The sequence below is a fragment of the Hevea brasiliensis genome, chromosome 13 (assembly GCF_030052815.1).
Source record: "Hevea brasiliensis isolate MT/VB/25A 57/8 chromosome 13, ASM3005281v1, whole genome shotgun sequence".
Classification (NCBI taxonomy): Eukaryota; Viridiplantae; Streptophyta; class Magnoliopsida; order Malpighiales; family Euphorbiaceae; genus Hevea; species Hevea brasiliensis.
The window spans coordinates 78,999,775-79,071,863 of NC_079505.1; the positions used below are offsets into that span (position 1 = coordinate 78,999,775).

General features: G+C 33.9%; 2 protein-coding genes across 7 annotated transcripts; both read right to left on the reverse strand.

The window, feature by feature from the left end:
• Positions 1-46,637: 46,637 nt before the first annotated feature.
• Positions 46,638-49,063, reverse strand: LOC131171734 (cytochrome P450 87A3-like). Its single transcript, XM_058131635.1, has 9 exons — positions 48,817-49,063; positions 48,411-48,738; positions 48,157-48,309; positions 47,810-48,058; positions 47,633-47,722; positions 47,443-47,521; positions 47,246-47,352; positions 47,018-47,145; positions 46,638-46,933 (listed from the first exon to the last, which is right to left on the reverse strand). Exons 1-9 carry the CDS (start codon positions 49,014-49,016, stop codon positions 46,843-46,845), a joined length of 1,425 nt encoding a protein of 474 aa, XP_057987618.1. The 5' UTR covers positions 49,017-49,063; the 3' UTR covers positions 46,638-46,842.
• A 2,382-nt stretch (positions 49,064-51,445) lies between these two features.
• On the reverse strand, positions 51,446-56,785 carry LOC110660728 (WPP domain-interacting tail-anchored protein 2). 6 transcript variants are annotated; one of them, XM_058132351.1, is made up of 5 exons: positions 56,401-56,785; positions 55,169-55,707; positions 53,948-55,083; positions 53,188-53,377; positions 51,446-51,815 (listed from the first exon to the last, which is right to left on the reverse strand). In XM_058132351.1, the coding sequence occupies exons 2-4, from the start codon at positions 55,581-55,583 to the stop codon at positions 53,219-53,221; spliced, it is 1,710 nt and encodes a 569-aa protein (XP_057988334.1). In that variant the 5' UTR covers positions 55,584-55,707; positions 56,401-56,785; the 3' UTR covers positions 51,446-51,815; positions 53,188-53,218. The 6 variants fall into 6 exon arrangements, with proteins under 6 accessions (XP_057988334.1, XP_057988331.1, XP_057988333.1 ...); XM_058132348.1 differs by having other exon boundaries at positions 53,184-53,377; XM_058132350.1 differs by lacking the exon at positions 51,446-51,815 and adding an exon at positions 52,807-53,088.
• Positions 56,786-72,089: the final 15,304 nt, after the last annotated feature.

Below are 72,089 nucleotides of genomic sequence, written 5' to 3' on the forward strand. Positions count from 1 at the left end.
GCGAAGTCCCAAGAGATGTATCAGTTAGCGGAACCAGCCGCTTCCTTGACACATCGCAAGAAGGTTCCAGAAACATAATAAAAATCGAATAAATGAGATCGATTAGCCAAGGTCTTCAGATTGAACAAACTTCCAAAACCATGGATCGGCTAATGGCGATTCATTTAGAGATCATATCGGAAACACAAAATAACTAATGTAATAATAAAACAAAAATATTTAAATAATTTTTTTTTCATTTTCAAAAGATTAGATTACATCATTTGGGCGGTCTCAAAAGATCGGATTACATCATTGGGGCGATCTCTAAAGATCGGATTACATCATTTGAGCGATCTCTAAAGATCAGCACTACATTCTACCTAGTTTAGGGCTACTCCGGATGCTGGCCTATGTCAAAGCCTAGTCTTGTGGTTGAATCAAAAGATGTGTTTGATCAGAAAGCTAGCCACAAATGTTGGATATATGTGCAGCTCAGATGGGGTGACTATGACTCTCATGATATTGAGCTGAGTCATTACCGATGTCATTGACCGGAACCGAGCTGTAGTCGAGACTCTGATATGGTTGGGAGCCAAATGAACTTAAAGAGGCCGTCACCGACATTAAGATTGAAATAAGCAGTCCACTCATCCGAGATCGGTCTATCGATTATATCGATAGACCGATTCGAGATCGGCACAGCTGTTGCTTTCGGTCTTGATCGGTAAATTAGTCCGTTCCTCATCACATTAGGTGACATTCTCATAGCTCTCTGATCACCGAGGTCACAAATTTTCAGTCGAGGGGTGAAGGAAACAGTCAGAAAAAGATCAAAAGGGCCATCATAATCAGAATTATTACTGAAAAAGTTAGAATTGGAGAAGTGGCACATCGAAAATAAACTGAATAAGGAAAAGTCAAGTGTGAAGGTGATTCCCTATTGCTACATATATATAGGGTCTTGGCATTTATTGTATACAGAACCCGAAGCGGATGCATCGGTAACTGGAGATGTAACACCCCTAATTGCATAGCATGGTATATTTCACTATTCCGGTGACCGGTGTCGATCCGGATAATTAAGGGGATTAGAACCACGTCTAAGACACCTAGAGAAGCTCTGAACACAAATAATTAATAATTGTCAATTAGTTAAGTATAAATAAGAAAAACAGAAAATAAGAGGTTAAATGAGCCGAAAGTCACAACGATGGGTGACCTTCTCGGGAAGGATTGCGAGGTCAATTTAAACTCAAATTTCGAACCGTAAAATGTGACACCGCGGTCCTTAGGACTATAACGAACACAGTAGAAAAGAGAAAATCACAAAAAAGAATTGTTAAGCGGGTCAAATAATTATGTCAAGGATCAGGAAGAAATATTAAATTATTTGCAAACTAGGTCGAATCAGCGAGGGGCAATTTGGTCATTTGACCCCTGGAGCTGACTTCAAACCTGACTGTCCAATAAAATCGGAGAAAAGAAAATTTCAGAATCGGGAATTAAATTAAAGAACTAATGGAAAAATAAATGAAAAAAAAGTTAAAAAAGTAAAAAGGCTTATTACATCATGCATGACATCATGCATGATGCAATAAACTTAATAATTGAAAATTTGAAAATTTCATTGGATAATTGTAGATTAAAAATATAAAAAAGAAAAGAAAAAAAAAATAAAACAAAAGTCGTCTTCTTCTCCATATTGCCGGCTCACTTCTCCCTCACCCTCTCCCTCTCTAAATCTCCATGAAAGCTCATTTGTGAGCTTGAAGAAACCTAATTTCAGCCATAGAAATTGCAAGCTCCTTAATTAAACCTTGTTTGGGCAACTAGAAAGAAAGATTGATGAGGAAATTTTGAAAGAAAAGTGAAGGATTGGGTGGTTGAATTTTAAAGAGAAAGGTTAGTAAGCTAAACTTTGTAATTCTAGTTTAATTATGATGTTTATAGTTGAATAAACTTAGAAATTATGAAAAATGGAAAAGAAAACAATTGTTGGAGGACTATATGTGAATTTCAGCCAGCTTATGTAGGAGAATGATTTGCATGAGTTTGATTGAATTAAACTTGTTAGAAAGCTTAAATGAGTTGAGAAAGTATGTTTATATGTTTTGATTTAGTAAAATGTAACAAAATTAGTGAGTTAGGGTTTTAGACCTAGGGTTTGGGAGACAAAACTTTGAGAATTAGTCAAATGGTGTGTTTGACCTAGTTTGAGCTAAAAAATGGTCATGTATGACCAATTGTGGTATGTTGGAAGTGTTGGAATCAAATGGAGATTCGGATTGGATATGGTCATTATGCAAGCAGCATGACCAAGGTCCCTTTTAGGGACCAAAATTGAAAATTTACTAACCCAATTGGTATGAGGCCAATTGGGAATGAAATTAGACATAAAATGACACATTTTTCATTGAGGAATCATGCCCAGAAAGTGACCATAGGATAGTGAACGAATTGACCAAATACGGAAATAGGTGTTCTGTCCTGTACAAAAATGACCAAATGAACAATGTAAATGACTTGAAATTTTACCAGTAGAAAGCTGAGACATAGCCCTATAACTTTCATGAAGAACACAAACCTAAATTATGCCCTTAACCAAGTCATTTGGCTACCCAAAGTTAGTAACCTAAAACTGCCAGAACCAGGTTTTGTGCCCAGAAAATCTGGGTTAGACTAATCTAGCCAGCCATGTTCAAATGGCTATAACTTGAGCTACAAAACTCCAAATGGAGTGATTCAAAAAGGGAAATAAATTTAAGACAATAAGGAACAACTTCTATGAAGAAAACTTAGCCAAATTCTAACAGAAACATGATCAATGAAACAATACAAAATAGGACACCAAAACTAAAAATTTGCAATTTTGCCTAAAAGACTTGAGTTTTGAGAAAACAACCAAAACCAACAAAATTAGTAATCAAAATGTGGTATGTGAGTATAGTTGGATTTCCCATACCTTTTAACCATAAGAAAGTCAATATTTTGACTTGAATAGTACCATGAATAGTAACCTCAACATGAAAATTTTCAAGAATGTAAGTTTAAGCATATTGGGCTAGAATTGAACATATAGGAATTAATTATTGAAATTATTGTGAGGCAAAGATACTAAGACACTATAAATTTCGTGTTTCAGCTGAAAAAGACTCGGAAGGTCTAAGAGACTGAGTCAAGGCCTAGAGGCGATTCACATCAAGTTTGTGCACAATAAACCTTATTTAAGCATTTTATCATTGAAAAATTGATTTAGTATGCATTATGAAATTTCTGTGTTAATTATGAGTTTAAGAATTTTTGTGTTGCCACTTTGTGAATGAAAAGGTGACTTTGGAAATTTAGTGTGATTTGCATGAAATATTTGAACAAATTGCTTTAAATTGATTTTTGATTCACACTTAGCATGACAGCGCCTTATTATTCCTCCTCCATTTATGGGATTGAGATCGATTATTTTCCTCCCTCTCTGGTTTACCAGTTGAGGTTGTAGATCGGATGAGAACTCATTAGCTAGCTAGTCACCTTCCTCATTGATTTCGATTAGTGGGGTTCTAGATTGCTTTGTCGTGGTGTACAACGCGGCATTGATTAGAAATTTTGTGTCATGGATTAAGTTGTGTATGAATTGACAACACTATATTTATTAAATTGTTTGACTAAAATTGTGCTATAATGAGTTTTGATAATTTGCGAAATATTTAAATTGTGATTTGTTAATGAATATTTTATGTATTGCATTTCAAATTTTTATTATGCACCACTAAGTATTTTTATACTCAGCGATAGCTTATTTTGCTGTCGCAAATAAGGGCAAGGATAAAGCAGCAAAGTGAGCTGCTGAATTGGCAAGGCCTTCGCTGATCTTTTTGTACGGGTATTTAATTATACCTTGTAGTTATTTGATGTAAATATTGTAATATCTTATGTATCAATGTAAAGTTGAGCAGTTGTATTATAAATTATAATAATGATATTTTAAATTTTCTTTCTGTAAATTAAGATCTGTATTTGTAAATTAAGTACTATTTGCAATGTGAATGAATTTGTGAAGTATTTTGAGATGACAAAAATTTTTACTAGTTTTAAAACTTCAATTAAATGTTTTTAATTCCTACCAAAATGCTCACCACTTTCAAAAAGTAAGAAAATGGTTTTAAAATCCCTTGTAAGGTACTTAATGAGTTATCGGTAGATGAAGTTCGGTAGTTCATTAGGTATTCTACGGGATCATGTTATGCCTTACAGAGGGGTAAGGTGTGACAGGAGAATTTATTGCTTTGACCAACGCAAGTTAGACAGAAAGGAAATATCAGGAATGGGAGATCGGGAAATAAGAGGGAATCCGATGCAAGAGATAGAGATCGCAAAATGGGATGGTCATGATAATATAGAAGGCGACCTAAAGAGATCGGAAAGCGCAGAAGGGTTAAGTAACTTCCTGTCCGAACGTTCCACTAACTCTCTCCATCATCAGATTCGAGTTAGTTAAGACATCGCGAGCGTGATCAGATCCCCACCACACATCTCATCTGCAAGGACGCCCACCTAGCCGCCAGACGCCAGAACAGTTAAAGCAGTCCTGTACATTTCGATCTCCACCATTGATCACAACTATAAGGATGGATTCGGAGCCCTCCTATCAAAAAGTAGATGACAGGTTCAGCACTTTTTATTCTCAGCCTTTGGATCTAATTTGCAAGGCAAGATCCCGAGCCGTTGGATTAAGAGGAAAAATGATGGATATTCTGAGCGGGATCTCAGCCCTCCATTTTGATTCTCTTTAATTCTCAGACATTAGATTACGTCCTTTTGCATCTAACCCTCCATCTCCCCCTGCCAAGATCCTAACCCTTCATTATGGGCACCTGTTCCCTATAAATACCTGCATGCAATACTATAGAAGGGACGGACAAAAAAGGTAGTGGTGATTATAGTGGAAATACTTTGAAATTTGATTCAGTCTTGCTACTTTACCATTCTGAGCTTTCATAGCATTGAGAAACTTTAGAAACCAGTTTTCTTAAGTATCTTCACCAAATGAGCTCTAAACCCTGAAATTTTTATTTTCAGTGCCTGTTCATTACTCTGTAAAGCCATTTTCGTTCAGTTTCATCCTCACCGCCCTAATATCAGTACATTACCCTCCAAGCTCAACTTCGTTCCGACCTATTCCCATTACATTGGGCAAGTTCAAGCCCTTCTGCTTGTGGATACCGGAGTTCACTCATTTGTCTCCTCAACTTCCTACAAGTAAGCATCTAAACCGTTATTTTGTCAAATATCCTCGTTTTGTTTTCTCCAGCTTTCTTTTAAAATTTCTTTTATATCTAGTCGCACTACGTCTCAAGATAAATTACTTAGGCCAATAGTTATTTCCAGTGTCTTCTCTTATTTCATTCGTAAATTCCATTTATCGTCATTTAGTTTTCATTTCTGTCAAGAGTAGATGTTCGATCGTGACTTGTGAATACTCAAGAGTGTAGGTAAGAATATCTTAACAAGAGTTTAGGGACTAAAAAAATAAAAATGATAAAGGAAAATAGGCATAGCAAAAGGGCTGAATAGGATGGGGGATAGAATTATGTTAAACAAATAAGTCAAGAGGTCGGGCCACAGAAGGAGCCCAAGTGATGATATAATAGATCGAGAATCAAAATAAGCTCGAATCTTGAGTGACCAACTAAAAGAGATCGGACCAAAGAGTTCGGATAAAGCGACCATGCTAAAGATCGGCAAGGAGTTCAGTTTTCTGTCTACTATCTAGTTATAAGGTCTTGTAGGCTAGGAAAAATTGTACACGGGTCTCTTATGTCCCCGGTACCTCATTCTCACAAAAGGGGTCAAGAAGGACCCTTTACCAAAATCCTTAGTTCCAAGTTCTTACAAAAAAAACTCCATTCTAATAAACATATTAAGAGTTCGGGGGAGAGTTCTTACCCGAGCTCAGTTTAAATGCGATAAATTAAAGAGACCGGGGGAGAGTTCTTACCCGAGTTCTCAATTAGGATTCTCAACACTAAGAGACTGGAGGAGAGTTCTTACCTGAATTCTCAATTAAGATTCTCAATACTAAGAGATCGGGGGAGAGTTCTTAACCGAATTCTGGTTTTAAAATTTTAATAAAATATGCGGAGATCGGAGGAGAGTTCTTATCTGAAATCTCCCGTTTAAATTTTAAGCAGAATACACTACGAGATCGGGGGAGAGTTCTTACCCGAATTCTTGGCCAAAAATCTTAATAAAGTATGTGGAGATCGGAGGAGAGTTCTTATCCGAAATCTCCGGCTTAACTTCTGAACTAAATACACTAAGAGATCAGGGGAGAGTTCTTACCCGAATTCTCGGCCAAAAATCTTAATAAAATATGCGGAGATCGGAGGAGAGTTCTTATCCGAAATCTCCTGCTTAAATTTTAAACAGAATACACTACGAGATCGGGGGAGAGTTCTTACCCGAATTCTCGGCTAAAATCTTAATAAAATACGTGGAGATCGGAGGAGAGTTCTTATCCGACATCTCTCGCTTAAATTAATACATCGAGAGATCGGGAGAGAGTTCTTACCTGACTTCTCTTAGCATTAATCCAAACTAAAAAATCACAACCTCAATATCCGAATTAACCCCAACAAAGACCCATTACACAACACCTATTCACTGAAGGGCCATCTCATGAACTCGTGTTCTTGGGCAACCCAAAATAAGTGAAATATCAAATATTCCTTTTATTCGCACAAAGGATTAACATCATCACTATTCCAACCCCCTAATTATCTATTTTAATTTATGAAGAGCATAACATTAAATCTGCTTACCCTCGTTGAGGGACGAGGTGGGGTGCCTAACACCTTCCCCACCCGTATCCGGACCCCGAACCTAGAATCTTTATTTTCAAAGTGGTTTTCTTATTTTTACAAATGATTTTCCTTAATTTCTCTTAAAATTAAAGTGGCAACTTCTCACTTTTCCCACTTTGATGAGAACTCGTACAGGCAATCGCAAAAATCCTTACGATAACAATTTTAAATATTAACATTTAATTTATCAAAATAGAAAGAGACCTAAGTAAGTTGATATACCAGTCATTTTCCTGCCTCTGTTTACCGTTATCGTGGAATTGGTTACTCCAGCGAGAGTTGTTACCTTCGAGATGCACGTGTATGCAAAGAATGCAAGTCTTTGCTTGTGGAAGCAAATATTTCGTTGATCACCAAAAGCCCTCAGTTACGCATCCATCTTACAATCATGGCAAAGAATAGTCACTTCAGGTAAAATACAAACCAGGGGTTAATCTCATCAGCGTCTAGACACTTTGATATATCTATGTGGTGATGAGTGCACTAAGGGATCTTTTTCCGGGGCAAGATATGTGCCCTCGGTGCCTCGCCAAATCTAATTCTTGCATTACCTAACTCTTATAAAAAGAATTATTCATCACCTGAAGAACCCTCCATTCTCTTTTCATATCTGTCTCTGCTAGCTATTGATTGCGTTTTGCGGGTTTATTGTGTTGAAAACCATTGTAATCCTATGTTTCCTTTTGTCGATGTTTAGCATGTTAGGTAGCATTATTTTTCAATTAAACAAGATCAACTTTAATTAAGTATAGAGTGGTGATAATTAAAATTTTATTATTTAGAAAATTACCTTAAACAACTTGAGGAATTTTTTGACCACCGAGTTGGGTTATAGCAAACTACTAGCCGTCCAGATGTCCGGCCTCTGATGGTATCCACACAAACTAGTTGTGAGAAAATTCTCTAAGACACTCTTAGAGAATATTGGGAGTTTTGAGTGCTAGCTCTTTCTTTTCTTCTCTCACTTGTAAGAATGGAAGACAAGCTTCCCTATTTATAGGGAACAACCTTTTATAATTATAAATTTAACCCTTTAAATTTGTTAATTATAAATTGACCCCTTATAGGAATTATAATTCACATAATTAATTCTTATAATTCTAGAAACTTTAAATTAAGTCTACACTTAATTATTAGGACATTAAGCAGTGTAAATAAAATTTATACTTCAGTCCTTAAGTCTCTAGAATTAATTTTATCAAGTCCAACTTGATAATCCAATTTAATTCCTCATTTACAGTCTTTATGTGTGTGACCCATTAGGTTCCTAATATGTTGGCCACAAATATAATTAAATAAAATTAATACTTTAATTTTATCATCAATTCACAATTGATTAATTATATTTGTAGATTATTATTGACATCTAAGAATGTGTAACGACCACTCAAATATTAGAATTTGTCAAAGTGGTTTGACTAACTTTTCTGTGATTACTCTGTCAGTGTAATTAATATCCCTTCATCATAATATTTCGATTTATACATTGATGCATGGAATGTGTCTGCTATGTACAAATCATTTCTGTTCTCCCAGTATGATTGATTAATTAAATAAGATCTCAATCTTATTTTTCCTTGTGCAAGGATTTAACAATCCATACTGGCCAAGAACAATTGAAATATTTTTCTTAATTACCTAAGGTGATGAATTCTATCTTGACAATTAAATATCTCCACGTGGTTCATACTATATCCAACAGCTGCCACATTCGTTATCCTTATATAGAATAACATGTGAGCAGTATCAAAATACAGTAATTCTTATATAAGATAACTTAATGTCTTAAGTCTAATGATCATTTACACGACTGTCACGTGAGTCTTTCCATAGACACAGGTAAACTTCCATATGGACTCCTCGTATGGTCGCTTTAGTGAACTTGTCACCACAAGCACTTACACGTTGGTTCTAGGTATCTCACATACCTCAGCTTAATGAGAATTGCTGCTTCCTTTCATAAAGGAAAGAATGTAACGTGTACTGGTCTCAACAGTTATATCAATGTCCAATCTCGCTATAACATTGACCAGGAGTATTTTGGAACAATGCTATAATGCAGTAGGAATCTCATAATTATAACAACATTATAATTTCCACTGCTATGCATATAAGTCCCATGGACTTTATCTTTATTAATTAATATTCATCATAATTAAATTAAACATTAAAGATAAAGCAGCCTTTTATTAAGAATAAAGTATATACATGTATTAATTGATCACACATGCAACTAATATATTAGCTGTGGTGCACATACACTAACAATCTCTCACTTGCACTAAAGCCAATCACCCATGTATCTAATACCATAATGTTGCAGGTGGTGATTGTGTCTTTGCTGGGACAATGCGTTACTAAGAGGATCTGCAAGATTTTCTTCAGTGGGGACTTTTTCTATCATTGCATCTTTTCGCTCAATGATCTCTCTAATCAAATGGAATTGCCTAAGTACATGTTTGGATCGTTGATGAGACCTTGGTTCCTTAGCTTGTGCTATGGCTCCATTGTTATCACAGTACAGAGTTACTGGATCAATAATGCTAGGAACCACACCAAGCTCAGTGATGAACTTTTTGATCCAAACAATCTCTTTTGCTACTTCAGATGCAAAGATGTACTCAGCTTCAGTTGTAGAGTCTACTGTAGTTTCCTGTTTGGAACTTTTCCAACTCACAGCACCACCATTAAGTATGAAAATATAACCAGACTAGGATTTGATATCATCTTTGTCAGATTGAAAGCTGGCATCGACATACCCTTGAACTACCAGTTCACCATCTCCATAGACCAGAAACATATCTTTAGCTCTTCTCAAGTACTTAAGAATGTTCTTTACTGCTGTCCAGTGACGTTTACCTGGATTAGCTTGGTATTTACTAGTTATGCTTAAAGCATAAGATACATCTGGTCTTGTACATAGCATCGCATACATGATAGATCCAATAGCTGAGGCATAAGGGATCCTATCCATTTTCTCTTTCTCAATTTGTGTCTTAGGACTCAAATCTTTGGAAAAAGAAATACCATGTGATATAGGCAAGAATCCTCATTTTGATACTTCCATGTTAAATTGTTTTAACACTTTGTCTATGTACGCAGATTGTGAGAGACCAAGGAGCCTTCTAGATCTATCTCTATAGATTTTAACTCCTAAAATATAGGCTGCCTCTCTCAAATCCTTTATGGAGAATTTCTTGGATAACCATATATTTATAGATTGGAGTTATGGTACATCGTTTCCTATTAATAATATGTCATCTACATATAAAATAAGGAAAACGATTCCATTCTATAGCATGGGTAGTCATTGGCCCACATACATCTGAATGTATTATGCCCAACAATTCAATAGATCTTTCACTCTTTCCAGTAAAGGGTGATTTGGTCATTTTTCCCATTAAGCAAGCTTCACATGTTTCATATGATTCATAATCAAAAGGATCAAAATATCCTTCCTTATGTAACATTGTGATTCTTGTTTCATTTATATGACCTAATCTACAATGCCATAGATAGGATGGATTTTGATTATCTGATTTTAATTTCTTGCTATTTATGTTAAGAACAGGCCTTTCAAGATCAAGTATATACAAACCATTTGCATAAACACCAGATCCATAGAAAATATCATTAGTATAAAAGGAACAACATTTGCATTCAATAATAAATTTAAAACCATTTAGTGCTAGGCAAGATACAGATATGATATTTGTAGTAGTCCTGGAACAAAATAACAGTTATCAACTTCAAGTAAAAGGCCCATAGGCAGAGATAAAATACATGTTCCAACGGCTAAAGCAGCAACCCTTGCTCCATTTCCAACCCGTAGGTTCATTTCACCTTTCTGTAAAGGTCTAGGTCTTCTTAGTTCCTGCATATTATTACAAATGTGAGATCCACATCCGGTATCTAATACCCAAGAACAAGAATTTGACATAGATAAATTTATCTCAATCATAAACATAACTAAAGTAGAAGCTTCATTAAGCTTCTTCTCCTTCAGTGCAACAAGATAATCAGCACAGTTCCTTCTCCAATGACCTTCTTTGCCACAGTAATGGCAGGTACCTTTATCCTTTTTAATGCCCCTAGTAGGCTTAAGTGCTTTAGGGAAAGTCCCTTTCTTCTTATTGTTCTTCTTCTTGGACCTTTTGGATTTGGTCTTAAAAGATTGAACCATTAGAATAGGGGACTTGTTCTTCTTAAGTTCCCCTTCAACAGTAGTTAGCATACCCAACAGTCTAGGCAATGTAGTTTCCAACTGATTCATGTTGAAGTTCATTATGAATTGTAAGAAACTAGGAGGTAAAGTTTGTAAGACCAAGTCAATACTTAACTCATGGTCCATGACAAAACCCAATTGGCCTAATTTTTCAATATAGCCAATCATCTTCAGAACATGAACATTTACTGAAGATCCTTCTGTCATTTTACAGCGGAACAATTCCCTTGATACCTCATACCTCTCATTCCTGCATTTTGAATCAAACAACTCCTTGAAATGCAAAATGATAGTTTGAGAATCCATATTCTCATGCTGCTTTTGAAGTTCAGGAGACATGCTAGCCAACATCACACACGTGGCTTGCTCATCATCATCTGTATGACAAATGTACTCATTCAGTACCTCTTCAGGAGCATCAACAGGAGGAATATTAGGTTTGGCACGTTCAAGGACATATAGCCTCTTTTCTTGCTTGAGAACAATTCTCAAGTTTCTGTACCAGTTAGAGAAATTTAGTCCAGTCAACTTAGTAGCATCCAGTATGCTACGTAGGGAATGGTTGTTACTCATGGTGATATTAGTGATCTACAAATGCAAAGATAAAATAGTATTAATTTCATGTATACAATTTTCATTAACCAAATTAATATAAGGTCTTTAATATCCATTTGGTCTCCCACTATTTTACTCAAATTAATAGCCCTCACCATTAATTTGGGAAATTTAATGCATTAATTTCTTTAGTGGGCTAGGACCCATTTAATTTTATTTGACCTTGAGTGTGCTCAACAAATCAAAATAAAATTAAATTAGGTAGATAACTATTTATCAATCACATCTCTATGTGACTTCTAGATCAGTTAGGTGACAATTATTTGTCTAAATATAATTTTATGTTTCTCCTAACTATGCCTCTGATTCTACATGATCATGAGTGTGCTTATCCAAATCATGTAAATCAGTTAAGTAAAACCCATTATTCAGAAATATCCAATATTTCATAGCCATAAACATGTTCGAGAGAAAAGCAACCTTGAGTGTGCTCAACAAGTTAACTTTAATATAGAACTCAGGTTTATGCTATAATAATGGAAGGCATCATGTTCATAACATGTACTTAATATTTGAATGAGGGATTTTAGGTCTACGCCAATTTTTAGGTCTCATTAGTTAACATGCTAACAATATCGTACATCATATATATATATAACATACACCCCTAGCATGCATTTCTAATTGGATGATTATGGACTTTACTAAATAATTCTCTCGAGCCATTGGAGAGAATTACAGAGTCAAAAGCCTAGGTAGTAGCAATATAGGACTTCATAAGTCTTCTAAGCAGCTCCTTGAAGTATATTCACTAGCCCCTCTTTCTGCTTACAGTTACAAATAATTTTCTTATCTACTCTTTCTATAACTATATAACGTTTACATATTTCAAAAATAGAAATCCCGAGTTACATCGAGGGGAATAAGATGAGAAAAGAATTTACAATACATAATATAAGAGAAGGCAGGGAACACAGTCCCTATTTATGAATATACAGACATTCAACCATATAAAAAGCAATCACATTGGTCTTTAGTTCATAACCATCCATCATGCATTATAATCAAATTAAAATGCATAAATAAATTTAATCAACTTCATTGTTGTTGTTGGTTTCATGTGTAATTAAAATAATATTTCTAACAATTAGAAATATTAAATAAAATATATATATATATATATATATATATAATGTCCCTCCCACTAAATAATTCTATTTAATTGTCTTGAAAAAAATTTCTTTTAATTAATAAGTAATTAATTCACAATTAAATACCTATTAATTTAAGAAAACAATTAAATTAAATTTTATGCTACCCAATGCCATATATAATTTAGAAACAATTTTCTAATATTATATATATGTGAATTAAACATAATTTTAATTCAATATCTAATCTAATTAGATAAATAAAATCTCAAACAATTTTAGATACACCATAATCTGCCATTTAATTTTAGAAAACACATTTTTAAAAATTAATATTGAATTAAACAATTTAATTCAATAAATTCCTTTATCCAAATTTCCTAAATTAATTTTAGAAATTAATTTTCAAAATTAATATTAAATTAAATATTTTAATTAAATTTAAAAATATAATTGCAAAATAGACTAAAAGAAGACCGAGGGTAATTTGGGAACACGAAATTTTTAATGACATTTTTGTGATTTGCTAAAGGGGAAACAAAATAACTGGTGGCATTTTTGTAAATAAGTTGCAATGGCAAACTTGTAGTTTTACTTAAAATGAAGGGTAAACTAGTTCAGTGGCAAAACTGTAATTCTGCCCAAAACAGGTGAGCAGACTGCCCTTCCCCTCTCTCAATCTGGTTCATTGTGAACCAGAAGCAGCCATGGAGGCCACCAGCGCCGCCGCACTAGAGCTGGCCCTCGCAACAGCCAGCCCACGCTGTCAAAAGGCCGGCGACGCACAGGGATATCTCCGGCAGCCTTGCAAACATGTCCAGCGACCATGTGCGATCCAGAGCAGCAGAGCACAGCCCGATCTCCTCCATTTTTCTGCTGCCGGAAGCCACTATACCAGTAATGAGGAGTGCCGGTCACCAGATGGAGAGCCATCAGCGCATCTCCAGCAAGACAGCAGCTCGTCATTTGTGATGGCGTTGCAAGAAGGTGAGCTGGTGCGTCCAAGATCCTTACACGATCTTATCGTGTAACACCATCCATCTTCAAATGTCGTTCAGTCAAGCAAAATGACACTGGTCTAGAGATCCTCAACTATTTGAGGTTAACATCACTAGCCGCACGCACGCGAAGAACCAGTAGTGGCAGCCATCAATGTTCCTCAAGCTCCGATATACCCATATGATGGTTTACATATTTCGGTGACCCAATACATCATTTCTTTTCAAAGAAAAAAAATTTCAAGAAAAGAAAAGAACAGAAAAGTGGGAAAAAAACAGCGTAAGTTTCAGTTCTTTGAAATTTAGTTTTTCAGATCTAAAATCTTCAGAAACAAAACTCAAAATTAATGTCTCAAAGCTTTCCAAAACCATTCTGGAATCAAGATGGACCAAAAAAAAAAAATTCCAGAGGAACAAAATATACCAACACATGAATTAATTCTCATATTAACACCAACAACAACAAACCATTCTACAATTAATTAAAATGGTTCCGATACTACTATTAGAAAGCATTAATTTTTAATTAAACAAGATTAACTTTAATTAAGTATGGAATGGTGATAATTAAAATTTTATTTTTTAGCAAATTACCTCAAACAACTTGAGGAATTTTCTGATCACTGGACCGAGTTGTAGCAAATCACCAACCGTCTAGATGTCCGGCCTCTGATGGTATACACAGACAGATTGTGAGAAATTCTCCAAGACACTCTTAGAGAATATTAGGAGTTCTGAGTGCTAGCTCTTTTCTTTCTTCTCTCACTTGTCAAGAATGGAAGACAAGCTTCTCTATTTATAGGGAACAACCTTTTATAATTATAAATTTAACGATTTAAATTTGTTAATTATAAATTAACCCCTTATAAGAATTATAATTCATATAATTAATTCCTATAATTCTAGAAACTTTAAATTAAGTCTACACTTAATTATTAGGACATTAAGTAGTGTAAATAAAATTTATACTTCAGTCCTTAAGTCTCTAGAATTAATTTTATCAAGTCCAACATGATAATCCAATTTAATTCCTCACTTACAGTCTTTATGTATGTGACCCATTAGTTTCCAAATATGTTGGCCGCAAATATAATTAAATAAAATTAATACTTTAATTTTATCATCAATTCACAATTGATTAATTATATTTGTAGATCATTATTGACATCTAGCAATGTGTAACGACCACCCAAATATTAGAATTTGTCAAAGTGGAACTAACCTTTCTGTGATCAATCTGTCAGTGTAATTAATATCCTTCATTATAATATTTTAATTTATATATTGATGCATGGAGTGTGTCTGCTATGTATAAATCATTTATGTTCTCCCAGTATGATTGATTAATTAAATAAGATCTCAATCTTATTTTACTTTTTGCAAGGATTTAACAATTTATACTGGCCAAGAACAATTGAAATATTTTCCTTAATTACCTAAGGTGATGAATTCTATCTTGACAATTAAATATCTCCACGTAGTTCATACTATATCCAACAGCTGCCACATTCGTTATCCTTATATAGAATGACATGTGAGCAGTATCAAAATACAGTAATTCTTATATAAGATAACTTAATGTCTCAAGTCTAAGGATCATTTACATGACTGTCACGTGAGTCTTTCCATAGACATAGGTAAACTTCCATATGGAATCCTCGTGCGGGTCAATTCAGTGAACTTGTCACCACAAGCACTTACTGAAGGAACGGAAGCGTGAAAAACACAAGTTTATACCATTGAATTCAAAAATTTTCACCTAGGGTCACATGCACCATGCAAGATTTATTTTTATCTATTTGATTTCAATGATCAACAACATATTAAAACTCTTTTAATATATTTTTGGATCTGTATTTGCCATATAAGATTTTAAAATTAATCAGATTAATTTTAGAACCCTAGATTAAATCAAGAATGATTACACTAACCTCTTGATGCAATCGCAATGTCTCGCGCTTTGAGATTCGTCTTGAGGACACCGGATGTTGTCCTCTAGCTTGTCCACACCAAGAACACCTATGGCATCCCTTGAACAGCTTCTAAAGCTTTTTCTATTAATTAGAAATTCAAGTTCGCTTTTAAGAGATTAGAGATGTAAACTTGACACTATATACTATTTCTAGAGTTCTTAATTCAAGAGATTGATGGCTAATCTCTTTGAATTGATGAGAGATGAAGAAGAATAGATGAAAACCCTCAAAGTGGCGTGACAAATGAGAGGAGTGGCTGCTAGTTATTTTTTCTTTTCATAACCACACTTAAATAGCTAGGTTAACACATTAAACCCTTGCCACATGTCACCCTTTGATTAGCTCTAGGTTTAAGTGACCCAATCACATTGTGCCAAGTGTCAAACCTATATTTAATCTTGATTTTAATCATCTTACATGATTAAAAAACATTTGGCAAGCTTATGTGTAATCCCATGTGTCACCATCTCATGGTGCCACGTGTCACACTGTGAAATGATCAAAATGCCCCTGTGTCTTAATTTTGAGTTCTTAACCCAAAATAATTATTTTTTTTCTTCTTCTAATTTATATCAAATATAAATTAATTAATTAATCTCTATTAATTAATTTCTCATTAATTAAATTCATATTTAAACACTTTAAATATAAATTTAACTTATATTATACATCCAATAATCTAGATTTGGTTTCAAGTCATGCTAGGGACTTTGCAATTTAATTGCAAACCAAACCTATTTAATTAATCAATTAAACTCTTTAATTAATTAATTAAACCATATTTAAATAGGTGATAACTTGTGTACGTGTGTGACTTACTAGGCTCATCACTAATTGGCAATGAGACATGATATCAACTCTTAATATTATCAGAACTCTTTCTTACTATAAATGATTTCTCTAAATCATTTTATGAACCTCATAGACCATGGTTTGAAGGAACGGAAGCGTGAAAAATACAAGATTATACCATTGAATTCAAAAATTTTCACCTAGGGTCACATGCACCATGCAAGATTTATTTTTATCTATTTAATTTCAATGATAAACAACATATTAAAACTCTTTTAATATGTTTTTGGATCTGTATTTGCCATTTAAGATTTTAAAATTAAATCAAGAACGATTACACTAACCTCTTGATGTGCTGCAGCGTGTCTGCGCCTTTGAGATTCGTCTTCAGGACACCAGATGTTGTCCCTCTAGCTTGTCCACACCAAGAACACCTATGGCAGCCCTTGAACAGCTTCTAAAGCCTTTTCTATTAATTAGAAATTCAAGTTCTGCCTTTTAAGAGATTAAAGATGTAAACAGGACACTAGAAACAATTTCTAGCGTTCTTAATTCAAGAGATTGATGGCTAATCTCTTTGAATTGATGAGAGATGAAGAGAAATAGCTGGAGAGGCTCAAAGTGGCGTGACAATTGAGAGGAGAGGCTGCTGGTTATGTTATCTTTTCATAACCACACTTAAATAGCTAGGTTAACACATTAAACCCTAGCCACATGTCACCTTTTGATTAGCTCTAGGTTTAAGTGACCCAATCACATTGTGCCAAGTGTCAAACCTATATTTAATCTTGATTTTAATCATCTTACATGATTAAAAAAACATTTGGCAAGCTTATGTGTTATGCCATGTGTCACCATCTCATGGTGCCACGTGTCACACTGTGAAATGACCAAAATGCCCCTGTGTCTTAATTTTGAGTTCTTAACCCAAAATAATTATTTTCTTCTTCTAATTAATTTATATCAAATATAAATTAATTAATTAATCTCTATTAATTAATTTCTCATCAATTAAATTCATATTTAAACACTTTAAATATAAATTTAATTTATACTACACATCCAATAATCTAGATTTGGTTTCAAGTCATGCTAGGGACTTTGCAATTTAATTGCAAACCAAATCTATTTAATTAATCAATTAAACTCTTTAATTAATTAATTAAATCATATTTAAATAGGTGATAACTTGTGTATGTGTGTGACTTACTAGGCTTATCACTAATTGGCAATGAGACATGATATCAACTCTTAATATCATCGAACTCTTTCTTACCATAAATGATTTCTCTAAATCATTTTATGAACCTCATAGACCATGGTTAACACCTAGCATAGCATGCCATGGCCACCCAATTAGTAATAAGGTTTACCTTAAATGAACCTATAATCATATGTTACCATGCACTAGAATCTCTCTCATTACAAAATCCCAACTCAAGCCGGAGTCATGGTTTATGTCAAACTCCATTTGCTATGAATATTATGTTCTCTTTTAATTCCAGTTCTTGATTAAAAGATTTTTCTCATCGTAAACTCTTTTCGAATAAATCTATCTGTCTCTGCCAGAACTTGAAACATCAAGAACAATTAAATGAACATAGGATTTTAACTCTATTTACTTAGAGGAACAGATTCCATCTTGATCAACACCTACCTCCATATATAACTAGCAGGAGCCAACACATGCCCATATACCCATACATAGTACAAGTATGAAAGCAGAATCAAACTCAAACTACCTATATACAAGATAACTATGCTATCTCATGTCTAAAGATTATATGCACTGATATGATTTATGACAAAACATTGATAAGAGTAAACTCCATGTGCTTGTCATAAGTGTCTCTGGTTCGGCCTACTTATCATTTATAAGTGCCTATCATATTTGTTATATGGCATGAGACTCACCATTCCATCTTATTTATATCTCATATAAATAACTTGGGAACAAATATGAATACAATCTTTCTGGATAAGTCATGTCCTTATTATGAAGTATCCTCGATTGTGAACCTATTTATGATACTTTGTACTAGAAATATTGTCACTCATATTCTTAACAACTTAAGAATAATATTTCTAACAAAATATCAATGGACCTTTTCTATTACACATAAATATATTATGTAAACGGAAAAGTGGAAATGCCTTTTATTATTAAAAATATGTACAAGACACATACTAAATGATATGCTCTAGGCATACTACTAACAATCTCCCACTAGCACTAGAGCCATTCATTACAATATCTTAGACCCATCTTCTCAAGATGTCGGTCTAACTGAGCTTGTGACAAAGGCTTAGTGAATGGATCACTGGTTTTTCACCGATGTTATTTTTCTCGCATGGCTATATCGCCTTGCCCAACTATATATCTGATAATGTGGTAGTGCCTTTCTATGTGTTTGGATTTTGGGTGAGACCTTAGTTCCTTAGCCTGTATGACTGCTCCATTGTTGTCACAGTGTAATGGAACTGCTGACTCAATGGAAGGAACTACTGTAAGTTCTCACTACGAACTTCTTTATCCAAACAGCTTCCTTTGCAAGATCTCGATGCAAAGAATATACTCACCTCGTGAGTGGAATCTGCAATGCGTGCTCTGCTTGGAACTCTTCCAACCGATCGCACCTCCATTATAAATGAACACATATCTAGAGGTAGACTTTCTATCATCGATATCCGATTGGAAATCGAATCGTGATAACCATCCAATTGCAAGTCTCCACCTCCATATATCAAGAATAAATCCTTAGTTCTTCTCAAGTACTTAAGGATATTCTTGATACTATCCATGTTCCAAACTCGGATTGGATTGATACCGCTAGTCAAACTAATAAAGATATGCGATATCCGCCTAGTACACAACATTGCATACATTAAACTTCCAATAGCAAGCATATGGAATCTCGGCCATCTTATCTCTTTCTTCAGTGTCTTTGGAGACATCTCTTTAGAAAGGTGGATACCATGTCTCATCGGTAACAATCCTCTCTTGGAATCAAGCTTGTTAAACCTCTTTAACACCTTTTCCAAGTATAGACTTTGGGATAAACCTATTATTCTTTCGCTCTATCTCTATAGATGCGAATCCCAAGAATATAGGTTGCCTCCCTAAGTCTTTCATGGAGAATGTATTTGACAACCATACCTTTATAGTCGTCAACATACTGTGTCATTACCTATCAACAAGATGTCATCCACATATAAGACAAGGAAAGTGATAGCACTTGTCACTAACCTTCTTATATACACATGGCTCATCCTCATTTTTGATAAAACCAAAGGATTTAATGGCTTCATCAAAACGGATGTTCCAACTCCTCGAAGCTTGTTTCAACCCATAAATGGATCGCTTTAGCTTGCATACCTTGGAACCATCTTGGGATTCAAATCCCTTAGGTTGTTCCATGAAAATGTTTTCTTCAATGTATCCATTGAGAAAAGTCGCTTTGACATCCATCCGCCAAATCTCATAATCATAGTATGCACTATTGCTAATAAAATCCTAATTGATTTAAGCATGGCAACAGGTGAGAAAGTCTCCTCATAGTCTATTCCTTGCCTTTGGCGAAACCCTTTCGCTACTAGCCTTGCCTTATAGGTCTCTACCTTTCCATTAGAACCAATTTTCTTCTTGAAAACCCATTTGCTCCCTATAGGTACAATACCTTCAGGTGGGTCAACAAGATCCCAAACTTGATTCTTATACATGGAATCAATCTCAGATTTCATAGCATCAATCCATTTTGAAGAGTCTATATCTGATATAGCTTCTTCATAGGTAAGTGGATCATCTCCATGATCTACTTCTTCATGAGTAGACAACTCTTGTTCTTCTTCATGAAGAAAACCATATCTCACTGGTGGGTGAGATACCCTGGTTGTTCTACGAGGAATAGATGTAGATGTTTCATCAATAGGTATAGGTTGACTAGATGGATCTGTATCCATCTGATCTGTTGGTTGGTCAGAATTCTCCAATTCTAACTCTATTTGCCTTCCTTTGCCTCCTTCTTGAACAAACTGTTGTTCAAGAAATGTGGCATCTCTACTTATCACAACCTTTTGTGAAGTAGGCAAATAAAAATAATATCCAAAACTATCTTTTGGATATCCAACAAATCGACCTTTTTCTGATCTTGTCTCCAATTTATCAGTGTTCACCTTTTGATATAAGTCGGACAACCCCAAATCTTAACATGCTTAAGACTTGGTTTTCTTCCATGCCATATCTCATAAGGTGTGGAAGAAACGATTTTGATGGAATCCTATTCGAATATACAAATCGATTCTAATGCAAATCCTCAAAAGGAGATTGGCATATCAAGATAGCTCATCATACTGCACCATATCCAATAGGGTACGATTTCTCCTTCAGATACACCATTCACCGTGTGGCGTTCTCGGAGGAGTCACCGAGAAACAATGCCATGCTCTCTCAAGTATTCATCAAATTCAAGACTCAAATATTCACCTCCACGATCCGATCGAAGAGCTTTAATACTCTTTCTGCTTGATTTTCTACTTGATTTAAATTCTTTGAACTTTTCAAAAGATTCATGTTTGTATTTCATCAAATACAAATACCCAAACCTTGATTTATCATCGAAAGGTAATAAAATAATGAAAACCCTCTAGCCATTTCTTTAAACGGACCACATACCTCACTCTGTATTAATTCCAAAATATTTTCAGCTCTTAGCCCTTGTCCAACAAAGGGTGATCTAGTCATTTTGCCTTGAAGGCAAGATTCACAAGTTGGAGTAGGCTCAGAGCCCAATGAGGATAGAATCCCCATTTTCTCCAATTTTGCAATCCTATCTTCTGCAACATGACATAACCTTAAGTGCCAAATATATTTTGAACTTGAGTTGGTTTTCACCATGGCATTGTATTCTTTTAGATTGATATACTGCGGTGGAAACACTTTCTTCGGCAATGGAAACACTTTCCTATTGGCGGTGGAAACACTTTCTTTGCCTTCATCGACTTTAGTCTTCCTTTTCTGTTTAGCTATTTTCTTAGAAGGACCAGGAATCTGAGGTTTCTTTTTCTTATTGCCTTTCTTCTTGTTGGACTTTCCAGCAGAAGAAGATGCAACCAAAGCTACCTCTTTTCTTTTATTGCCTGGCATATTCTTTTGGGCAATAACCAGCATGTTGAGTAAACCAGCTAAGGTGCATTCCTGTTTAATCATATGGAAATTTGTCACAAAATTCCCAAAAGACTCGTGAAGGATCAAGGATCAAATCCGTTTGTAGTTGGAAATCCATGTTGAAGTCAAGATGTTCCAACTGCTCAATCAGCCGAATCATCTTGTGGACATGATCCCCAACATTCTGTCCCTCAGACATCCTCATACGGAATAGCTGTCTAGATATCTCATACCTAGCATTCTCTTTGTGCTCACCATACAACTCTTGTAGGTGAAGGAGGATCTCACTCGCTCTCCATGTTCTCATGTTGCTTCTGTAACTCATTACTCATGAAAGCAAGCATGTAACACTTAGCTCTCATATCATGCTCCTTCCACTTGTCCAAAGTTTCATGTTCCTCTTAAGTGGCCTCTGGAGGTAAGGGACCAGGAACATTTAAATCTAGAACATATCCTATATGTTCAAGGTTCCGGACAAGTTTTAAATTTCTTAGCCAATCGCATGATTAGGTCTTGTCAACCTGTTGTGATCAAGTATGCTTGCAAGGATATTGGATGGTGGTGGTTGTTCTGTGCTCATTATTATCAAAAAATTAATTGCATAAATAACCAGATTAATTAGTAAATGTATCATGTAATTAACCAAATATGATTATGGTCTTTAATCAAATTGGTCCTCCCACTAACTTAGCGAATCCTACACTTCCAAAGTAGAAAACGGAAATCCTAGTTGGATGGATTTCTAGTGGGTGATTGAATTCTTATAATTCTATTGATCATCCTCAGGTACATCCATTATTGGAATTACAATAAACTATAAGTGAGCAACTCCTTGCCCATCACATCTCATGTGAGGTTCAATCCTTTACCTAGCCCCTAATGCTCAAAATCTGTGTACATCCATTATTGACTTATCTTGCATTAGTTAAGTTGATCCCATTGAGCCAGTAATTATGCAAATAATTTTAATGTCCTCAGGTACATCCAATATTGGAAACTAAACCATTTACATATTTACAACATCTCATGCTTAACAATTATTCTTAAGAAAATCTCTTAAATAAATTGCATCTTATGCAACTATTTAAAATTTCTTAAAATAATTGCCCCAATGGAGGGCCTATGTTATAATTACTTTAATTATAGCATTTCCAACTTAATCATTTATTTGGAAGATTTAATGGTCATTCTATTTACTATTAAGGTCTCACTTTGCACATTATCCATTTTGCATGCATATATCATATAATTGCATACATTCCCATACATCTCATGCATTCATGGATAAGTGAAATATGGTATGATCATGGACTTTCTAAGGGATTCAATTCGAGCCACCAAGAATTGAATCGGGCATTCCTAGGTGCATTTCATTCATTCATTTTACAAGAGTTGCTGAAGGAGTACATAATCAACACTTGATATTGAATTCCTCCCACTGGTCCCACCAATGCTCTTGACCTCCTTGAACTTCTTGCAATCCAATATTACATAGTAATCCTTGGCATACCAAGGCGAATTTACAAGAACTTAAATAAATGAAATTACAACCCAAAAATATTACAAACTTAATAATACATGCCCAAAATAAATTAAAATAAATTAATTTACAATCCCAAAGAAACATAAAAGAAATAAATCCAATCACATTGGTCTTTTATAGTCCATGATCATCCATCATGCATATCACTATTTAACAATTAAATAAAACATACATACTTAAATTAAATTGAATATCTCATATTCAACTAAAAAATCAGATTTGAATATGATTCAAATAAATTTAAAAATTCAGATTTGAATCTCATTCAAGCAAATTTAAAAATTGATTTGAATCACATTCAAACAACTTCAAAAATTCAGATTTGAATCACATTCAAACATTTTTAAAAATCAGATTTGAATCACATTCAAATATTTTTAAAAATATAAGATCTTAATTTTATTGTATCAATTTTAAAAAATCAGATTTAAATATGATTCAAACAACTTTAAAAATTCAGATTTGAATCACATTCAAACAACTTTTAAAATTCAGATTTGAATCACATTCAAACAATTTTTAAAATTCTGATTTGAATCATAATTTAATTGTGTGATTAAAACAACTAATTAAACACTTTAATTAGTCAAAGAATAGGCCTTAGATCATACAACAATTGCAGAATTAAAAGCCAAACCTTGAATCACCCATGGAACCATTGTTGCATACACCAAAGGTGGCTTCACCATGTGTGACGCCACATCTCATGATCCAACCAGCAATGAATCTCTTGATCTCATGATCAAACACACAATTAAATTATATAATCAACAATCTAAATGGCAAATATAGTGGCTCTGATACCAATTGAAGGAACGGAAGCGTGAAAAATACAAGATTATACCATTGAATTCAAAAATTTTCACCTAGGGTCACATGCACCATGCAAGATTTATTTTTATCTATTTAATTTCAATGATAAACAACATATTAAAACTCTTTTAATATGTTTTTGGATCTGTATTTGCCATTTAAGATTTTAAAATTAAATCAAGAACGATTACACTAACCTCTTGATGTGCTGCAGCGTGTATGCGCCTTTGAGATTCTTCTTCAGGACACGGATGTTGTCCTCTAGCTTGTCCACACCAAGAACACCTATGGCAGCCCTTGAACAGCTTCTAAAGCCTTTTCTATTAATTAGAAATTCAAGTTCTGCCTTTTAAGAGATTAAAGATGTAAACAGGACACTAGAAACAATTTCTAGCGTTCTTAATTCAAGAGATTGATGGCTAATCTCTTTGAATTGATGAGAGATGAAGAGAAATAGCTGGAGAGGCTCAAAGTGGCATGACAATTGAGAGGAGAGGCTGCTGGTTATGTTATCTTTCATAACCACACTTAAATAGCTAGGTTAACACATTAAACCCTAGCCACATGTCACCTTTTGATTAGCTCTAGGTTTAAGTGACCCAATCACATTGTGCCAAGTGTCAAACCTATATTTAATCTTGATTTTAATCATCTTACATGATTAAAAAAAACATTTGGCAAGCTTATGTGTTATGCCATGTGTCACCATCTCATGGTGCCACGTGTCACAATCGTGAAATGACCAAAATGCCTCGTGTCTTAATTTTGAGTGCTTAACCCAAAATAATTATTTTCTTCTTCTAATTAATTTATATCAAATATAAATTAATTAATTAATCTCTATTAATTAATTTCTCATCAATTAAATTCATATTTAAACACTTTAAATATAAATTTAATTTATACTACACATCCAATAATCTAGATTTGGTTTCAAGTCATGCTAGGGACTTTGCAATTTAATTGCAAACCAAATCTATTTAATTAATCAATTAAACTCTTTAATTAATTAATTAAATCATATTTAAATAGGTGATAACTTGTGTATGTGTGTGACTTACTAGGCTCATCACTAATTGGCAATGAGACATGATATCAACTCTTAATATCATCAGAACTCTTTCTTACCATAAATGATTTTTCTAAATCATTTTATGAACCTCATAGACCATGGTTAACACCTAGCATAGCATGCCATGGCCACCCAATTAGTAATAAGGTTTACCTTAATTGAACCTATAATCATATGTTACCATGCACTAGAATCTCTCTGTTACAAAATCCCAACTCAAGCTGGAGTCATGGTTTATGTCAAACTCCATTTGCTATGAATATTATGTTCTCTTTTAATTCCAGTTCTTGATTAAAAGATTTTTCTCATCAGAAACTCTTTTCTGAATAAATCTATCTGTCCTGGCCAGGAACTTGAAACATCAAGAACAATTAAATGAACATAGGATTTTATCTCTATTTACTTAGAGGAACAGATTCCATCTTGATCAACACCTACCTCCATATATAACTAGCAGAAGCCAACACATGCCCATATACCCATACATAGTATAAGTATGAAAGCAGATCAAACTCAAACTACCTATATACAAGATAACTGTATATCTCAGTCTAAAGATTATATGCACTGATATGATTTATGACAAAACATTGACAAGAGTAAACTCCATGTGCTTGTCATAAGTGTCACTGGTTCGGCCTACTTATCATTTAGAAGTGCCTATCATATTTGTTATATGGCATGAGACTCACCATTCCATCTTATTTATATCTCATATAAATAACTTGGGAACAAATATGAATACAATCTTTCTGGATAAGTCATGTCCTTATTATGAAGTATCCTCGATTGTGAACCTATTTATGATACTTTGTACTAGAAATATTGTCACTCATATTCTTAACAACTTAAGAATAATATTTCTAACAAAATATCAATGGACCTTTTCTATTACACATAAATATATTATGTAAACGGAAAAGTGGAAATGCCTTTTATTATTAAAAATATGTACAAGATACATACTAAATGATATGCTCTAGGGCATACTACTAACATGGTTAACACCTAGCATAGCATGCCATGACCACCCAATTAGTAATAAGGTTTACCTTAAATGAACCTATAATCATATGTTACCATGCACTAGAATCTCTCTGTTACAAAATCCCAACTCAAGCTGGAGTCATGGTTTATGTCAAACTCCATTTGCTATGAATATTATGTTCTCTTTTAATTCCAGTTCTTGTTTAAAAAGATTTTCTCATCAGAAACTCTTTTCTGAATAAATCTATCTGTCCTGGCCAGGAACTTGAAACATCAAGAACAATTAAATGAACATAGGATTTTATCTCTATTTACTTAGAGGAACATATTCCATCTTGATCAACACCTACCTCCATATATAACTAGTAGGTGCCAATAGATGCCCATATACCCATACACAGTACAAGTGATGAGAATCAAGCTACATCCACAACAAAGGATTTCATCCAAGGTCCAATTACTAGAGCTAGAGCTAAATCACTTCAGAATTTAATTTGTGAAATCATAAGGAGCAAGGATTATGTGGAATGGCATGAAGAAAAATGTAAAGGATTAAATTTGGTGAAAATTATGCTTAGAAGTGACCAGGTGTCACGTGGAGCATTAGATTACATGGAATAACCTGTGGACATGCATGCACCAGATCCAACCCATGTACATGTATCTGCTGGCACCTTTTTCAAGGAATACTCCATCTGTTATAACCACTTCTCTTTTGGACTTAAATGCCCTTATTTGCTGCTGCATTAAATTTACTTTTTGTAAGGAGTTTTTAGTCTTTTGATAGATTAATTTTTGTTTGGACTTAAAGCCCCTTATAGCTGTTACTAAAGTAGGGATATTTTTGTCTTTAGTTTTGAAGCAAGAGGCTATAAATACAAGTGTAATGAGAGAGTGGAGGACACACTTGAATATTAATGAGAGATTGTTTCTGCTCCTCTAGTGAGTAAATTGGTCGTTGCCTTTGTTCTTGTGAAGCTCATTAACTTGCCGAGATTCTATCTTGCAAGGTTTAATGTGCATAATATACTTGGTTTATTCATTCTCCATATGAAATAGTTCAATAATCAAAATTCTGATATTTTCTTTGAATTACACAACAATCTGATTGTGCTGGTTCAAAGATTCAAATTCATACATCTTGATTTTGTGCTTTTCCATATTGTTCATTTAATTCTTGAATGTGGGTTTTCAAGTTACCAATTACTTGAAGGTTCACATCAGTTTTTGGTATCAGAGCCATGTACAAAGGTTCCCTGACGTTATTCGGGAGAGGTCGGGGTGAACGAGTCATGACCCCAGTTACTTCACGAGGACGTTCAGTCAAAAAGGGTCGGGAATGAGGCGTCCCACATCGATTCTGCAGGGAGGTCTTGGGTGTTATATATATGGGTTTGCAAACCTCCCCTTGAGAGCTGGCTTTTGAGGCGGAGTTAGGCAGGTTCATATCATTTGGTATCAGAGCCTCACTCTGTATGGGTCGGTGGGCCATGTACAAAGGTTCCCTGACGTTATTCGGGAGAGGTCGGGGTGAACGAGTCATGACCCCAGTTACTTCACGAGGACGTTAGCCTAAAGGGCCTGGGAATGATGCGTCCCACATCGATTCTGCAGGGAGGTCTTGGGTGTTATATATATGGGTTTGCAAACCTCCCCTTGAGAGCTAGCTTTTGAGGCGGAGTTAGGCAGGTTCATATCATTTTTCCATCTGTTATAACCACCTCTCTTTTGGACTTAAATGCCCTTTTTTGCTGCTGTATTAAATTTACTTTTTGTAAGGAGTTTTTAGTCTTTTGATAGATTAATTTTTGTTTGGACTTAAAGCTCCTTACAGCTGTTACTAAAGTAGGGATATTTTTTGTCTTTAGCTTTGAAGCCAAGAGGCTATAAATACAAATGTAATGAGAGAGTGGAGGACACACTTGAATATTAATGAGAGATTGTTTCTGCTCTTCTAGTGAGTAAATTGGCTGTTGCCTTTGTTCTTGTGAAGCTCATTAACTTGCTGAGATTCTATCTTGCAAGGTTTAATGTGTATAATATTCTTGGTTTATTCATTCTCCATATGAATTAGGTCAAGAATCCCATTTCTGATATTTTCTTTGAATTACACAACAATCTGATTGTGCTGGTTCAAAGATTCAAATTCATACATCTTGATTTGGTGCTTTCCATATTGTTCATTTAATTCTTGAATGTGGGTTTTCAAGTTACCAATTACTTGAAGGTTCACATCAGTTTTGGTATCAGAGCAAAGGGACATCCAAACAAGGTAGATTCTCTATTTGCTTTTTGTTCTTTGTGTTTCTTACCTTCTTCATATTTGCTGTTTGGCTCTTGGGGTTTAGTTGGACCTGTTTGTTAAAAATTTGTTTTGTTGGGTTTGTCTTAGGGTTTTGGGTTAATCAAGCCAAAGCGATTATTCTAGCCATCCATTTTGCTTCCTTCATTTTGATATTAAGCATGAGAGATTATCAGTTCATTGAGTTTGACTTACCAATTTGGCTTGAAACTGCATCAAAGAATATTTGGGTGTGTTTAAGACGTTGAGTGTAAATTTTGGGGTTGTTTGATATCGTTTACTTTGAACCAAAAATTTTGGCAGACTGATCAAATTATGTTCACATAGCAAATAGACCTAGAAATTTTTGAAAATTTACAAGGTGTTTATACCCCATATCAGTAGTTCCCATATTAAATTTCAGCTTAAAATTCAACCATTTTCATAGGGAACCAAAATTTTGCGACAGAATCGATCAAAATAAGTTCACATAGCAAATATACCCAGAAATTTCTGAAAATTTACCGGGTGTTTATACCCCATATCAGTAGTTCCCAAATTAAATTTCAGCTTAAAATTCATCCGTTTGTGTGGGAAACCAAAATTTTGCGGCAGACCCGATCAAATTAAGTTCACATAGCAAACCAGCCCCAAAATTCCTGAAAATTTACAGGCCATTTGTGCCACATTTGAGCTATTCTCAAATTAAATTTCAGCTCAAAATTTAATCGTTTGTGTGGGGAACCAAAATTTTGCGGCAGACACAATTATATTTGATTTACATAGTAAGTCTGTCAAGAAAAGGCTGAAATTCTTGCAGCAATTAGTTAGTATTGGGTTGCATTTGCCTACTCAGTTTCAGATCAAAATACACTCATTTGCTTGGTGATCCTAAATTTATGCAATTCTTGGTGTATTGTGTGAACTGCTGGTAATTGTGATAAGTTGGTGCCAAACTTGGATATTTAAGCTTAATATCTCTACTCTAGGTTGTCTCTTTTCCAGCTTACTACTCTTTTATTTTGGTGTCTTCTTTCTTGATTCCTATTGCATTACATTTCCATACTTGAGCTTTTCTTTTCTTGACTTCTTGAATCCCATTATTGTTTTCTTGATTACTCGTTTTGATCCGTCACGTTCAAGAATTTTATTGTGTGTTAAATTTTTGTGGGTACAGTCTTGGTTTGAGTTACTTGAGTTTGATAAGAACTTGTGGACATAGCAAAGAGAGGTAAAAGGCACAGAGTGGTGAGTTCATAAGAGGGAAAAAGCCTTGTTGAGTTAAACACGAGTGGAGTGTCCTCCGTTGAGTGTAAACACATAAGGGAGTGAGTGAGGTGTTTTCTTTACACTAACCATTTTCTTACAGGTCTGAAAACATGTCTAGAAGGGGTGATGGTAGTGAGGGGGAAGGTGAAAATCCATTCTACATGCAAATGTCAGACAACAATTTGAAAGAATGAATGTTGTGTGCAATGAAATCATAGATAGGTTGGAAAGATTGGAGCAAAGAGATAGGCAAAATGAGAGAAGGCCAAATAGGAGGGATCTTGTACCTCCAGTAGTTGAAGCTGATGAAGTTGAGGTTGATAACTATGATTTTGAGGTTGAAAGACCTAGGAGGGGTAGATATGAGAGAAGAGCTGAAGATAGGAGGAATGGGGATAGGAGGATAAGAAGAGAGGAAAGAGAGAGGAATAGGGTAGATGACAATATCAAAAGTATTAAAATGAGCATCCCTTCTTTCCAAGGGAAAATGATCCGGATGTGTATCTTGAATGGGAAAGGAAGGTAGAAGCTGTGTTTGATTGTCATCACTATTCAGAGTAAAAGAAAGTAAAGTTAGCAGCAGAGAATTTACTGATTATGCTTTGGTATGGTGGGATCAAGTGTTGATTAGTAGAAGGAGAAATTATGAGCAATCAATTACAACCTGGGTGAGATGAAAACTATAATGAGGAAGAGATTTGTTCCTAGTCATTACTATAGAGAGCTACATCAGAGGTTACAAAGATTGACTCAAGGTTCTAAAAGTGTTGAAGATTATCATAAAGAAATGGAAATTGCTATGATTAGAGCAAATGTGGAGGAGGATAGAGAAGCCACCATGGCTAGATTCTTGAATGGGCTAAACAAGGAGATTGCTCATATTGTTGAGTTACATCACTATGTTGAGTTGGAGGATATGGTCCACATGGCTATGAAGGTAGAAAGGCAACTTAAAAGCAAGTCAAAATTTGGAGGAAATGCAGGTACTTCTTCATCTTGGAAGTCTAACTGGAAGAAGGAGGATAGGGAAAAGGCTTTTAGCAACTATAAGAAAAATGAGGATAAGGATAAGGAAAAGAAGGTGGAGAAGAAATTTGTAGAAAGTAAAGGAAAGGAGGTTGCAACAACTACCCAAAATAGAGATCTGAAGTGATTTAGGTGTTTGGGCAGAGGACACATAGCTTCTCAATGCCCTAACAAGAGAGTCATGGTCATGAGAGAAAATGGTGAGAAAGAAACGGAGGATGAAATTGTTAGTGATTACACATCTTCAGGGAGGAGGATGCAGAGGTAGAATATGTCAAGGAAGTGCTCTAGTGATTATGAGAGCATTAAATACTCAAGTAAAGGAGGATGTTGGTGATGAATTGCAAAGAGAAACAATTTTTCATACAAGGTGTCTTATCCAAGACAAAGCTTGTAGTGTCATCATTGATGGGGGAAGTTGTGCCAATGTTGCTAGTACTATTTTGGTGCAGACTAAGGTTGAGGACTTCAAACACCCTAGACCCTATAAATTGCAGTGGTTGAATGAATGTGGTGAGGTGAAAGTAACAAACGAGTAATCGATTTCCTTTGCAATAGGAAAGTATCAATATGAGGTTATGTGTGACGTGGTTCCAATGCAAGCCGGCCATTTATTACTTGGCCGACCATGGCAATTTGATAGAAAGGTGATCCACGATGGGTATAAAAATAGGTATTCTTTTGAAATGAATGAAAGGAAAATCATTTTGGCACCTATGACACCAAAATAGATTTATGAAGACCAAACAAGGCTTAAGCAAGCAATGGGTGAGGTAAAATCAAGAGTGGCCGACAAGAGAGCAGAGAAGAAAAGAAGGAGTGAAAAGAAATTGACTGAAAATGTTACGAGTGAGCAAGACAAGGGTGGTTGTGAGGAAAGAAAACAGAGTAAAGAAAACATTCCAAGAGTGCTTAAAAAAGTTGAATCTTCGGCGCAAAAGGAGAGCTGTGCGGAAAGAGAGGAGAGAAAATTAAGCTTGTATGCTAAAGGAAGAGATGTGAGGAATGTCATGTTTGCCAATAAGCAAATGTTATTAATTGTGTTTAAGGACTTGTTTATCCACATCTAACCTTGACCCCAATTTTCCTAGTGTTGTTGTCTCCCTTTTGCAGGAACATGAGGATGTACTACCTGAGGAGATGCCAGCTGGACTGCCGCCTATTCGAGGGATTGAGCACCAGATTGATTTTGTACCTGGAGCAGTTATTCCCAACCGTCCAGCCTATAGAACTAACCCTGAAGAAACCAAAAAATTACAAAGGCAAGTTGAGGAATTGCTAACTAAGGGTTATGTGAGAGAAAATATGAGCCCTTGTGTTGTACCCGTCCTTTTGGTACCAAAGAAAGATGGCACATGGCGCATGTGTGTGGATTGTAGGGCGGTCAACAAAATCACTGTAAAGTATCGCCACCCTATACCTAGATTGGATGATATGTTGGATGAACTTTGTGGTGCTTGTGTTGAAAAGCGGATATCATCAAATTCGCATGAAAGTAGGAGATGAATGGAAGACTGCATTTAAAACAAAGCATGGACTATATGGGTGGTTAGTGATGCCTTTTGGGCTAACTAATGCTCCTAGCACTTTTATGAGATTGATGAATCATGTGTTGCGTGCTTTTATTGGAAAATTTGTTGTTGTTTATTTCGATAATACATTGGTTTGTAGTAGAGACATGAATGAACATATGCATCATTTAAAAGCTGTATTCGATGTGTTAAGAAAGGAAAATTATATGCTAACTTGAAGAAATGTTCATTTTGCATGGAAAAGGTTGTCTTTTTAGGATTTGTCATTAGTGCTAATGGTGTTGAAGTTGATGATGAAAAAATTAGAGCTATTAGAGACCGCCCATTCCAAAGATCGCATCCAAGTACGTAGTTTTCATGGACTAGCTAGTTTCTATAGAAGATTTATTAAGAATTTCAGTACCATTGCAGCACCATTGAATGATCTTGTCAAAAGAATGTTAATTTTGTTTGGGAACAGAAACAAGATGATGCTTTTCACAAAATTAAAGAGATGTTATGTTCCGCTCTGTATTGGCTTTACCTGATTTTTCTAAAACTTTTGAGATTGAGTTTGACGATCAGAATAGGTATTGGAGCCGTTTTAATGCAGGAAAAGAGACCAATAGCATACTTTAGTGAGAAGCTTCATGGAGCAGCTTTAAACTATTCTACATATGACAAGGAGTTGTATGCATTGGTACGTGCCTTGGAAACATGGCAACATTACCTTTGGCCAAAGCAATTTGTCATCCACACGGATCATGAGTCATTGAAGCATATCAAGGGGCAAAATAAGTTGAGTAGGCACCATGCAAAATGGGTTGAGTTCCTTGAGACCTTCCCATATGTGATTCAATACAAACATGGGAAAGAAAATGTGGTGGTCGATGCCTTATCTCAAGGTATAACCTTCTTGCCCTTCTTGATGCAAAGTTATTAGGATTCGAATATGTGAAAAAATTATATGTCAAGATGATGACTTTGCTAGAGTGTATGCACTTGTGAAAAGAATGCTTTTGAGAAGTTTTATAGGCATGATGGATATTTGTTTAGAGAAAATAGATTGTGTGTGCCTAAGAGTTCCATGCGTGAATTACTTGTGAATGAGTCTCATTGGTGGATTAATGGGTCATTTTGGTGTTGCCAAAACTTTAGCTGTATTGAAGGAACATTTTTATTGGCCGAATATGAAAAGAGATGTTGAAAGAGTATGTGCTAGGTGCATTGTGTGTGCTAAGGCTAAATCTAGAGTTTTGCCACAAGGTTTGTATACACCTTTGCCTACCCCTAGTGATCCTTGGGTTCATTTGTCTATGGATTTTGTGTTGGGATTACCTAGGTCTAAACAAGGCCATGATTCAATTTTTGTTGTTGTTGATGTGTTTTCAAAAATGGCACATTTTATTCCATGCCATAAAACCGATGATGCTACAAATGTTGCAAATTTATTTTTTAGAGATATTGTTAGGTTGCATGGCATACCTAAGAGTTTAGTTAGTGATAGGGATGTTAAATTCCTTAGTCACTTTTGGAAGGTTTTGTGGGGAAAATTGGGCACCAAGTTGTTATTTTCCACCACTTGTCACCCACAAACTGATGGTCAAATCAAGTAGTAAATAGGACACTAACTACTCTTTTGTGTCGTGGTTAAGCAAAATTTGAAGTCATGGGAAGATTGCATTCCACTTGTTGAATTTGCATACAATAGAAGTGTGCATTCTTCTCGGCTATTCTCCATTTGAAATTGTGTATGGTTTCAATCCTTCAACTCCTTTGGATCTTTTACCTTTGCTCGTGGAACGAGCTTGCTAGTTTAGATGGAAAAAGAAAAGCACTGGTGAAGAAAATCCATGAACAAGCCAAGCTTCAAATTGAAAAGAACAATGAAAAATATGCTAGTCAAGCCAACAAAGGAAGGAAGAAAGTCACATTTCAACTCGAGATTGGGTATGGGTTCACTTGCAAAGAAAGGTTTCTCTCAAGGAAATCAAAATTACAACCAAGATATGATGGACCTTTCCAAGTGCTTACCAAAATTAATGATAACGCTTACAAAATAAACCCGCCTGAGTATAATGTCAAGCCACCTTCAATGTTGCTGATTTATCTCCTTGTGTTGATGCAGGAACAGATTCGAGGACGAATCCTTTTGAAGCGGAGGGGAATGATGAGAATCAAGCTACATCCACAACAAAGGATTTCATCCAAGGTCCAATTACTAGAGCTAGAGCTAAATCACTTCAGAATTTAATTTGTGAAATCATAAGGAGTAAGGATTATAAGCTGGAATGGCATGAAGAAAAATGTAAAGGATTAAATTTGGTGAAAATTATGCTTTGAAGTGACCAGGTGTCACGTGGAGCATTAGATTACATGGAATAACCTGTGGACATGCATGCACCAGATCCAACCCATGTACATGTATCTGCTGGCACCTTTTTCAAGGAATATTCCATCTGTTATAACCACTTCTCTTTTGGACTTAAATGCCCTTATTTGTCTTTGCATTAAATTTACTTTTTGTAAGGAGTTTTTAGTCTTTTGATAGATTAATTTTTGTTTGGACTTAAAGCCCCTTATAGCTGTTACTAAAGTAGGGATATTTTTGTCTTTAGTTTTGAAGCCAAGAGGCTATAAATACAAGTGTAATGAGAGAGTGGAGGACACACTTGAATATTAATGAGAGATTGTTTCTGCTCCTCTAGTGAGTAAATTGGTTGTTGCCTTTGTTCTTGTGAAGCTCATTAACTTGCTGAGATTCTATCTTGCAAGGTTTAATGTGCATAATATTCTTGGTTTATTCATTCTCCATATGAATTAGGTCAAGAATCCCATTTCTGATATTTTCTTTGAATTACACAACAATCTGATTGTGCTGGTTCAAAGATTCAAATTCATACATCTGGATTTGGTGCTTTTCCATATTGTTCATTTAATTCTTGAATGTGGGTTTTCAAGTTACCAATTACTTGAAGGTTCACATCAACAAGTATGAAAGCAGTATCAAACTCAAACTACCTATATACAAGATAACTGTGCTATCTCAGGTCTAAAGATTATATGCACTGATATGATTTATGATAAAACATTGACAAGAGTAAACTCCATGTGCTTGTCATAAGTGTCACTGGTTCGGCCTACTTATCATTTATAAGTGCCTATCATGTTTGTTGTATGGCATGAGACTCACCATTCCATCTTATTTATATCTCATATAAATAACTTGGGAACAAATATGAATACAATCTTTCTGGATAAGTCATGTCCTTATTATGAAGCATCCTCGATTGTGAACCTATTTATGATGCTTTGTGCTAGAAATATTGTCACTCATATTCTTAACAACTTAAGAATAATATTTCTAACAAAATATCAATTGACCTTTTCTATTACACATAAATATATTATGTAAACGGAAAAGTGGAAATGCCTTTTATTAATAAAAATATGTACAAGATACATACTAAATGATATGCTCTAGGGCATACTACTAACAATCTCCCACTAGCACTAGAGCCATTCATTACAATATCTTATACCGATCTAACTAAGTCTGTGACATAGGCTTAGTGAATGGATCAGTTGGATTTTCAGCTGATGCTATTTTCTGCATGGCTACATCGCCTCGCCCAACTATTTCTCTGATAATGTGGTAGTGCCTTTCTATGTGTTTGGATTTTGGGTGAGACCTTAGTTCCTTAGCCTGTATGACTGCTCCATTATTTTCACAGTGTAGTGGAACTGCTGACTCAATGGAAGGAACTACTGTAAGTTCTATCATGAACTTCTTTATCCAAACAGCTTCCTTTGCGAGATTCGATGCAAAGAATATACTCACCTCAGAGTGGAATCTGCAATCGTGCTCGCTTTGGAACTCTTCCAACCGATCGCACCTCCATTACAAATGAACACATATCCAGAGGTAGACTTTCTATCATCGATATCCGATTGGAAATCGAATCGAGATAACCATCCAATTGCAAGTCTCCACCTCCATAAATCAAGAATAAATCCTTAGTTCTTCTCAAGTACTTAAGAATATTCTTGATACTATCCATGTTCCAAACACGATTGGATTGATACAGGCTAGTTAAACTAACAGCATATGCTATATCAGGCATAGTACAAAACATTGCATACATTAAACTTCCTATAGCCGAAGCATATGGAATGCTGGCCATCTTATCTCTTTATTGAGGTGTCTTTGGAGACATCTCTTTAGAAAGGTGGATACCATGTCTCACTGTAACAATCCTCTCTTGGAATCAAGCATGTTAAACCTCTTTAACACCTTTTCCAAGTATAGACTTTGAGATAAACCAATTATTCTTTTCGCTCTATCTCTAGAGATGCGAATCCCCAGAATATAGGTCGCCTCCCCTAAGTCTTTCACGGAGAATGTATTTGACAACCCGACCTTTATAGTTGTCAACATACCTGTGTCATTACCCATCAACAGATGTCATCCACATATAAGACAAGGAAAGTGATAGCACTCCACTAACCTTCTTATATACACATGGCTCATCCTCATTTTTATAAAACCAAAGGATTTAATGGCTTCATCAAAGCGGATGTTCCAACTCCTCAAGCTTGTTTCAACCCATAAATGGATCGCTTTAGCTTGCATACCTTGGAACCATCTTAGGATTCAAAACCCCTAGGTTGTTCCACGAAAATGTTTTCTTCAATGTATCCTTTGAGAAAAGTTGTTTTGACATCCATCTGCCAAATCTCATAATCATAGTATGCAGCTATTGCTAATAAAATCCTAATTGATTGAAGCATGGCAACAGGCGAGAAAGTCTCCTCATAATCGATTCCTTGCCTTTGGCGAAACCCTTTCGCTACTAGCCTTGCCTTATAGGTCTCTACCTTTCCATCAGAACCAATTTTCTTCTTGAAAACCCATTTGTTCCCTATAGGTACAATACCTTCAGGTGGGTCAACAAGATCCCAAACTTGATTCTTATACATGGAATCAATCTCTGATTTCATAGCATCAATCCATTTTGAAGAGTCTATATCTGATATAGCTTCTTCATAAGTAAGTGGATCATCTCCATGATCTACTTCTTCATGAGTAGACAACTCTTGTTCTTCTTCATGAAGGAAATCATATCTCACTGGTGGGTGAGATACCCTGGTTGTTCTACGAGGAACAGCTGTAGATGTTTCATCAACGGGTATAGGTTTACTAGATGGATCTATATCTATCTGATCTGTTGGTTGGTCAGAATTCTCCAATTCTAACTCTATTTGCCTTCCTTTGCCTCCTTCTTGAACAAACTGTTGTTCAAGAAATGTGGCATCTCTACTTATTACAACCTTTTGTGAAGTAGGAAAATAAAAATAATATCCAAAACTATCTTTTGGATATCCAACAAATCGACCTTTTTCTGATCTGGTCTCCAATTCATCAGTGTTCAGCTTTTTGATATAAGCTGGACAACCCCAAATCTTAACACGCTTAAGACTTGGTTTTCTTCCATGCCATATCTCATAAGGTGTGGAAGAAACTGATTTTGATGGAATCCTATTCAGAATATACAAAGCTGATTCTAATGCAAATCCCCAAAAGAATATTGGCATATCAGTATAGCTCATCATACTACGTACCATATCCAATAGGATACGATTTCTCCTTTCAGATACCCCATTCAGCTGTGGCGCTCCTGGAGGAGTCAGCTAAGAAACAATGCCATGCTTTCTCAAGTATTCATCAAATTCAGTACTCAAATATTCACCTCCACGATCTGATCGAAGAGCTTTAATACTCTTTCCTGTTTGATTTTCTACTTCAGCTTTAAATTCTTTAAACTTTTCAAAGGATTCATGTTTGTATTTCACCAAATACAAATACCCAAATCTTGATTTATCATCAGTAAAGGTAATAAAATAATGAAAGCCCCTTCTAGCCATTTTTTTAAATGGACCACATACATCACTATGTATTAGCTCCAAAATATTTTCAGCTCTTAGCCCTTGTCCAACAAAGGGTGATCTAGTCATTTTGCCCTGAAGGCAAGATTCACAAGTTGGAGTAGGCTCAGAGCCCAATGAGGATAAAATCCCTATTTTCTCCAATTTTGTAATCCTATCTTCTGCAACATGACATAACCTTAAGTGCCAAATATATTTTGAACTTGAGTTGGTTTTCACCATGGCATTGCATTCATTTAGATTGCTACACTCTGGCCAGTGGAAACACTTTCTTCGGCAATGGAAACACTTTCTGTTAGCAATGGAAACACTTTCTGGCGGTGGAAACACTTTCCTTTGCCTTTGTCACTTTGGTCTTCCTTTCTGCTTTAGCTATTTTCTTAGAAGGACCAGAATCGAGGATTCTTTTTCTTATTGCCCTTCTTCTTGTTGGACTTTCCAGTGAAGAAGATGCAACCAAAGCTACCTCTTTTCCTTTATTGCTGTCATATTCTTTTGGGCAATAACCAGCATGTTGAGTAAACTACCTAAGGTGCATTCTGCTTAGTCATATGGAAATTTGTCACAAAATTCCCAAAAGACTCGGGAAGGATGAAGGATCAAATCCGTCTGTAGTTGGAAATCCATGTTGAAGTCAAGATGTTCCAACGCTCAATCACCGAATCATCTTGTGGACATGATCCCCAACATTACATCCCTCGACATCCTCATACGGAATAAATTGTCTAGATATCTCATACCTAGCATTCGCTGTGCTCACCATACAACTCTTGTAGGTGAAGGAGGATCTCACTCGCACTCTGCATGTTCTCATGTTGCTTCAGAACTCATTACTCATGGAAGCAAGCATGTAACACTTAGCTCTCCTATCATGCTCCTTCCACTTGTCCAAAGTTTCATGTTCCTCTTGTGTGGCCTCTGGAGGTAAGGGACCAGGAACATTTGAATCTAGAACATATCCTCTATGTTCAAGGTTCAGGACAAGTTTCAAATTTCTTAGCCAATCAGATGCATTAGGTCTGTCAACCTATTGTGATCAAGTATGCTTGCAAGGATATTGGATGGTGGTGGTTGTTTTGTGCTCATTTTTATCGAAAATTAAGCTGAGAAAATAACCAGATTAATTAGTAAATGTATCATGTAATTAACCAAAATGATTATGGTCTTTTAATCAAATTGGTCCTCCCACTAACTTAGCGAATCCTACACTTCCAAAGTAGAAAACGGAAATCCTAGTTGGATAGATTTCTAGTGGGTGATTGAATTCTTATAATTCTATTGATCATCCTCAGGTACATCCATTATTGGAATTACAATAAACTATAAGTGAGCAACTCCCTGCCCATCACATCTCATGTGAGGTTCAATCCTTTACCTAGCCCTTAATGCTCAAAATCTCAGGTACATCCATTATTGACTTATCTTACATTAGTTAAGTTGATCCCATTGAGCCAGTAATTATGCAAATAATTTTAATGTCCTCAGGTACATCCAATATTGGCCACTAAACCATTTACATATTTACAACATCTCATGCTTAACAATTATTCCTAAGAAAATTTCTTAAATTAATTGCATCTTATGCAACTATTTAAAATTTCTTAAAATAATTGCCCCAATGGAGGGCCGATGTTATAATTACTTTAATTATAGCATTTTCAACTTAATCATTTGTTTGGAAGATTTTATGGTCATTCTAATTACTATTAAGGTCTCATTTTGCACATTATCCATTTAGCATGCATATATCATATAATTGCATACATTCCCATACATCTCATGCATTCATGGATAAGCAGTAAATATGGTATGATCATGGACTTTCTAAGGGATTCAATTCTGAGCCTCCAAGAATTGAATCAGGGCATTCCTAGGTGCATTTCATTCATTCATTCATTTTATAAGAGTTGCTGAAGGAGTACATAATCAACACTTGATCTTGAATTCCTCCCACTGGTCCCACCAATGCTCTTGACCTCCTTGAACTTCTTGCAATCCAATATTACATGGTAATCCTTGGCATACCAAGGCGAATTTACAAGAACTTAAATAAATGAAATTACAACCCAAAAATTATTACAAACTTAATAATACATGCCCAAAATAAATTAAAATAAATTAATTAATTTACAATCCCAAAAAAACATAAAAGAAATAAATCCAATCACATTGGTCTTTTATAGTCCATGATCATCCATCATGCATATCACTATTTAACAATTAAATAAAACATACATACTTAAATTAAATTGAATATCTCATATTCAACTTAAAATCCAGATTTGAATATGATTCAAATTAATTTAAAAATTCAGATTTGAATCTCATTCAAACAAATTTAAAAATTCAGATTTGAATCACATTCAAACAACTTTAAAAATTCAGATTTGAATCACATTCAAACATTTTTTAAAAAATCAGATTTGAATCACATTCAAATATTTTTTAAAAAATCAGATCTGAATTTTATTCAATCAATTTTAAAAAATCAGATTTAAATATGATTCAAACAACTTTAAAAATTCAGATTTGAATCACATTCAAACAACTTTTAAAATTCAGATTTGAATCACATTCAAACAATTTTTAAAATTCTGATTTGAATCATAATTTAATTGTGTGATAAAAACTACTAATTAAACACTTTAATTAGTCAGAAAATAGGCCTTAGATCATACAACAATTGCAGAATTAAAAGCCAAACCTTAAACCACCCATAGAAGCCAAACCATGTGCACCATTGATGGTGTTTTTCAAGCATGCTGCCACACCTCCATTGCAACCAGCAATGGATAAATCATCTCATGATCAAAACACACAATTAAATATATAATCAACAATCTAAATGGCAAATATAGTGGCTCTAATACCAATTGAAGGAACGGAAGCGTGAAAAACACAAGTTTATACCATTGAATTCAAAAATTTTCACCTAGGGTCACATGCACCATGCAAGATTTATTTTTATCTATTTGATTTCAATGATAAACAACATATTAAAACTCTTTTAATATATTTTTGGATCTGTATTTGCCATTTAAGATTTTAAAATTAATCAGATTAATTTTAGAACCCTAGATTAAATCAAGAATGATTACACTAACCTCTTGATGCACTACAGCGTGTCTGCGCCTTTGAGATTCGTCTTTAGGACACCAGATGTTGTCCCTCTAGCTTGTCCACACCAAGAACACCTATAGCATCCCTTGAACAGCTTCTAAAGCTTTTTCTATTAATTAGAAATTCAAGTTCTGCCTTTTAAGAGATTAGAGATGTAAACAGAACACTAGAAACAATTTCTAGCGTTCTTAATTCAAGAGATTGATGGCTAATCTCTTTGAATTGATGAGAGATGAAGAAGAATAGATGAAAACCCTCAAAGTGGCGTGACAAATGAGAGGAGTGGCTGCTAGTTATTTTTTCTTTTCATAACTACACTTAAATAGCTAGATTAACACATTAAACCCTTGCCACATGTCACCCTTTGATTAGCTCTAGGTTTAAGTGACCCAATCACATTGTGCCAAGTGTCAAACCTATATTTAATCTTGATTTTAATCATCTTACATGATTAAAAAACATTTGGCAAGCTTATGTGTAATCCCATGTGTCACCATCTCATGGTGCCACGTGTCACACTGTGAAATGACCAAAATGCCCCTGTGTCTTAATTTTGAGTTCTTAACCCAAAATAATTATTTTTTTTCTTCTTCTAATTTATATCAAATATAAATTAATTAATTAATCTCTATTAATTAATTTCTCATTAATTAAATTCATATTTAAACACTTTAAATATAAATTTAACTTATATTATACATCCAATAATCTAGATTTGGTTTCAAGTCATGCTAGGAACTTTGCAATTTAATTGCAAACCAAACCTATTTAATTAATCAATTAAACTCTTTAATTAATTAATTAAATCATATTTAAATAGGTGATAACTTGTGTATGTGTGTGACTTACTAGGCTCATCACTAATTGGCAATGAGACATGATATCAACTCTTAATATCATCAGAACTCTTTCTTACCATAAATGATTTCTCTAAATCATTTTACGAACCTCATAGGCCATGGTTACCACCTAGCATGGCATGCCATTGCCACCCAATTAGTAATAAGGTTTACCTTAAATGAACCTATAATCATATGTTACCATGCACTAGAATCTCTCTGTTACAAAATCCCAACTCAAGCTGGAGTCATGGTTTATGTCAAACTCCATTTGCTATTAATATTATGTTCTCTTTTAATTCCAGTTCTTGATTAAAAAGATTTTCTCATCAGAAACTCTTTTCTAAATAAATCTATCTGTCCTGGCCAGGAACTTGAAACATCAAGAACAATTAAATGAACATAGGATTTTATCTCTATTTACTTAGAGGAACAGATTCCATCTTGATCAACACCTACCTCCATATATAACTAGTAGGAGCCAATAGATGCCCATATACCCATACACAGTACAAGTATGAAAGCAGTATCAAACTCAAACTACCTATATACAAGATAATGCTATCTCAGTCTAAAGATTATATGCCTCGATATGATTTATGACAAAACATTGACAAGAGTAAACTCCATGTGCTTGTCATAAGTGTCACTTAGTTCGGCCTACTTATCTTTTATAAGTGCCTATCATGTTTGTTATATGGCATGAGACTCACCATTCCATCTTATTTATATCTCATATAAATAACTTGGGAACAAATATGAATACAATCTTTCTGGATAAGTCATGTCCTTATTATGAAGCATCCTCGATTGTGAACCTATTTATGATGCTTTGTGCTAGAAATATTGTCACTCATATTCTTAACAACTTAAGAATAATATTTCTAACAAAATATCAATGGACCTTTTCTATTACACATAAATATATTATGTAAACGGAAAAGTGGAAATGCCTTTTATTAATAAAAATATGTACAAGATACATACTAAATGATATGCTCTAGGGCATACTAGTAGCACTTACACGTTGGTTCTAGATATCTCATATACCTCAACTTAATGAGAATTGCTGCTTCCTTTCATAAAGGAAAGAATACAATGTGTACTGGACTCAACAGTTATATCAATGTCCAATCTCGATATAACATTGACTAGAAATATTTTGGAACAATGCTATAATGCAGTCGGAATCTCATAATTATAATAACATTATAATTTCCATCAAAGCCTATTCAACCAAACCTAGATTAGGGGACAGCAACCTGAATGCTAGGCTAGACAGACGACATGAAAAACAATGCCTTCCCCTATGGAAAGGGAGGCTCCACAAGACCAAGAGACAAACAACAAACCTTGAGAGAAATTCCTCTCTAGGACTTAATATGACTTATTTGATTTGAGGAAAGATGAATGCTTCATTTTGATTCTCCTTATAAACTACAAACCTCTTTTTGACTTGATTCACCAGGCTTTTAGACCTTGTCATCACTCCATTACATTTATGCATATACATTTTTATCCTTCTTTACATTCTTCTGCTTATACGAAATTATTGTTCATTGCCAAAGTAGGGTTTGGGTTTCTAACTTTATGGAGTTTCAAATCAAATTGAAAAATCATTCGAGAATTGAAATTATTACCGTAAAAACTAAATATTAAATTGAATAATATATATATATATATATATATATATATATATATATATATATATATATATATATATATATATAACTTATTCAATTTACACAATTACAACCAAAATGAAATGTGAAATTCTTGAGTAATCTACTTCCCTTCGAATGAGAAATTCCCAGTACCTTAGAATTCATAAAGGATTTACTTGTCTGTGCCTTTTGCTATTCGATCTTTTAGGTCCCGAACTCGCCTCAATGGTTATGCAACGATGCTATTAAAGCCTACATGCGATGTATAAACTCCTGTAAATGACATATTTGCTTAAGTACAAACATAGTTTCTTTTTATTTCTAAAATAAAAAGAAGGGGAATGATTCCTAGTACCTTAGAATTCATAAGGGATTTACTTGTCTATGCCTCTTTCTATTAGATCTTTTAGGTCCCGAACTCACCTCGACGGTTATGCAACAATGCTATTAAAGCTTACATGCGATGTATAGACTCCTGTAAATGACATTTTTGCTTACTTAAGTATAAACATAGTTTCTTTTTATTTCTAAAATAAAAAGAAAGGGAATGATTAATTCCACAAAACAAAAAAAAGAAATCAGGTTTCACGAGGTACAACTGGGAATTACTATTTATTTGTTACTGCATTGACTATAGATTAATTCCTCTTTTATTGGGGAGTATTGAATACCCCCATAATTCTAAGTTTCACATTACTCCTCTCAAGAGACATTATGTATATGTGTGTGTGTGTGTATATATATATATATATATATATATATATATATATATATATATATACATGTATATATAGAGAGAGAGAGAGAGCTAAAATCGAAATCAAAAGTAAAATCAAAATAAAATTGAAACTAGAATCAGAACTATAACAAAATTGTTTAGAATCAAATTGAAATTGAAACTGAAATTTAAGATAAATTCTTATTCTTAAAAATTAAATAACTAGAGATTTGATTCCGATTTCAATTCTTACATAAAATTAAACTCAAAACTAAAACCGAACAACCCTATAAGTTCCTACGAGGTCATCAATAAAAGAATTAATAGGCAAGAATTTTTCGAAAGGACAATTCATTAAGCTTCCATAATTTTATTAGTTAAAATTTTAGATGTGTGGGTACGGATCGTCATTATACTCTCAAACGGCTACTTGCATGGAAAAACATTTTGCGATACTGTAATTTTAATGATTTTACTTGTTCTTTCCTTTTTACGTATATCTTTAGATTTAAAATTTTATAATTTGATTTGTAAATAATTTTATATTACTAAATTAAAATTGATTGATATTTCAACATCTTCGTTTTATGCTATGACCAAGAAATGTTTATAATTTTAATTTGACCAATTTAATCAATCTAATTTTAAAATGTTAGTGTTCGCCCCATTTTGAATGAAATGTGGGTGGCTCGTCATGGGCTAAGCTGGGGGCTAGTGGAATGGGTAGAGTGTAGATAGATCACGGTGGCTACATTCTTTGTGTTTTCTCATGTCCATCTAGAAATAAAGATTTGAATATTGCCGAGTTGTTGGCTATTGCAAAGGCATTGGAGTTGAGTGTGCAGTTGTTGGATCGGGTTGGTTGTGCGTCATCTATCCTTGTTGAGTTGGACTCCAAAATTGCATTATCTTGGGTAAACAATCCATGGAGGCTCTCATCTATTTTAAATTGTTTACAGATATTGCACAATGTGTCGTTCATCCATACTCTTCAAGAGGCAAATTCAATTACAGATGACCTTGATAGGCAAGGGGTGGATCAAAAGAGATTTTATTGCCTTCTTGTGATTGTGTATTGACTTATTGTGGTTGGGTTTTGCAATGGAGGCTTCTGTTTTATGTCGTTTTGTTACTGGTGATGGAGGCTTCATGTGCAAGTGATGGGCATATGTTTGTGCTATATTTGTTGTATATGTTGCCAGTGACAAGGTTGTTGAGGCTGTTTGTTTTCTGCATCAGGTTCAAGTTTATTAGATTTGTGATTCAAAATCTTAGTGGGATTTGAAGATAATTTTTCCTAATTTGAGTAAAATAAATATTTCTCGATTTGATTAAGGAATATTTCCTATATAGAGTAATACTTCTATTTTAGTGTTATTTCTAAATTGGATAGAATTCATAATTAAATTAGAATTAAGTGACATATTGTAAAATAGTTATTTGACTTTTCAACTCATATAGTGAATGATTTTGTCAATTGCTGAGGATTTAGCTTTGCCCGTTGATGAGGAGCTCTTGCTCATTGCAATTTATGGAGGGCAAGAGGTTTTGGCCTATCATGAAGGAAGAAATTTTTGTCCATTAGTGAGAGGGCTCTTATCCATGTAGTTGAAAACATCATTTGTGGTGTACTACTATTAAGTTATGCCTAGAGGAGATCAAGAAGAATTAACTAATATATTTATATGAGTAGTTTATTGTGAGAATTGTTTTGGGAGTAATTGGGTTGATGGGTAGATAGTTTTGAGCTTCTAATTGATTGATTTATTTGATTATAGTGAAAGATGGTATGTACATAAATGTAGAAGGTAAAAGATATAAATATTATTATTTTATATTTATTGGGCGATTTGTAGTTTTTCTATCATACGTTTTTGGGTTCCATTTATTATGTTGCAATTGTGGGCTTTGTTTTGTTTTGTGGTTCATAGTTCCTCTTTTTTTATAGTTTCTTTTTAGAATCTTTCTTCAGGAAGGTTTGTTTATTGGGTCTTATTTGCACAATAATGGTTAAGTTTTCTCAGAATTTTATTAATAATTTTTTTTATTGAAAAAAAATGCAATAATTGTTAACTAGTAAATTTGGAAAGAGAGAAATTAGATGACATTAACAACATGTATACATATATATACACGAGTATCAACCGGCAGGCAGTGCAGGGCTTATTACATATACGACAGGAATAAAAACAGAAAAAATTTCAGAAAGCCACAATAGGAAATGTAGATTAGCTACAAACGACAAATAGCTAACTTGCTTTATCCACCAGCTATAACCAATTTATGGTCACTTTTATTCATCTTGTGACTAGTTACTTAAGCTTAATTAAGATATCTAATGCTTAATTGATTTTCATCAAAGCTTTTCTGTAACTTGAACATGAAAGCCATCCTTAAATGCTAAAACTGGACACCGAATCATCTCTCCTCCCTTCACTTTGGTCCACCTGAGATAAAAAATTAACATTATTGGTTTTGATCTTGTGCATGTGTGTATGTGTATAATATATATGAATGCAAGTATCTGTTACCTGTATTTGGTGACCAAAACATGGAGCACTACAGCCATTAGAACCTTGCTGAACTCAGCTCCTGTACATGATCTTGAGCCTCCTCCAAATGCAATGAAGTTCTTTGCCATTGCCAGTTCCCCCATGTTCTATTATTCAATATAGGAAACCCAGGAGGTTATCCTATTTTTAAAAAAGGGCTAAAATAATACTATGTGAATAACGATTGAATTTATCAAGATTTTCTACCTCCCATCGAGAAGGATTGAAGGCAAGCGGATCTTCATAGGTGGTAGGATTCAGCTGAACGGCTGCTGGAACAACCAAGATAGCCCAGCCTTTTGGAATTGTATATCCTGCAAAAGATACCACGCATTAATACCCATAAATTAACCAACCAGTCTTCCTCTTGAACAATGATGATGAAGATGATTGTGAACTCTCACCATCAACTTGAATGTCTGTTAATGACCTTCTCAAGATTCCAGGAGCAACACTTGCCAACCTAAGTGATTCCTTGATAACCTGTATTTAATTATTTTTTGCAGCGCATTAATGCGTAGTTAATTCCATTGCAAAAGAGAGACATAGACCGAAAAAAAAAAAATCCACGATTTTTATTGATTAACAACTCACATGATGAGTGTAAGTCATGGACTTGTATTCCTCCCAAGAAAGTCCAGAATTTGCATTTCCTCTGTTCTTAAGAATTGCCTCATGCTCCTCCTGTTGGAAGAAAAAGAACTTTCATCAGGAATTTAGCTTTAATTGTTTAATTTTCTCTCCAAAATACTTGAGTATGATATGTCTAACCGTTAGTCTCTCGACTACAGAAGGGTTATCTGTGAGAAACTTAATGGCTAAAGCAAGAGTGGAAGATATAGTCTCAAAGCTGGCAAGGAGCAGACCAAACATCATATAAATGGCAAAATCATCTGTCAAGAATGTCTCCTTTTTCATGTCCTCCACAACCTGATCAAGCAGATCTTCTTTCTGCTTCCTTGGAGATCGTCGTCTCTCTTCTAGCACGCCTGCTATTAGTTTTATTATCCTCTTCTGGTTCTGCACGTGATGATATATAGTTCAAATTATATAAAATCAGAATTTTTGTTCTTTTAGAAATTTTATGATATTTATAAACGAGAGATCAGCTTAATTGCCTTCTTGCATTTGTGAAAAGATGTGCCTGGAACATTTAAAGGGAATTTCATAAGTCCTTCCAAGAAATTGGTGAAACTCTGAGCTAAATTTTTTACTGCTGAATTCTCAGCTTCATAACCATACAGTCTTCTTGCAGTGAAATCAAATATCATCTGCAATTCACAAAATGTGAAAAGTTGCCAAGTACTATATTAGTCACCTAATTAATAAGTAAGTAATTAGCAAAAACTCAGGTGAATTAAAAATTATTTACAGTTGAAATGACACTTTTCGCTTCGACACTTGGTAGCTTAGACCAATCCTTCAAGCTTCGTCTTATGTCATTTTCTAACGCAGGCATGAGGTCACCTTTGAGTCTCTCAGGGCCAAAGTAACTCAAAATTAAGTTTCTGAGATACTTATGTATGTATTGAACTGAACAAATGGAAGTAACATCCTGGCGAAGAAGCTTTGCAAAGGAATCCAAGTACCATCGTTCTACTAACTTCCCTTCTTGCAGAAGGAGGTAATAGCTGAAGTCAGGATCCGATGACACCACAACCGGTCGACCTGCCAAGCTGGTCTTGAAAAGTGGCCCGTATCTGAAATCAAAGCAACAAGAAAAATTGAAGAAAAAATATTGAGTGGTTTAATGGATATTGCGAATTATGTGTGCTTACTTTTCCAGTCTTTCCTTCATAAAAGGTGGGATGTCTAGCGTTTTGCTTGTCTTGAGAAACTTAATGGTCTCCCCTATAAGAGGGAAGCCCATAGAGCCAGGAGGCAATTTCCCATTACATTTCGGGTTCCTCCACCTATAGATCCAGTGTGTGAAGCCTACAACTACCAGAGCTACAGCATAAACCCAAGAAGACCACATCTCTCGTGATTCCTCTAAACAATAATCTATAGAAGAAGAAAATTAAGACAAGTGTGCTTATGATGAGGAGACATTAGCTAGCCAGCTAGCTAATCTTTATATAGAGAAGCTACCTGCCAAGCCATTAGTATTATGGTATTGGCCATTGGGAAGTTGAGACTTGTTTAAGACAAATTAAGTTGAACAATAATATGACCTGCTTCTATTTGAGGGAAAGACAAATGCTTCATTCTGATTCTCTCTATTAAATTATGAACCTTTTTTGACCTAGTTCATCAGGCTTTTAGACATGGTCGGCACTCCACTAAGTCTATACATTCACATTTTTATACTTCGTTTCACTCTTCCTCTTACACGGAATTATTGCCGATTGCCGAAGCAGTGTTGGGGTTCCTACAAGATCAGTCCTTAGTCCTTGGGAATAAAAGAATTAATAGCCAAGAATTTCCAAAAAGGATAATCCATTCAGCTTCCTTAGTTTTATCAGTTCAAAGTTTAGATGTATGCGTATGGATCGTCATTACACCCTCAAACGGCTACTAAATTTTGCAATTTTAAAAACAATTTTAATACTATTTAATTAAAATTTATTGATATTATAATAATATCCTCTTTCCTTATGCAATGGCCAAGAAATGTTTACAAGTTTAATTAGACGAATTGAATCAGTCTAATTTTAAAATATTGGTGTTATTTTTTTTAATATAAAACTCTTACCAGGAAAGAGGTAATAACGCAACCCTTACTCTCATTTTTTTTTAAAAATAAATTTTATGATTAAAATTAATAACGATGACGATAGGCCAAACCAGTCTGTTTTTTTTTTCTCATCCGTTTGCCAAAGAAGAAAGGGAAATGCAGGCCTAATTACTTTATTATCAAGTGTTGACCATTATTCAAATTCAAAATTCTAAAGTATACCAGCTACTATATCAGAACCCAAAAGCAGTAAACAATTCAATTGGATTATGACATAATTATATTACTTAATTTAAAAAAAAAATAAATAAATTTTTTTTTATTTCAAACATAAAAATTAATTAAAAAATAAATTAAATTTAATTTAATTATATATATATATATATTAATAATAAGAATACAAAATAATAAAATAGATTTTTTAAATTATTTTTTTAATAACATTTAAAATCACGTAACGTAATCTCTCAGCCAGTGATGAGCAGAGACAATAGTTAAAGGCCAAAAAATGGGAGCGGGCAAGAAAAACCTTAAACGAACCTGTCAGTTAAAAATCAAATAAAAAAAAAAGTTAATTTAATTGGTTAATTTCTAATGATTTCATATACTCTTTTTATTTTATAAAACTGATTATTAAATGATTCAACCAAAGTGTGCAAGAATATTTTTTAGAAATATATATATTTTTATAATATTTTTTAATTATTTATAATTAGATATCACATCTTCATCTATATTAATTTTATTATAAACTACAATTATTTCTGCTTTGGTGAATCATCTTTATTTAAATTAATTTTATTATAAATTATAGTTCTGTAATTTGAATTTAAATTCAATTAAATTTAAAGTTAATTTGAGAATCTAACCGCTAATAATGTAGTTTTTTTTTTTTTTAGAAATTACAATTCTATTTGAAAATGTTAGTCATCTTCATTTAGATTAATTTTATTATAAATTACAGTTCTATTTGAATTTAAATTCTATTAAATTTAGAGATTTTTTTAATAATTCAAATTTAAATGGTATTAGATTTAATAATTAAGTTTAAATTAAAATAAGATTTATTTTATTAAATATTAATTTAATTGAATTCAAATTTACTTTAATAATAAATTTATTTTATTTTTATATTTTTATTCAATTAAAGTGGCGTAAAGTTTTCTTTTTTCAAAAATTCCATAATTGTGCATTTATTTTAAATAACAAATTATGTATTGCAACCATGTAAGTGCACCATGATTATAATTTTTATTTCATTTTGTACACTTATTGATATTTTATAATTTATAATATAAAGTTTAAAGAATAATAAAATATATTAAATAAATTAAACTGAACTTTTTATAACAAATTAAATAATAATAAATTATAAATATTAAATAAAACTAAACTATGAATTATAAAAAAAATTAAAATAAAATAAATAATCTTAATCAACTAAAGATAAATACTACTAAAACTACAATTTAAAAGAAATTTATTTAATTATTAATACTAATAAAATGACAAATAAAACTAAATCAAATTAATTTATATTATTTTATAATTATGATTTCTTAAAAATTATTACTATAACATTATGGAAGATTATAAAATACTCCCTTAGCACATAAAAATAGTGTTCCCTCTCTCACAAAAAAGTACAACCTGAATCCCACATGATTGTGAAAGATTATACATGTACACCGAGTGTACCTAATAATCCATCATAGCATTATATATATTAATTAATTAAATTGATATCTATATTATCAATTGATAATCACAAAAATGTCTCATTGCAAGGATTCATACATGAATGACAATGAAAAGAAAATGGGGAAAAATATATACGTGCAAGTGCAACAATGAAACACAACTACAACATAAAAGCTAGCCATCAGAAGTTCTGAAATTGGAGAGGTTTCGCAGCCACTGCAATTACTGCAACAAGAATTGCTTTAAAAATTAAGTATTCTGTTAGTTTGTCGCACTGCCTGCTTTGTCCTCTCCATTCTAAGCTCTGAAACCAAGCCACAACTTTCATGTGTGGGATGAGAACTCCCCTCTTCAATCTCATGTGGACTTGCATCTTCGAAGTTCAAACTCTTTATCCTCCTGATTAAGAGACAGAAAGAATGTATGGAAGGCACATCTAGAGCCAAAATCCAGAGTAATAAAAGAGGTAGCAAGTAGAAAATATCAGTATATTAGTATTTTAAATTTGCTAGGTAGAGAATGCAAGTGCACAGCTACAGCTTCTTGCGGTGATCATGATAAGAAATGAAGGCAGCAGGTTACTTTCTCATGGGTGCAGTAACCACTCTCTCGTACTGGCTCTGATTCTACATCAGGTAAACTTAGTGTGCCAGCCAACACAAAACAACATTGCCTGGTTATCAACAGGGAGGATCTATAAGAGCTTGTTTTCGAGGAGCTTAATTTTATTGAGCACACCCTCATCAGCCACAAGAAATTGAAGGCATCAACTAGGTTAGCAAAGGGAAAACTTATTCCCACTCCAAAACCTGTTAATGCCGCTCCAACCTCCACCCTCAAGAATAACAATTTTGGAGCGGGATTAGCAATTTTGGAGCTTGATTACCTGTTTGCTTTCCAATTACAAAAAAATTTACTTGCATAAAGTGATTCAGATTTTAGCAATTCTATCTGGGGAATTAAATTGTAGCAATCATTGCAGCCCATATCTTTCCCGTGAATCTCAGGGTATGCCACAGAAGCAGCACAATTTTTTCTTTTTTTTTGGTCGAATTATAGTGGGAAAATAGGGATAGGACTTTACACCAGCGGCTTGGAAAAGGGGTTGATCTCTTACAGCTATACTGAAAATTCACATGTTAATCAGCCTTCATATGAAAGCAAATACTCTCGAAAAAAAAGTTAGTATATATTTATAATGTTCATAGGATTGCCAATTGTGAACTTCTCAGACTAATGACGCACGTAAGATTGCAGAAAATGACAAATGAATGTTAACTCAAGGTTATCCACATGTAAATCAATCAGCACCCTGAAGAGGAGAGCAGTAGTAGCAGGTTCTACAGTATTCAAGAATCCAAAAGCCCAGGTTGCATCAAGAATTCAAAACTTGAAAAGAGGAAATAAATTGCAAGATATATGGAACCTTTACCACAACTGTACATGGACAGCAGACAGAAACAAGAATGCTTGTCCAAGGGGAGAGATAAAATCATAGTATACAAGTGTTTAAACTTTTTACCCCATATGAATAAATCACTTCAAAATTAATTCAATCCGTTGTCTCTTATAACCCATCTGTTTTTCAATAAAAACAAAATGGCTGGACCAGTTCAAGCTAAGGTCAGATGAAAGAATTGTAAGAACTAGAAACCTCTGTTTTCAACATCAACTGCAAAAAACACACTGCAGATATCAATGTAATCTGATTAACAAATTAATAATAATAATAATAATAAAAAGAACAGAAGAGATCCTAGAAGGTACCTGCCTGGGAACGTTTAGATAAGGGATTTTCTTCCTCAGAAGCTTTTTCCAAAAGTTTCATTAGATAAGTTGCTTTTGGAAAAGAGCACCTTTTTATCATCAGCTCCATCTTTACACACAATTATAGGAGCATCGCTTTTGGCATTTCTTAACTTTTCCGCCAATATTTTGTTCTCCCTTGTCAAAGAAAATAGCTGCATAAAACATGTCATAAGGGCAGAACTGGGGATGAATTTTATAGTCCTATTAGCCTGTTATAGATGGCAACATAAATTTACACACTTCTATTTTAAGGGGTGGGGGGGGGGGGGTTTGGGGGGGGGAAGGAAAGCAGAAAATAAGGTAACATAACTGAGAAAAGGGGAGGGAAAAGGAATTAAGCAATATTATGATTGTCAATGGATATCTCATGGAAATCAGTGATCCAATTTTGTTTTGCATACTAAAGGCCAATTAGCTAAGCCTGGTAGCACCCATGATGGAACCATTACATTGGTAGTATAAGCTTTAGGGTATCACGTGCTGCCTTTGAAATTTCTATTAACAATAGCAATGACAAATTCCATTTTTTTTCCACTAGCTCTGTTATATGGTAGACTTAAATAAAATATTATAGGAGAGGTATAAAACATGTCTACTTATGGCAGAAATTCAAATGCACTATTAAGTTCCTATATTCAATTTGAAAGCAAACGATGGAACAGTAACTCTAAAGTTACAGGTTCAAATTAATGTTAGTAGTAGATATGCAGCTAATTTAATACCTGATTCTGGATGTGCTCCCTTGCTCTGGTTAATTGCCTTACTGTATCCATGATAAGCCTGGTCCTCAGATTAATTTCTTTTGCACTTGCTGCTTTTGAGTTGTTAGCTTGATCCAAAGAAGCCTCTAAGCCTTTCACTCTAGACCTTAAGAAACTTATTTCTCTACCAAGTTCCATATTTGTTTCAGATAATATTATACATTGCTCTTCTGTACTCTCAGTCTTACTTTCAGCATTCGATACCTTTGATTTTAAATCTTCAATCAATGTTTCCATGTCCCATATTGCAGAATATAACATATTTTGTTGCTCTTGACTTACTTCAGATGATATCTTTGAATGCTGTAGTTGGCTTTCCAATTCCCTTACCTGCTTCTCAAGCAAGCTCACCTTTTTGTTATTATTATCTCCGCTACTTTTAAGAAAATTAATTTCCTCTGTGAGTTCCAAATTTGTATCTGTTAACTGAGTAACTTTGGCCTCTGCAGTCTCAGCCCTAGTTTCTGCTTCATAGACGCTTTCTTTCAGAGAGTCAACTATATTTTCCATCTCACTAAGTTGTTCTTGAATATCTTCATTGAATTCATTTGCATGCTTGAGACATAATTCAGATCTTTTCAGTTGTTCCTCAAGTGAATTTAGTTTTTCCATCAAAGTGGGCACTTCCGAGCTTTTGGTTACATGTTCCGAAATGCTACTCTCAAGCTCCCTCAAAGCAGTACCTTTAGCATCTAGCTGTCTTCTGCAATCTTGGAGTTCAGATTTTAATTCAGCTTCTCGCTGGAGTGAACCATTCAGATTAAATTGAACAATCTGAAGTTGACCAACCAATTCCTTTGAAATCCCCAAAAGCACCTCAGCGGCATTTTCTGCCTCTAAAAACCTTCCCCAAACCACTTCTGCAGCTTCCTCCATGCGAAAAGTTACTTGTTCTGTATAGTGCAGCTTTAATTTCAGCTGTTCTTCATTCTGTCTTAGTCCAGACAATTTCTTATCGAGATAAAGTTCTCGTGCAAGAGACTTCTCCAACGTTCTCAGAATATGTTTTTTTTGTTCAGCTGTCCTCCATTTTGAATTTGCATCAATATTTGGCAGTTGACTGTTGGCTGAGAACTCCAAGGACTCATTCTCTTTCCCTGTCAATGTGGAACCCAACAGCTGAATAATGAGAAAGTAGAGAATTCTTAAATATTGGCTTTGAAATCAATAAATTTAACTTACAGTCCTCAGGTCTGAAAGTCGGAAAGGCCCTCTGCAACTTGATTGACTGCATCTTCACCTCTGCAAGCCGCTCTTTAGATTTGTTCAAGGATTCCTCAGAATCGTGCAATTTCTCTTCCATGATTGGGACTAGTTCTGTTAAGTGTCCGCATGAAAATATTTTATGACGAGCATGAACAATATCTGCTTGGATACTATCCATGAAATTCTCCATCTCTCTTAGCTCAGAATCCAAAAAACCAGATAGAAGATCAAACACCAGTGCCTTTTCAACACTTGAGATATAGCTATTTTCCATGGCCATTACCTCAAGATCAGTATCCCAAGCCAACAGATGAACTAAAAGGACATGCAAGTGTACCAATTTCTCAGAAGAATATGCCAAGTCCAAGTCTGCTTTGGTTAAAATTTCCATGAAAACTTTCTATATCCCACATGCCCCTCCTCAGGATGAGTTTCCTTCATGTCTTTTGTCAGATTCTGGATTATCAAGAGAGTAGTCACCCATTCGTGCTGCTCAGTTCCTTAATCTTGAAAACCTGGGGGAAGGAATGTAGACATGAAAGAATCAGAAATAAGCTTTTTATTAGAGCTCCCTCATAGAGCTTACAGTCAGCACTATAGGTCGAGGAAAGAACAAGTCTAAGTCCCTTTTCCTTTAAGATCGTGGTCCCTTGACACGACCTTAGGCCAGGACTGTATCAATCCACCTCAGGTGTAACAATCAAAACTCCTTAATTCCTACATTTGCAGAAATGTAATAAACAAGTCCTGATTTTTCCAGTTGCCTATTACATTTTAATTCACATCCAAAAGCTTAATTGTTTGATGTTTTCAGTTCATTGACAAGATCTCTGGAGGCATTAACTATTTTGAAATGAATTTGAACCCCCTCCTTTATTACCACAGGACCATAAACAAACCACTAACTCTAAACTGATAAGCTATGCTAGAATCTCTCATTAAAACATAACAATTAAGGAAATCAAATCCTTGTGTTAAAACAAGATCCAATAAATACTGTATGTACTCATTCTAAGTAAGTCCAAAGGATTCACATTTGATCAACAAGCCACTTACCCACATACCAAAAAATTAAATAAACAATCAACATATAGTGAAAAATTCACCTGCAGACTGCAGTGTGTATCAGAGAGATGTAAAAAAGTAAGAATTATATATGAACATGCATAGAGAATTAGTGAATTGGGTTCATAAAGAAAAAAATTTACCTGAAAGAAACCCTTGATGGGTCTTGCTGAGTTGTGAAGAATGAAGAGGAATTAAAGATGATCCAGCTCCAGCTCCAGCTCCAGCTCCAGAATCGAAAGTTACAGTCTTCAACTACCTCTCATTTCATAAAACGGTTGATTTACGGGGATCCGTGTTGGTGGATTAAGGATTAAGTGATTAAGTCTAAAATAAGCCACGGGTGAACTGACAAGTCAACGTTGAAAGCTTGCTGGTAGTCATTGAAAAGGCCCAGGGTGGCGCACGTTAGCCAGCTCCAGAAATATGGCGCTCCTCACAGGAGCAGCTTGTATGTACATATACACAAGACAAGCATCACGTTCTTTACGACGGAAAAAAAATAAAAGAAAAAAATGATTAAACTCTGTTGATTCATTCTCTTTTTTAATTTCAGTTCTTACAAAAATTAAATTATTAAAATGTTTTTCTTATTTTTTATATCTTGCAAACGTAAAACAAATTATTACAGCGTGTCTTCCGCTTAAGACAACAATAACCAAAAAAATTAAAAACACGAATTTAATACCAAAAATGTTTTCGTTAAAATCAATAATCCCATTTATATTAAATATTACAAATTATTTTTTATTTTTATTGAATAAACTTTTCTTTTTTGAAAATAGTTAGTTAAGTTTTTTTATATTTATTATTATATTAATAATTAATTTATATATTCGTTAATTATTATAAATTCATTAAATATAAGATTTTTTTTTATTTTATAGGAAATTATATTTTTTAATTTTACTGAGAGTAGTTTAGAAAATAATAATAAATAAATTTCAATTATATAATTATAATAAACATAAATTATGTGAAATTTAATTAAATTTTACTTTTAAATTGTGTCATTTTAAATAATAAAATTCATTTTAAATGAAATTATAATTAGTATTCACTTCAAATAAATTTTAAAATTTGATGTAAAATTAAATCAAACATCATGCAAGTAAAATTTATAGGTCCACCATGTTGTTATTAAATTTCATTATTAATTTTTAATATGTGAATTTATTAATAAATTAGTCTTTTCTTCAAATTAAATGAAAAAGATAAGTTCATTCTTTGCTTTAATGATAAAAGAGAGAATTTTCTGCTCTTTAGATCATTGCTTTTCCTGGACGTGGATGGGTGCTGCCGGCCACCATTCAGCGGGCAACACCCCGCTCCCACTTTTTGTTTTTTTTTTTAGCTTTTTCTTCTAACTTTTTCTTTCTTTTTAATGGTGCCTCACGTATAAGATTAACGATAAGTAATTATTATATTTATAACTCTTATTTCTTATGTTTAAAAAATTATATTTATTTTTAATTTTATTAATATTAATTTTTTTTTAAATATTAAATATTAATCTTAAAATGGCTAAGGTCAAAATTTATAGGAGTAATGTCTAGCCCTTAATATTTTTAAATTTTATACTAAATGTGTTTTTATTATTTTGATCTTCTTTCTTAATTTATAATATAAAATCTCAAAAATTAAATTATTTAAGTTATAAAACAAATAAAATTAAGATATTTTAATCTTTTTACTATAATTAACAAAAAATTTAATGAGATAAATGAAGGATTTTCAAATATCATAAATTAGATTACTTAATTTGAAAATATATATATTAAATTATAAGTTTAGTTAAATTTTAAAAATTAAATTGTAATTTAAATAAATTTTTTTTGAAATATGTTTAATAATATTATTATTTATCATTAAATTGTTATCAGTCAGACGGATTGGAATTGTACTTTTGAAGCCAATCATTGCCATTTTTTCACTCGTTTATATACCAATCTAATTTTCTTTATTATAATAAAAATATAATAACCCAGTTGGGCTGGGCGTATCCCCGGAGTGATGAACAGCTCTGAGTTATGGGCTTCAACAAAAAAGGCCATTGCGTTGTTGTCAACAATGGGCTTATGCATTTGAGTCTTTTTATCATCTAATTTTTCTCCATTCTGTAGTCACCCAATTGAGTTTTTCAAGGCTATGGCTACCTTGCAATGGGCCATAAAGATGATTTGTGCTGAATTTGGTTCCAATGAGAATCAAATTGAATACACTTGTGTTGGAGTTCTGATTAGATGTAAACAACAAGAAGTTAGGAATTCTTTTTTTTTTTATGTGATTTTCCCTTTTATATAGAGAAAAGCATTCTTTAAATCTAGGACTAAAGACTTAATGTCTAAAAATAAATTCTAAATTTTTATATTTTTAACAATTTTCATAATTATAATAATTTACACCCATTAAAACAGTCATTTTTATAAGGTCTGTACGTCTTAATTGTAATACTAAAAATAATTTGACTCTAATTAATAAAATTAAAAGAATTAGTCAAAATAAGCTTTTTTTTTACATTAAATTTAAAATAAATAACAAAAACTATATAAGAATTTTTTATTGGATATCAAAATAAAATGCTTTTTTCAAAATATATAAACAAAGGACGATGACATTAAACCGTTTGTTAAAAAAAATATTTACTATTTAATCCATGAATTTTAATTGGTATTATAATTTTGATATCTGTATTTTAAAAATTGAATGATTTATTCTCTCACTTATGCTTTAGTCAAAATCAGATATTATTTCATCCAATGTTGTCATTAATCTCAGTAAAAAAAATAAATATAACATTTATTCAATTAAAAAAAATTATTGTTTGGCCCTTACATTGTGTTTAGATTGAGTACAGTATGATTTATTAATGTATCATATTGTATTATATTATATTGTATTATATGGTTTTTATTGTTAACATATTTGAAAAGATAGTACGGTATAAAATAATTTAATAATATTTTCTTATTTAGTTAAATGATATAATAAATATAAAGATTACTAAAATACTCTTATTGTTGTTTTAAATATATAAAAAGTTATTTTAAATTTTATTTGCACTGTTTTTTTTTTTTCAAAACCAAAGAGTTCAGTATTAATTATCCAATTGACAAAATAGACAATAATCTAGGTATACAAAATCACTCACCAATAAAATAAGAAAATAGATTCTAGAGCCAGTAATGTAAAAAAAAAAAAATATGCAGAAACTTAAAGCGGCGCCCAATTTCTCTCTCCCCGACTCCACTCTTCCCCCTCACTTTCTCCCTCCCATTTTCGTCCGGTCGACCCGACATCGGTCTTGGGTGAGGTACCAAGCCTTCCTCGATCTTGGAACAACCACCAAGCGGCGGCAGTGAAGCGGGAGGCAAGAAGAGAGAGAAGGAGAGAGGAAAGAGAGGAGAGAGGGAGAGCGCGTGCGACCGGGGGCCCGACTTTGCGAGTCGCCCGGCCTACTCGGCGGCCATTCCCGGTGAATTCAAGTGCCACGGACTCCCAAGATGATGAACTTTCAAATGAGACTAGTGGCACCCCGTTTGGTGGCCGAAGGAAGGAGAACCGGCAGGGGAAAGTTGGAAGAAAATCATATGGGTTTCTCGGTTTCGGTCACTTTTCTGGAGATCCGACTATCAGATCAAAAATCTGAGGCCACCGATGGACTCAGGACAACGAGATCTTCGAGATAGGACTGGTCCCGCTCCGATCGGACACCGTTTGAAAAAGGCGATAATCGGACGGTCTAGATCGCTTGGTGAGATTTTCGAATTTTTTCGATTCCCAAAGTTTAAAAATAATTTTATGATAGTTATTAACACAATTTGGACTTAATTTAGGTGCAATCGGATCGAGGATAGCTCATCGACGCCGAGACCGCATTTTCAGTCAGATCCGACTGTCCGATAGCCCGTCTTAGAACATGGTCAATATTACAGTCAATCCTAGCATTTGGACGACGGGCGCGTTCAGTGTCGAGAATTAGCATAGGTAAACCGAACTCAAGTTGCTCATTTTGGCTAATATCGATTTAGAATAAAATTCATAAAATATTCGTGGATGATCGAAAAATTATAATTCCTTTTCAATAGCCTTATAATATTATTAAGGACATGAGGCAAAATTTTAGAATTTTAGAGCTCGTTTGGGTAGTTTTTGCAAAAGGGCTAGTTATAGGGGCTAAATTGTAATTTTTTTTGAATTGTGGTTATTGACTGTTTGAGTGGGCCCAGGAGAGGCCTTGTGATGTGATTGAGTTGTGATTGTGTGATTGGTAGATATAGAAGTGTATTTTGAAGCCTTTTGCAGGTTGGGTAGGTCCTAGGTATAGGGGAAACTCTGCTGGATTTTCGGCATGAATTAGGCTGTCTGTTGCCTCTTTAGAGTTTCATTTTGACTTAGTACTAATAAATTTATAATTTAATTATTAGGTGATCGATGTCAGCTATTTTCCTCCATCCAGCAGCCACAATAGTCCTCGGTGTACTGTGAGTAAAATATTAATTTTAATTGTAATTTCGATATTATTATATGTTCAAGCATGCCCATGCATCACTTATAAATATGTATTTATGTAGTTAAATACTAGGCACGTTTTTATATTGCTTTCATAATTATTAAAATGCCATGGATGTTGTTGTGGTAATTTGGAGCAGTGTGCGTGTGTTGGCGTGTGTGTGGTATGGTGTTGGCTATGGACAGGACGGGTAGACACGGCTTGAGATCTTCATTGGGACCCGGTCCTTCGGGGTAGACACGGCTTGAGTTCTTCGCTGGGAACCCGATTTAGTTTATTAAGCAAAAGTCCAGCTTGAGTTCTTCGCTGGCACAAGTTGGATTAAGAGGGCTGTATAGGGGATCAGCTCCCATATATGTATTGTTTGACATTATCGGGTGTGTGAGTGCTCCAAATTACCTTTTTGCTGTTATGATGTGAAACTATTGACGATGTTACATTTCACTCTACAGGGTGCATTAGCTTTAGATAGCTATAGAGATTATTGTTAAAATTGATATTTTACTCTCTGAGTCGAACGCTCACTCCTGTTCAACTATTTTTCCAGGCTACAGGAGGAGTTCTTTTACAGAGCAACCTGCTTTCTTCCTTGTAGGTTTAACATCGGTTATTTAATTATTTTATTATTTTTTCAAAATTTGAAATCTAGAACTCCGCATGTGTTAGCAATAGTGTGAACCTTCTTAGAAATCGCGTTAATTTAAATTTTTGAGATTAATAAATGAAGATTTGTGTGGTATTTAAATAACTTGTAAGTGGTGGTAACAGGGTTGAGCGAGGCTCCCCTTACTTCAGTTTTTTATGGTTATCGGGTTGGGTTGACCCGAATAAAAATATTTTATTTTATGTAATTTTATTTACATGTTGGGCCTAAGTTTTTGGGCCTTAGTTAAGGATTTGAGAACAGTAAGGCTTACTATAGGCCTCGGGGGCTTTATGCTGGCCCAGGTCCTAGTGCCGGTCCGGCCCATAGGTTGGGTCGTGACAAAGTCGGTATCAGAGCTTAGGCTCTAGATTCATGAGAAATAATATACTTGGGAGTGTAAAAGGAGTCTTGTTAGGATGCTACATGCGGAGTATAGGATTCTGTTTATCTTTTTCTGTAATTCTTTGTTTCTAGATTCTGTGTTATATCTAGAGAAATATAAAAGTGCCTCAGCTTGTGTCTTGATTTTCGTGGAGTACATAGAAATGTGAAATAGAGTTAGCAGACATGTTGAGGTCTATCATGAGGATACATACTCCAAGAAACACTATATTTCTATCAGTATGGGTCTAAGTGTTGTGCCTATCTAGTGCTAGGCACGGGTACATAAAGGTGAGTCTTGAAAGTACATTTGCCCTAGATAAGGATGAGGATACCACTGCTAGCAGTCATCAGTGGATGACCCAATCAGAATAAGTTTATGACAATAGTAGATTCAAGAGAGATAAGAGATTAGGAGACCTAGTCTGTAAGGACATATCATAGTAACTATACAATGTTCTCAATGTCTGCTCTGTAAGCTTTTGATTATAGTACCGACATGAGATTATTGTGTAGAGCTGCGTACTTCCCTGTAGTGCTCATGATAAGGATGTTTGCAGGTAGTCTCTATTTTGGTACAGTTATGCCAGAATAGGGTTCTATTACTGCAAAAGAGTTTAGAAATCCTAGGTAGAGATTTAAAACCCTATAGCTAGAATATTAAAGGGTCACAGTTGTAAGGTAGCTAGAGTTAGTGACTCAGTTACCCTAACATAAGCTCTGATTACATCGAGAATTCTTTGAAAGACTAGCGGTTTCAGTATAGTCATAAATTAAAGGTAACACCTATAGGGTGAGGCCATTTGGTCTTTGATATGGGGTCTTAGAGAGTTTTGGCATTGTAATGGGCCTTTTGCCTAAAGTTTAGTGAAAAATAGTATCTTCCTTGTGTAGCAGCAGGGCGCAGGGTATGATATTTCTCCCCTAAGGGAGACAGGATGCTATGAATGATGTTCATAGCCTGTGAAACAACACTTTAAGGGGTTTGCAGTATGATAAGAGAGTAGATAGCCTGACATGGTTGTGGCAAGGTGGAAGATATAGTACCTTTTATGATTAATTATGATGTAAAGCAGTCTTATTTTTTCAAGAGGGATAGGGATTTATTACTAATAATGATGACTTATGGAATAATGTCCCAGATGGGACTGTAGAGTGCGGTAGAGAGTAGTTGGCTCGGGTATCCTAGAGAGGATACAAGTTCCATTATAGGAATCATATATAATCAGATCATGATGGATGTAAATCCTTTGAATTGGATAATAGGTTTGGGTGCCCGGAATCTTATGTTTTGGAGAATTGAGTAAACATATAAACAAAAAATAAAATAAAATAATAATAATAATAATAATAATAATAATAATAATAATAATAATAATAATAATAATAATAATAACAAATAAATAAAATTTCTGCAGAATCAATTCTCGAGGTAGTAAGAGTATTATTTAAGCTAAAGGATAAGAATAGAGATCATACAATAAAAGTATGACTATAATTTCTTGAGTTCCTTTTTGACTTCATATTGTTCAAACAGTAGTATAATCTAATTATAATAGTGTTAAGAGTAATAAATTATCGAAGATAAATCACAAAAGGCCAATAGATAGAGAAAGTGCAGAATGAAAGTTTGGACAATTGATTGTAGATACAAAATAATCTAAATGCTAATGGAAGTACTAGCTAGAGTGGTTGAAGGATCAAATCTGAGTAGCACAGATATGTGATAACGCGGTAGAAACTCTGAAAGATATAGTTAGCAAGTACAGCTGTCGTGTTAGGAAGAAGAATAGAACTAGGGATAGAATAGTCAAGTTCTATTTTGAGTAAGACCAAGGAAATAAATGAAAGGACAACCTGAAGGGCGCAGAATAAAAAGGAACAAAGTTAATATATAGGGTAGGCTAAGTGTTATTCTTGACAAGGTGAATGACAAGGATGGAGAACCCAAAATGGGACCACATTAGTGAGAATAGTGATGGAGGTATGGAATCTAGTAATGTGATACTCATAGCATGATGTAGTTGAGGTAGTGCCAAGGGCTAAAATATAAAGCTTGGAGTTGCATGATTGAATCACACTCTATCTATTCCCTATTCTTAAAGTGAAGTGGATAGCAAAGGGGCAAGATTCTTTTAACTTGTTAACAGTATCAAGAAGATTAGGCGAGGAATACAATAATAATGAGCAAAAGCTAGAAGGTGTGCGATGATATTGCGGACTATCTAATTAGGCAAAGAAAAAGAAGTTAGTAAGTAGTAAGTTGAATAAAGGTCAATCTAAGGGATCAAATAGGTATGATGAGAGGAAAAGAATAATAGATAATGACACATATGCTTAGTTTAGACTTTTGAGATAGTGAGAAGGTAGTTAGAGGTTCGTTATGAATGTCAGGCAAACATCTTTAGTGTGATCAACAGAATCACTTTGCAGTTAAGCAATAGCAGTGAGAACAACGATGAGGGTAGAATGAAAAGTGACAAGTATGGGTGGTTATAAATCACTAGAAAGTTCAAGGATCAAATTAATGACCATAGATAAGGGCGGAATTAATGTTGGAAGAATCTATTAGTAAGAGAAATCTTTCAGGATTCAACAAAAGTTAAGGGCACAATATAAACGATGATAGATACGAATCATAGGTTGAGTATAAATAAAGTTAATAAATTATAAAATATTATGTCAGGAAGGACAATGGCACAGTAAAGAGTTCATGCAGATGATACCTTATAGGTAGAGCACAATTATGCTAGGAGATAATGAAATTTGAAGAGAAAGACCAAGAAACATAGGTTAAACGTTATTATATGGACAATAGGGCGTAGTTGAATATAAGAGGATATTTTTCTTTCTTTTCAAGTTTAGCTTGTGCTTTTGGTTCTAGAGGGTTATATAAGGAACAGAGACTGAGTCAAGGAGACCTAGTTATTTGAGAGTTTGGTAGGCACCAATTCATACACAATTTCCTGATATGAGAATGATAGTAAGTGCATATCTAGTGTTAAGTATGAAAGGACGATTAGAGTAATGACAGGAGTTAAATTGAGTTAGCTACCAAGGATTGCAACTATTTTAAACTATGAGCTAGAGGAGGTACTATTTGTGGATAAGTTTCAATATATGAAATTGTTGCTAATGGGAAAAGTTGAGGCTGAAGTTTGGAAAACTATGGGTAGTATATGTAATTATATTAAGGAGAATGAACATGTGAAGTATCTTATTTAGAATTAAGGCATAACACATATTTCCCACAGCCGTGTTAGTTCAGATGGAACTTATAGTTTATGGGGCTCCTATCCATCCAGGATGAGCAATTTCCTACTAAGGCCGGTAGAGAATGATAATGTTCTGATAGTTAAGTTGGAAAAAGGGGATACCAAAAAAAAAAAATTTGTACGGTAAATTACAAGTGTTACATAAGGTGAAGAATGTATTGGTGGGAGTAAATCGTAAGGTTAGAATTTCCGAAGTAATAGAACTAGTAATCAAGATAAGACTAAGAAATAAAATGAAAGTTAAAATTGATAATGGGATGGACATCCTTGAAGGAAAAGGAGTAAGGGTGAAATAGGATTACGAGTAAGGAATAGTGCAGCAGGTTGAAAAGATATCAACAATAGCAGAAATAGGAAAAGGAAGTGGATAAGATCCAAAGGACAGGAAGAAAGCTCGGTAAAGCTAGTTATAATGACGAGGATAAGAAGAAATAGGTATGCTAGGAACACACTGAGAGATGTTTGAAACAAGTTATTATGAGATGATAGATTAATGGAGTAGTGGAGCCTCGATCTAAGTGCCAATGTGTCAGAAGTAGGCCACATACTAAGAAGCTATAGGAAAAAGTCTAGATATTTCCATTCCAAAGAAGGAGTGGGAAACGATAAAGTTGCACTAATTAAGTTGTCAGGGAACCCAAACACTTTTGTCACCTAGAAGGAGAGACCCAGTTCACTTTCCAATGTTGATAAATGATACACTTGGCCCTTGGAGGTGACTCTACCTGACTGGTTATATAAGATGGACAGAGGTTAGTCTAAGTACCTTAGTAATGACACATATAGATTGGAAATTTGAAGTATCATGAAAGTGAGAAGATGCATTGATACTAACCGTTAAGGTCAAAGGATAAGTAAAGGTTTCGAACGAGATGTCTATGATGGGTGTTACAGGAAAGCTACTCATAAGATGCCTTAGGATAAGGAACATAAGTCATGTTTTGGGGAAAACAGAGATTATTGAAACAAAGAATGAGAATTGAAGTCACCAAGAGACACGTTAGAGCATAATAAAAGTGAGGTAAGCGCTAAAGTTGATTAAAGTTAAGAAACATCAAGTCAAATCTGAGAGGTATAGTGAACATGTGAGATGTCGGAAAGATGGTCAATGAATAGCCAAGAGGTAAGAGCATCTCTAGGAAGAGATGATGACAGTTAGGACACTATAGTAGAATCAGAGAGCTTGAAGAATAATGTTTTACCAATCTCCACATAGCCGGAGGAGTAATGATTGCACTTGTTCTAATAATTTTCTTTTCCTTATCTCTTGTTTATTCAAAAATTCGAGGACAAATTTTTCTTAAGGAATGAAGAATGTAACAACCTAAAAAAATCGAGAAACTTAAAGCGGCCCCAATTCTCTCTCACGACTCCACTCTTCCCCTCACTTTCTCCCTCCCATTTTTAAATCAGGCCACGCATCAGTCTTTGGTGAGGTACCATCGACCTTCCCCATGCGGAACAACCACCGGCGTGGCGGCAGACAGCAGCAAGAGAGAGAAGGAGAGAGGTAAGAGAGGGAGAGCGCGTGCGACCGGGGGCCCGACTTTGCGGCGTCACCCCGGCTGACTCCGGTGGCCATTTCCTGTGATTTTAAGTGCCACGGACTCTCAAGATGATGAACTTTCAGATGAGACTAGTGGCACCCCATTTGGTGGCCGGAGGAAGGAGAAGCGGCGAGGAAAGTTGGAAGAAAATCATATGGGTTTCGGTTCCCTCACTTTTACAGCGTCCGGCCGTCGGATCAAAAATGCGAGACCACCGATGGACTCGGGGCGGCGAGATCTTGAGATAGGTTTGGTCGCTCCGTCGGACACCGTTTGAAAGAGGCGATAATCGGACGGTTCAAATCGCTTGGTGAGATTTTTGAACTTTTTCGATTTTCAAAGTTTAAAAATAATTTTATGATAATTATTAACACAATTTGGACTTAATTTAGGTGCAATCGGATCAAGGATAGCTCACCGGCACTGGGACCGCGTTTTCAGTTAGATCCGGCTTCCTGGCAGCCCGTCTCAGAATATAGTCGATATTACATTCAATCCTAGCATTTTCAGACATTCTGGACGCATTCTAGGTGTCAGAATTGGCATAGGTAAACCCGAACTCCAAGTTGCTCATTTTCAGCTAATATCAATTTAGAATAAAATTTATAAAATATTCGTGGATGATCGAAAAATTACAATTCCTTTTGCAATAGCCTTATAATATTATTAAGGACCGCGGAGCAAAATTTTAGAATTTTTAGAACTCGTTTGGGTAGTTTTTGCAAAAGGGCTAGTTATAGGGGCTAAATTGTAATTTTTTTTGAATTGTGGTTGTTGACTGTTTGGGTGGGCCCAGGAGGGGCCTTGTGATGTGATTGAGTTGTGATTGTGTGATTGGTAGATATAGAAGTCTATTTTGAAGCCTTTTGCAGGTTGGGTAGGTCATAGGTATAGGAGAAACTCTGCTGGATTTTCAGTATGAATTAGGCTGTCTGTTGCCTCTTTAGAGCTTCATTTTGACTTAGTACTAATAAATTTATAATTTAATTATTAGGTGATCAGTGTCAGCTATTTTTCTCTATCCAGCAACCACAATAGTCCTCGGTGTACTGTGAGTAAAATATTAATTTTAATTGTAATTTCGATATTATTATATGTTCAAGCATGCCCATGCATCACTTATAAATATGTATTTATGTAGTTAAACACTAGGCAAGTTTTTTATGTTGCATTCATAATTATTAAAATGTCATGGATGTTGTTGTGGTAATTTGTTGCAGTGTGCATGTGTTGGCGTGCGTGTGGTATGGTGTTAGCTATGGATAGGACGGGTAGACACGGCTTGAGATCTTCGCTGGGACCCGGTCTTTCGGGATAGACATAGCTTGAGTTCTTCGCTTGGACCCCAATTTGGTTTATTAAGCAAAAGTCCGGCTTGAGTTCTTCGCTGGCACAGGTTGGATTAAGAGGGCTATATAGGGGATCAGCTCCCATATATGTATTGTTTGACATTATCGGGTGTGTGAGTGCTCCAAATTACCTTTTTGCTATTATGATGTGAAAATATTGACAATGTTGCATTTCACTCTACAGGGTGCATTAGCTTTAGATAGCTATAGAGATTATGGTTAAAATTGATATTTTACTCTCTGAGTCGAACGCTCACTCCTGTTCACCTATTTTTCCAGGCTACAGGAGGAGTTCTTTTACAGAGCAACCTGCTTTCTTCTTTGCAGGTTTAACGTCGGTTATTTAATTATTTTATTATTTTTTCAAAATTTGAAATCTAGAACTCCGCATGTGTTAGTAATAGTGTGAACCTTATTAGAAATCGTGTTAATTAAAATTTTTGAGATTAATAAATGAAGATTTATGTGGTATTTAAACAATTTGTAAGTGGTGGTAACAGGGTTGAGCAAGGCTTATTAGAATGTTTTTTATGGTTATCGGATTGGGTTGACCCGAATAAAAATGTTTTATTTTATGTAATTTTATTTACATGTTGGGCCTTAGTTATGGATTTGAGAACAAAAAGGCTTACTACGGGCCTCGGGGGCTTTATACTGGCCCAGGTCCTAGTGCTGGTCCGGCCCATAGGTTGGGTTGTGACAAGTAATAAAAGAATTAGAAAACCAAACCCAACAATCAAATAGAAACAAAAAATGATAATCACCAATAAAAACTCACTTGTGATAAGTTTGGACTATATCAACACCCAAAATTGGTGGCTAGAGCAAGATTAGGGAGGGGTATTTGAAGCGTAATTGTAAACTTACCAAAACTTGAGAAAGAGCTGTAGATGACTTGTGATGTGAGAGACGATGGAGGATCAGTGTTTATGAGAGACTGAAGATTTTTTGTTGAAGGGAGATACTGAAGGCGAGGAATAAGAAATGTTTAAAAATAAAAAGAATATGTTATAATTAAAATTTTATAAATTATGTAAATATAAAATTGAAATGCAAAAATTTTAAATTATCTAAAATTATCGATTTGGTAGTTTAAAAATATATAGTAAAATCATGGTTTGGGAACCATCACTTTACAATCTAAAATAATCATTTTTCAAAAATAATATTCACAAATAAGTAGCATTGCCATACCATACATTATGAAACCATGGAAAATCATCATTCAAATAAGGGGACTAATATTACAATTTAATCCTTACATTTTAGAAATTGAACAACTTAGTCCATCACTTATGTTTTCATTCAATTAAAATTAACTACTATTATATAGATTATTTATTTCTATTCCATAAAAAAATTTAAGAAAAAAATTTAATAAGAACAAAGTTAATAAAAAAAATAAATTTTAATAATTTCAGTAATTATCAATATAAAAAATAAATCATTTATTTTTTAAAATATAAAAATTAAGTTGAAATATTGATCAAAATTCAAGAATTAACAGCAAATTTCTCTTATTAATAAATGATATATTTACCTTCTCATTTAAATTAATGGTAACATTATATGAAAAAATTTTAAGTTTTAATGAAAGTATAAGTGGAACTAACTCCATCAATTTTTAAATATGGACAAATCTAAGACTAAACAATAAATTGAAAAAAAAAAAAAGGGCAATCATCATTCGGCAATGATTATCAACGTCATATGATGGTGGGACAGTTTAGGTAATGGACCACAGAAGCAATCCCAGATGGCCAGCTATTAGCCCAAAGGGGACCATCATTACTAACCAATCCATCAACGGTTGGTTAGGCATGATTATTTTGGGCTTCCATGGGCCATCATAAGTGTTACCTAACCTTTGTGGTCCATTCCATTGATATATGAAGGGTCGGCGTCCCTAATCATACAAGGACAATGTCCTGTAGCACCCATTCGGTTAATCAAATTAAATTCATCTATCTATTTAATTTAATTTAATGATTAAAAATACATCATTTAATATAATTAGGTCAGTTTTGAGTCTCTCCCTTCCAATCTCTTAGCTAATGATAAATAAAATAAAATTTTAATAATTTTTAAATATTAATTTGATTAAATCAAGTTAAAATTAAGAGAAAATTAAATTTAATTAAAATTGAAAACAAAAAAATTAACCAATTAATGGTTACAATAAAACTAACAAAAAAATTATAATATGTATTTTATATTATTAATTAATAAAAAGTTAACAAAAATGTATTTATAATCTTTTTATTTATAAAAATAATAAATATGATTTATTTTTAGTAAAATATAAATAATTTATTGTTAATAAAATTATAATTAATATATTAATTAATTAAAATCAGCTATTTTGGTTAGTTCCAATAATTCATTAAGGATTATTTTAAAACTATTTAAAAAATCTTAAATGCACTATATTGATATATAGAATAATGTGCCTTTCTCATATAAAATAAATTAATTTTAATGACTAGAAAATATTTTTAATCATAAATATAAAAAGAAAATTTAAATGCAGAAACTTAATTAATAATTTAATTTTTATTTTTCTTTTATTTTTAAATTTCAATTTAAAAAAATCTACACGTTGAACTTAATTTTCAATTATTTTGAACTTAAACTATTATTAGATAATATTAAATATAAGTCCTAAATTACATAATAAAATATAATTCTCTACACCGTTAAAAATATTTCTTCCGCTCAAATAACTCAAACTGAAAATGCTAATTGAGTTTTACTAATTGAATCAACTCTCATTAACAGTAATAATATTCTCTTATTGAAATAATTTAAAGTGAAAATACTAACGGAGTCTTACCGATTGAATCAACTCTCGTTAATAATAATAATAATAATAATAATAATAATAATAATAATTTTTTATTTGATTTTAATTGTAATTTAAGTTTTAAATTTTATAGTTTGAAACACAATTTTAATATTATAAATTTATATATATATATATATTCACGTGATAGAATAAAACCATTAAACTATATATAATTTTTCACATGATCAGAGAAGGAAAGTTTCTGCCATGGCAACTAAATCTTACCTAACAAGAAATAGGGGCAAAAATTGTAAATGAAGATTCCATGATGCAAATGAGTGGATGCCTCAGGTCGCCTTCACCTCTGATACGTATGTTTCCTCCTATAATAATAAATAATGACATGTGTAAGCCTCTTGCCCCCACCCCTTATCAACAACAAGAACCCCTTCCATAGACACGTAGCCATGAAGCTGGCCATATACAATATGGATAATTCAAGTTGAAAGAGATATATACCAAAATATATATAGAACACCATTGGCTTTAAAATAATTTTATCTTCTGAAAATCAATATATATTTCCAAACCATTTATGGAATCCCCATATGACTTAGAAAACCTAGCTGCAATACACACACAACACAAGACCCTAATATAGAAACCCTTCTTGATATTTCTGAGTTACTCATCTTCCAGGGCAAGCAGTATATTAATTATATATGTATTTAAAACGTGACATCCCGAGCAAACACTTTATTTTTTACCTTAACTGGAAGGACACAGCCCCTTCATGTTCTAAAGACTTTTAAGGAGTTTTCTCAAGATGGGGTATGATAAATTTCTTGCAATGATTTCTTACTAGATCCATGTACCACTTCATTTCTCGTTAAGATATGGATGTTTAACTAACCTCATGCTTTTCTATACCTTGCCAAGTTTTTTGCAATGGTTTAGCTCATTTCTTGTTTCTTGAATTGGATGGTTGCATGAGTCATATTGAATCATTTTCATAGGTTAATTTCTTGGATTGGTCAGAGCTATTTTTAAGTTAATTTATACTTAAATGATTTTAAGTGTGCACTCTTCGATCCGTTTTTAGTAGAGTCGAATTTCAAGAAAGGGGAATTTTCTTTCTTATCAACTAAACTAATACTAATATTTTTGTACAAGATAAAATAAACAAATTAACTAATTTATTGGAAATATAACTTAATAATAGTGAAAATAAAATTATAATCTATCAGCAAATTAATTTGCAAAATCTAATTAATATTCTTGGGTATTGTTATTAGACTTAAATTAATTTTAATTAGCAAATGAATTAATAAGATTA

Coding starts and splice junctions, on each gene's coding strand:
- LOC131171734 (XM_058131635.1), bottom strand. CDS start 49,016: ATGTGGTCTTCTTGGGTTTATGCTGTAGCTCTGGTAGTTGTAGGCTTC. Junction 47,522..47,632: donor CCATGACTTACACTCATCAT/GTGAGTTGTTAA, acceptor AATTAAATACAG/GTTATCAAGGAATCACTTAG. Junction 47,146..47,245: donor TCAATCCTTCTCGATGGGAG/GTAGAAAATCTT, acceptor ATTGAATAATAG/AACATGGGGGAACTGGCAAT.
- LOC110660728 (XM_058132351.1), bottom strand. CDS start 55,583: ATGGAAATTTTAACCAAAGCAGACTTGGACTTGGCATATTCTTCTGAG. Junction 55,084..55,168: donor GACTTTCAGACCTGAGGACT/GTAAGTTAAATT, acceptor CCACATTGACAG/GGAAAGAGAATGAGTCCTTG. Junction 53,378..53,947: donor GGGAGCACATCCAGAATCAG/GTATTAAATTAG, acceptor TGTTTTATGCAG/CTATTTTCTTTGACAAGGGA.